This window comes from Bufo gargarizans, chromosome 7 (assembly GCF_014858855.1).
Source record: "Bufo gargarizans isolate SCDJY-AF-19 chromosome 7, ASM1485885v1, whole genome shotgun sequence".
Taxonomy (NCBI): Eukaryota; Metazoa; Chordata; class Amphibia; order Anura; family Bufonidae; genus Bufo; species Bufo gargarizans.
This window is the reverse complement of record NC_058086.1, coordinates 64772441-64833489: the sequence shown is the minus strand read 5'-3', so window position 1 is coordinate 64833489 and position 61049 is coordinate 64772441. Positions and strand designations below refer to the sequence as shown.

Here is a 61049-nt window from a genome sequence, read left to right as displayed (position 1 = left end):
AAGGTGGGTTCGGCTCCTGAGCTTCCCCACAAGCAGGCGATTTTAGTGGGGGAAGTTGCAGTTGGCAGCTACAGGGAAAACTGTAGTAATAAAGGGGTTTTCCAGGCTCCTGCCATTGATGACTAAGATGCAACCAGTGAGGGTCCAAAACCCCTCACCTTCACCCATCAACTGTGCAGGAAACAGGAAGCACAGCGCCGTTCAATGCGCAGTGGTTGTGTCGGGGTACTGCAGCTCAGCTTCCATTCACCTCAATGGCACCTGAAATGCAGTACCCCAGCACGGCCACTGCACTTTGAACGGCGCTGTGCTTCCTTCTTCATTCAAGACCTAGTTTCAGAGATGGAGGCTGCAGGTGTGGGGTGTCGGACCCTCACCGATCGGATATTCGTGACCTTTCCTGAGGAGAGATCATCAATGTCAGAAGCCTGGAAAATCCCTTTAAATCTGGCTATTGATTGCAGGACAGGTCGATCAGAGTGACAGCCTCTGCTTGTGAGGGGGGGGGGGCTCTCTTATCGTCAAGATGAAACATCCCCTTCAGGATTTCCAATGCCTTCTCGCTACTCAATATATAGAGCGCACAAAGCACCACCGTGTTATGGCCCCTGAATGCAGCCCCCACCTCCTCTATAGCGGGCTCTGTATGGACAGGTATTTTCACATGTGACACGCAGATGGTTTTTTTTAGACATGAGATTCCGAGTAGCAGAAGGACAGTAAAACTCATCGGTTCATATAACAGCAACATTCCCCCTTAAAAACACAGAGCGGCGCAGCTCACCCCCATCCTACACGTAGCGGCCTCCCCTCGCTGGACCCCCAGGAGCCCACACACAGGAGCCTCACACTGTAAAATAGCCTTCAGTACAGAAGTCACCACCCCTCCCCCACACACACAGAGCAAACCCTGATCACCCCTCCACCCCCCTCGTGTTAAAACCTAGAGAGCCTCAAGCACACCCAGGAAGACAAAGCAGACCTCATACACGTCTGCCCCCTCCCCCCACCACATTTTCCATACCCCACCCTTCCCCTCTGGCTGTGATATTAGGAGTCCTGTCACATTCACTTATAAGATGCTGCTACTTAGGATAATTTGCAGAACTGTCAGGGTTTTTTTTTAGCATACGGACCCAAAACAAGTGGCACAAATCTCCCCCAGGGGAGGCGTACTCCTGTGCACAATCCTAATTTGCTAATCTCTGGGTAAATTAATGAGTCATTTACCTGCAATTGTAACGGAGGTTAGACCTTGTTTACAAGTACACAGAGTGAGGACGGGTTTGGTGTAAAACACATTTGCAAGACCCCGTTTTGCAACTTTTTAAACGCCCCTGTGACAATATTCTGATGCTGGGGCATTTTTACGCCATGCTTACCGCTTGCACGTGGTGGGGGCTGAACACATTTACTATCTTTTAACCCTGGACACAGGTCTAAAGATGGAGTGAAAACTGCTCTAGCCGTGGTCTGGGGTAGTGTTTACCCCAGCAGAACGGACTGGCTGTGGTGCGCCTCGTCGTAAATTAGGCGCTTTATCCACCAGCTCAGGGGCGGAAACGAAGACCGGCCTAGAACCCTCAATGTGTTTGGTCTAGATGGTATTGGCACAAGGAAGGCTTAAAGGAGTATTCTAGTTACATTAAGGTTTTCCCTATCCACAGGGTAGGGGATAACTATTAGATCGGTGGGGGTCCTACCGCTGGGACGTCCACTGATCATGGATGTTTTGCGGTCCGTAAATTGCGGATCCGCGAAACATGTATACCAGCCCTGTGCATTCTGTATTTTGCAGAACGGAAGAGCCGGTCCATGACGGAACAGTCCTATCCTTGTCCGTAACGCAGACAATAGTAGGACATGTTTTAATTTTTTTTGCAGAACTGACATATGGAAACAGGGATGCACAGGGAGTCATTTCCATTTTTTTTTGCAGCCCTGTTGAAGTGAATAGGCAGACAAAAAAAATAATACGTTGATGATGTGCATGAGCCCTTACAGGGAGGCAGTTTATATTTTTTTTTATCTCACAGATTCCATGAGGAAAATAAAATAGTATCACGCTCCAGTGCTATATTATTAGCATTGCCTCGGAGAGAATATGGTGCCTCATGGAGGCGGCGCATGAAATTGCTATGTGCAGGGACCCTTACACAGGCGGGTCAGCTGCATTTTCTCATCTACAGCGCTCATATTCATCCACAAGGATCCGTTTTGCCGTAAACAGACGATAACAGGTAATCTCACATTCTCTGGCCAGACTACATACAGACAGCGGCCGCACCCTATACAGATCGTGGGCAGCTACTCTGGAATGCTCTGAGAAGACGCAAATGTCTCCAGAAGATCAAGTACGGGTGAAGAAATCTGAAAATGAAGCCGCATGTGCTATGGTCGGAGCAATCAAAGGGTGTGTTATTACGGTCTATTCTGACATGTAAACCTGCTCATACACATTAGGGATCGTGCACACGAGCGTTGGCTGGTTTGCGGTCCGCAAATTGCGCATATGCAAAAAACAGACCAAGAATAGGACATAGTCCACAATTTTGCAGACAGCACGGAGAACGGATGGGCAGATAGCACACAGAGTGCTGTTGGCATCTTTTGCGGCCCCTTTGAAGTGAATGGGTCAGCATCCGACCTGCAAAAAAAGCGGATAGGATGCAGACAAAAAATGCATTTGTCGGCAGTGCGAGCGTTTTATCTAGTGCAGGCATGTCCAAACTGCGGCCCTCCAGCTGTTGCAAAACTACACCTCTCAGCATGCCCTAATAGCTGTAAGCTATCCAGGCATGCTGGGAGTTGTAGTTTTGGAACAGCTGGAGGGCCGCAGTTTGGACATGCCTGATCTAGTGTATATGAGGGCGAACAGACTCCTGCACGTCATTAGGGTTAACCAGGATCCGTTTTCCTGGGAGACAAGTGCCGCCAGAGGGATCATAAGTCTGCTAGTTCCCCATCGTTGGACTGTGCAAACATGGCAGCGATCAGCCAACAAACTTGTTCGTTTGTCAGGTGATCGCATTTTTCTGCGGGCATAAAAATCGGCGTCAGCAGCGCTTCTTCCCGTGTAAACAGGTTGAGCTGCTGACAATCTACAAAGTGAACAGGGAATATCGGTACCAAAGTGTGCATGCTAGGAGTCGTAGTTTCACCACAGCTGGCGTGCCGGAGGTTGCGGATCCCTGCCATACAGTATTAGAACTAATTTTTTAGCGAATCGACTTTGGATGTACCATCCGAAGTCGATTCGCTCATCTCTTCTGATGACCAATTCAGAGGATAGTCGGGGAAAACCCCTTTAATACAGCTAGCTCTACAAACAAATTCATGGAAGTGTCTCCGAAATAATTCTGCATAAACCAGAGCCCTAGTAAAACATTGTATGTAAAAGAAATACAGTTTATTCCATCACTTGAGCATTCTAAAAATTCACAGATTGAAATCATACAAAAATAATATGAAATGGAAGTCGACAGATGTCTCTGAAACGTAGAACGGGGAATAAGTCACCGCTGCCGCCGTCGTATGCCAGCCACATCCACGGTGCTGCCACCTCATAATCTAAGCAGCATTTACACATCCACAGGATAATGAGTAAAATTATGACAAACACGAATATAAAAAATACTGCAATATTCAGTACAGCAGGACTCTTTACCTGTAGTGGGTTTCTTGCTAGTGTCATCTCACCGGCCATTACCAGGCCGGTTACTTTTTAATGTTATTTTATAAGAATGAAAAATTCAAGTCATTCAATGCATCAGCACTGGCCATATTGTAGGAAAAGTGTGCTTCTGTGATGGAGAAGCATGAGCTACACAGTGGTCCCTCAAGTTACAATATTAAAAGGGGTTGTCCGGGTTCAGAGCTGATCCCGGACACACTCATAGTTTCACCCAGGCAGTCGCCCTGATGTTAGCATCGGAGCATCTCATGCCCCGATGCGCTCCCTTGCCCTGTGCTAGATCGTGCAGGGCAAGGGCTTTTTTGTTTACAATAACACACTGCCGGGCGGAAGCTTTCGCCCAGCAGTGTGTTCGGTGACGTCACCGGCTCTGATGGGCGGGCTTTAGTGCTGCCCTAGCCGTTTTACCGGCTAGGGCAGCGCTAAAGCCCGCCCATCAGTGCCGGTGATGTCACCAGGCTTCCTGGCAGCCCCATGGAGAGCCTTGGTACGTCACCAGAACTCCTGAAAATGCCTTTGCCCACGCAGGGGAAAGGGGAGCATCAGAGCATGAACTGGTCCGATGTTCAAGTCAGGGGGGCTGCCGGGGTGAAAATGCTGTGAACCCGGACAACCCCTTCAATTGGTTCCAGGACGACCATTGTATGTTGAAACCATTGTAAGTTGAGTAATTGGTTCCAAAGCCTCAAAATGCCATCCAAGATAAGAGAAAATTAAGATGTAAGAAAAATAAGCAGATAACTAAGACAGATAAAACAAGTCCTTACATATAACAGTCAGGAATAGCTGCTAACAAGCAACTAATACTAATAATTTTACCAGAGAAGTCACCGTGATTGGATGGATCCGAGTCTTAGACATTGTATGTGGAGTCTGGTTTCAACTTACGATGGGTGAGAAAAGACCATTGTATGTTGAAAATGTTGTATCCTGAGGGATCACTGTACTGTACATATAGTTTATGATTTGCAATGGAGAAATAGACTCCAGTCACTCAGGGATTTAACCTCAGACCAGTGATGGCTAACCTCCGGCACTCCAGCTGTGGTGAAACTACGACTCCCAGCAAGCTCCATTCATTTCTATGGAGCTCTGAGAACATCCAAGCAAGTGTACATCTTGGGAGTTGTAGTTTTACCACAGCTGGTGGAGTGCCGGAGGTTAGACATCACAGGCCTAGACAATAAACGCCCTGCCAAGTAAGCCCTTCTGTGCCTCAATGACTACTGCAAAAGGTACATTTCTGATTTTATATATTTTTTTTTACCAAAAGCAAACCCACTTTGTCTGAGCACCCATCCAATGTTCCTCTTCGCATCCGATCAGATCACCACGCCATGATGCAATGTGGTGAATACTGAAATAAAATCATTAAAAAATATAACACGTTAAAATCTGGATCTGGGCCCATAGCGTGCTCAATCGTTTCCCGTTGCAGGAGAGGTCTGCTAGAAAACAGATTGACGTGCAGGGAACCGCTGACGCGTTCCCAGCGTTTGGAATTCATTTAGCGCCTGGTTCAATAGATCGTGGTTCACTGCCACACATATGGTACAAACCGACAGGAACAGACCGCATTCAGTAAAACAAAGAGATCAAGACACAAGGCAGGCTACAAAGACGCTTGAGACAAAGGACCGTGATGTGGAGAGGGGGCTCGAGAAGTACAAGACGACACAAAAGGGCCTGCCTGTCACGCACGCAGGTTCAGTAGTATCCGCACAGGTCCGATAATCCTTCATAATGCAGTATGTTAAAACTGCCAGTGTTCACACGGCTGATATCCAGTCCTCATCTTAAAGTATCCTCAGTCAAGATGCAAACGGTTCCGGTAATAATCTTCCTAATCATAGCAGCTGAGGAAATGCATTGCAAACGCCTTTGGAAAGTAAGGTTCGGCTTCGGGAGGCCAACGGAAAGGAGTGAGGGGGCGTATAACGAGATGTAGTTAAATCTGGGGTGTTCCACAACCTTTTACGCAAAAAAAGAAAAGCCAATTCACCTCAAGGCCGTCAGCTGTAAACATCTTGTGGCTGGATTCTCCCAGAAACAGTCATTTATCCAAGAGTCCTAGAAATAAACCGGTTGCTAAGCAGATCGCTGCGCAGCGCCAGCACGTCCCACGTAGTTTAAAGGCTTCGCCTTGAAAAGCTGCCCACTCGTGGAGTCAGTGGTCTCCGCATTGTTTGAGATCTCCCCGGTAGGCAGGTCTGAGCACGGCTCGTTCGGAAGAGAGGCAGGAAAACACAGCAACAGTAATCCAGCGAGTAAACTGCTTGAGGAACCTCGTGGCAGAGCACTCCGCACGTGGTACATGCCCCGAGACGCTGGGGCACCATAAAGTATGTAGATGATGCAATGGCTTCTAGCCGAAATGTCGTATACATCACAAAATGCCCACCTGTCACAGCAACGCCACTTCACACCTGAAAAACGTCCTTGTTCACTGGGAAAACATATTTATGAAATGTCCCATGGAAGGAACCGGCGTTCAGGTCACAGTGCATAAAACAGGATCAGCACCACCAGGAGCAGCGCAAGGAGCACAACAATGGCACACCACTGCCGCCGATCTACAGGGAGGAACACAACCCAGTTATTATCCATCGCTGACATAGCACAGACCTATTCTGTAGCATTGTACAGATCACTTCTCACATCAAACCTCAATTCTCAGCTGGCCTCACAAACTTATATACCTACCTCACACGCTTAAAAAAAAAAGCGCCACACCTGTCTTCAGGTTGTGTGTGGTATTGCAGCTCAGCCCAATTTACTTTAATGGAGCTGAGATGCAACACCGAACACGACCCAGTGCAGTGGACCATATTTTGCTAATCCTTTTAAGGCTACGGGGAGGAAACCCAAAATGTCAAAATAATGTTAAAATAATAAACTAATCTTAAAATACTTATTTTCAGGATTTTTTGGTTGTTCCCTTGAATTTACTGTTTACACGCCTGTATGATGATGTGTCATCCACAGGTATGACTAGTCACATGAGAAGACTGGTCAGGCACAATAGGACCTTGCCCAGGCTAACGATAGTGGTGCCCTCTTCTGTTGCAAGGGGTAACAAAATCTGGGCGCTCCTTCAGCCGATCGCTGAGGTGTAATGACATGGGATAGCAACAGCAGAGGACCACATTTTTGGGATTGCTATGGGCCAATTCTGTATATGCCATGTAAAATAATTGTGTAACTAGGATAAATACATGATCAAAAATATAAAATGATGTAATATTCAAAAGACACGTGAACAGAAAATAAGCAAATAGAAAGCAATGACTGGGACCAAGTACTGAAAAATGGCCAATATATGATAGATTATTGCACGTCTGCCTCGTTTCAGGCGCTCTTGATAACAGGTTGTAAGATTCCTGGTTCTGGACTTACAATATTCCAGGTAAGATAAAAGACAGTAAGGCCCCTTTCACACGGGCGAGTTTTACGTGCGGGTGCAACGCGTCAGGTGAACGCATTGCACCCGCACTGAATCCGGACCAGTTCACTTCAATGGGGCTGAGCACATGAGCAGTGATTTTCACACATCACTTGTGCGTTGCGTGAAAATCGCAGCATGTTGTATATTCTGGGTTTTTTATGCAATGCAGGCCCCATAGAAATAAATGGGGATGCGTGAAAATCGCAAGCAAGTGCGGATGCGGTGCGATTTTCACACATGGTTGCTAGGAGATGATAAGGATGAGCAACCCTGGACCCCATTAAAGTAAATTCACTGTATTATTTTCCCTTATAACATGGTTATAAGGGAAAATAATAGCATTCTTAATACAGAATGTTTACTAAAATGTCAATTGAGGGGTTAAAAAATAAATCAACTCGCCTCATCCACTGTATCGCGCAGCCGCTATAGTCTTCTTTCAGGACCTGCAAAAGGACCTTTGATGATGTAATCGCACTCACCACGTGGTGAGCGCGGTGACATCCGCGCAGGTCCTGCTGTATGAAGATAGAAGGTTACGTCATCAAAGGTCCTATTGCAGGTCCAGAAAGAAGACTATGCTGGCTGCGCGAACAAGTGAATGAGGCGAGTTACTTTATTCATTTATTTTTTAACCCCTCAAGCCACATTTTACTTACCAGTCTGTATTCAGAATGCTATTATTTTTCTTTATAACCATGTTATAAGGGAAAATAATAACCACATTCCGTTTTTTATCACGTGCATGCAAAACGCATTGCACCCGAGCGATAAAAACTGAACAACGCAATGCAATCAAAACTGACTGAAATTGCGTGCGCACTCGCGAGGGTTTCCCGCAATGCACACGCGACGCATCCGGAGCAAATCCGGGGCGCTCGTGTGAAAGAGGCCTAATGCCTGGCAAGTCGGAGCATATTTGTGGCTGTCTGGAGTCTTGTTTCCATTCTCAGCCATGAAGAGGCTGAGGACGCACGGTATTAACAGGCCCAAAATAAACGTTATAAATTGCAGCCAAGTTATTCTATTAAACGACTGCATCATTTCCAGCCATGCCCGAAACAAATAAGGACGCGCTGACAGAATATCCACACATCCGCTCGGCGGTTTCAACCTAATTTTTACCACCGTGTTTCCAGCCAGATCAACACCTTGCGGCAGATGGCATCCCTACTCACCGCTGGTCATGTGAGACACCTTTGCCAGCTTCTTCAGAACGTTATCCATGCGAGACTGCGCCGTGTCTAATTCATGTGAGAAGTCATCCAGCATCCTGCATACAATTGAAGAATTAGAAAACAAAAGGCTGATGTTTGGTCCGTAGAGCTGCATTTTGTATGTGGGAAAACGTGGATATGTGCACGCCAACTTAAAGGAGTTGCGCAGCAATTTATATTGATGACTTATCCTCAGGCTATTGGTAGAGGCGGCGGCCCTCAATACGAGTGCAGCTTCCTCTTCCTTAGGCCTCATGCACACAAACATATTTTATTTCTGTGTCCGTTCCGTTTTTTTTGCAGACTGCATGCGGAACCACTCATTTCAATAAGGCCGCAAAAAAATGTTACTGTGTGTGCATTCCGTTTCCACATGTCCGTATTTCCATTCCGCAAAAAAAATAAAAATAGAACATGTCCTATTATTGTCCGCATTACGGACAAGGATAGTACTGTTCTATTATGGGCCAGCTGTTCCTTTCCACAAAATACGGAATGTACACGAACGTCATCCGGATTTTTTGCGGACCGCAAAATACATACGGTCGCGTGCATGAGGCCTAACACTGTGTGTCGTCTAGAAAGTGAGTGTAATGACAAGTACTCGTTCCATTCACTTGAATGTAGCAAGTACTTGTAAGTACACTACACCACCACGGCAAGGGAGATGACGTGTCGTGTAACCACCAGGAAGCATTGCTCATGTTGAGCGCCAGTTCTTCCACAAACAGCTGGTCGTCGGGGATGGGGGTAGTGTTGGTGTTGGACCTCTGGCGATCAGATATTGATGACCAATATCAATTTCACGATTCTGAGAAAATTAGACTTGTGCTGCATTGAAATGGCAATTAATCAAATGAGCCCTATATGAAGGACATTAGAGGGGTTATCTGGGAATTAGATATTGATGGCACATCCTCAGAATAGGTCATTAACATCAGATCGGTGGGGGTTCAACTCCTGGCAGCCCTGTCGATCGGCTGTTTGAAGAGGCTGCTGCAGTGCTCCCCACAGCTCACCAAGCTCAGGCCCATTAACCTCCGGCAGCAGCTCATCTTCCATGAGAACAAAAGGATTGGGCTTGCTGAAAGTCAACATGCCCAATCCCCCCCCCCCCCCCAACAGGGTGAGGGTGGTACAAAAAGTTGGTTATGACAATATATTTAAAAGAAAGCTGTCACTATTTAAATACAAAATAATCTGCAGGCAGCATGGTATAGAGCAGGATTTGCTGAGCACAGCGATAGACACACTGGACTATAAGACACAAAAGAGAAAACACACAAACAGCACTGACAACACAATCGTGCCAGACTCACTATGGAAAGTGTACTAGTGCGAACGCTACGCTCATTGTATAAATGTGAGATTCTTGGCAAATACATTTTGTACAAAATGATGTGTGTCTGTCCGCAAAGAGACAAGGTGACAAAGTAATCTCTTTAGGACAGGAACCCAGAGGTCGCACTACGTTTTTTCCAGAAGAGTAAAAATACTCCAGTGACAGGACGAGGGGGGAGCAGGGTCACTGGTGGGGGGGAGGGGGAGCAGGGTCACTGGTGGGGGGGAGGGGGAGCAGGGTCACTAGTGGGGTGACAGGAGAAGGGGGGTGGAGGGTCACTAGTGGGGTGACAGGAGGAGGGGGAGCAGGGTCACTGGTGGGGTGACAGAAGGAGGGGGAGCAGGGTCACTAGTGGGGGGGAGGGGCAGGGTCACTAGTGGGGTGACAGGAGGAGGGGGGTGGAGGGTCACTAGTGGGGTGACAGGAGGAGGGGGTGGAGGGTCACTAGTGGGGTGACAGGAGGAGGGGGTGGAGGGTCACTAGTGGGGTGACAGGAGGAGGGGGGTGGAGGGTCACTAGTGGGGTGACAGGAGGAGGGGGGGAGCAGGGTCACTAGTGGGGTGACAGGAGGAGGGAGGAGCAGGGTCACTAGTGGGGTGACAGGAGGAGGGGGAGCAGGGTCACTGGTGGGGGGGAGGGGGAGCAGGGTCACTAGTGAGGTGACAGGAGGAGGGGGGAGCAGGGTCACTGGTGGGGGGGAGGGGGAGCAGGGTCACTAGTGGGGGGGAGGGGCAGGGTCACTAGTGAGGTGACAGGAGGAGGGGGGAGCAGGGTCACTAGTAAGGTGACAGGAGGAGGGGGGGGGAGCAGGGTCACTAGTAAGGTGACAGGAGGAGGGGGGGAGCAGGGTCACTAGTAAGGTGACAGGAGGAGGGGGGGAGCAGGGTCACTAGTGGAGTGACAGGAGCAGGGGGGAGCAGAGAACTGGAAGACTAGACGGAACCATGATTGGGGGAGGGGGGAATCACTTACTTGAAGACTGACAGGCTGGGCTTTTCACTGCCACAACACGGCTGGGGGGCTTCACACTCCGGCGTGCCAATACCCAACCTATAACAAAGCTCCTTGCTGTAAGGAGCTTTGTTGTTGGTTATTTCAGGCACAGGCAGCATCGCTGCGCTGCCTGTGCCGTTCACAGCACTCACTGCGCTGATGAATGTGGGGGAAGAGTCTAAGGTGTATTGGTACGTTCACACTCGCGTTTTGGCTTTCCGTTTGTGAGATTCGTTCAGGGCTCTTACAAGCGGTCCAAAACTGATCAGTTTGCATTCTAATGCATTATGAATTGAAAAGGATGAGCTTAGAATGCATCAGTTGGCACCAGTCCAGTCTCCATTCTGCTTTGGAGACGGAGCCAAACGTTTCCACTGACACAATCTGGCACAATAGAAAACGGATCCGTCCTCCATTGACTTTCAATGGTGTTCAAGACGGATCCGTCTTGACTATGTTAAAGATAATACAAACGGATCCGTTCTGAACGGATGCAGACGGTTGTATTATATGAACGGATCCGTACATGATGGATACGCACAAAACGCGAGTGTAAAAGTAGCCTTAGACTTTTTCCAGGGAGTAAAATCGCCTGAACAAGTGTCATAGACGCTTGTACAGGCATTATCGCGACCTCTGCCAGAACCTACGCTAAATACTACCTCCTCCGGCGCTATACTGGCCTTCATTAAATTCAGGGAATGCAGGTCCCACATGCATGCTGAGCCCACATTGTATTTTGCCTCTTTTGGTGCCATAATGGCCTCCATTAAGATGCACCAAGGATTTAGAAAAAAAATCTCAGATCAGACTCCAAAAATCAGACACCAAAGCTCCATCAGCCTCAGATCAGACCCCCATCAGTCTCAGTTCAGATCTCCAACCTCCATCAGCCTCAGATCAGACCCCTTAACATCAGACCCCCCCCCCCATCAGACTCCCCAGCCTCATATCGGACCCCTCCACCAGCCATATAAAAATAAACGTAGCTCTCCTGCTCTAGCTGGCCTGCCACTCTGCAGATCCACTCACCCTCCCTGGTCTTCCTCTGGCCTGTGCTACACTGTGAAGTAGCGTAGCACAGTGTCAGGTCATAGCGCTGTATACAGTCAGGACACAGTGCAGAGCGAGGCCCAGATGAAGATCAGGGAGGGTAAGTACTGCTGGCTCGGAGCTTCCCTCACCGCTCCCCGCACATGAAGGTGGTCATTAGCATGCAGACTATAAGACACACTGCCACTTTTCACTCACTTTCTGGGGGGGTAGAGGTGCGTATTATAGTCCGAAAAATACTGTAGTTTTGTGGGAAAAGATTCAGTAAAACTTGCACTTTAGGCTACTTTCACACTAGCGTTCGGGGCTCCGCTTGTGAGTTCCGTTTGAAGGCTCTCACAAGCGGCCCCGAACGGATCCGTACAGCCCCAATGCATTCTGAGTGGATGCGGATCCGCTCAGAATGCATCAGTTTGGCACCGTTTGGCCTCCGCTCCGCTCAGCAGGCGGACACCTGAACGCTGCTTGCAGCGTTTTCGTGTCCGCCTGGCCGTGCGGAGCCAAACGGATCCGTCCAGACTTACAATGCAAGTCAATGGGGACGGATCCGTTTGACGTCGACACAATATGGTGCAATTTCAAACGGATCCGTCCCCCATTGACTTTCAATGCAAAGTCAGGAGTCCCCATCAGATCGGAGTTTTCTCCGATCCGATGGTATATTTTAACTTGAAGCGTCCCCATCACCATGGGAACGCCTCTATGTTAGAATATACCATCGGATTTGAGTTACATCGTAAACCTCAGATCCGACAGTATATTCTAACACAGAGGCGTTCCCATGGTGATGGGGACGCTTCATGTTAGAATATACTGAGAACTGTGTACAGACCCCCCCTCCTCCTGTAATTAACTTATTGGTGGCCAGTGCGGGCCCCCCTCCCTCCCCAGTATTAAATATTACCAGTGCGGCGGCCTCCCCCTCCCTCCCTCCCCAGTATTAAATATTACCAGTGCGGCCTCCCCCTCCCTCCCTCCCCAGTATTAAATATGACCAGTGCGGCCCCCTCCCTCTATATTTATTGGTGGCCGGGCCAGTGCGGATTCCAAGTATTGTGAGCAGTGCGGCCTCCCCTCTCCCCCCCTAATTAAAATCACCCCCCCCCCCCCATCATTGGTGGCAGCGGAGAGTACCGATCGGAGTCCCAGTTTAAATCGCTGGGGCTCCAATCGGTTACCATGGCAACCAAGACGCTATTGCAGTCTTGGCTGCCATGGTTACTTGGCAATAAATACAAGCATTATACTTACCTGAAGAGCTGCGATGTCTGACCGGCCGGGCGCTCCTCCTACTGGTAAGTGACAGGTCTGTGCTATAGGCAATGCGCCGCACAGACCTTTCACTTACCAGTAGGAGGAGCTCCCGGCCGGTCAGACATCGCAGCTCTTCAGGTAAGTATAATGCTTGTATTTATTGCCAAGTAACCATGGCAGCCAAGACTGCAATAGCGTCTTGGTTGCCATGGTAACCGATCGGAGCCCCAGCGATTTAAACTGGGACTCCGATCGGTACTCTCCGCTGCCACCAATGATGGGGGGGGGGGTGATTTTAATTAGGGGGGGAGAGGGGAGGCCGCACTGCTCACAATACTTGGAATCCGCACTGGCCCGGCCACCAATAAATATAGAGGGAGGGGGCCGCACTGGTCATATTTAATACTGGGGAGGGAGGGAGGGGGAGGCCGCACTGGTCATATTTAATACTGGGGAGGGAGGGGGGGCCGCACTGGCCACCAATAAGTTAAATACAGGAGGGGGGGGGGGGGGTCTGCCCCCTGCTGCCTGGCAGCATCTGCCAGGCAGCAGGGGGCAGTCGTGTACACAGTTCTCAGTATATTCTAACATGAAGCGTCCCCATCACCATGGGAACGCTTCTGTGTTTAGAATATACTGTCGGATCTGAGTTTTCCGAAGTGAAAAATCAGATCTGAAATAAACAGTTATGCAAACGGATCCGTTCTGAACGGATGCAAGCGTTTGCATTATAGGAGCGGATCCGTCTGTGCAGACACCAGACGGATCCGCTCCTAACGCAAGTGTGAAAGTAGCCTTATTCAATTAAATTGCTGCTCGAGCAGGCGGTCCTATCAGTGACTGACAGCTATCTGTGTCTCCAGTCATAGCGGGAAGGCTGTCAATCACTGATCGGACTGTCTCCTGGACTTTAAAGCCCAGAATAAAGTTTTACTGGATGCCGCCTTCAACTCAGACACTCTGGTCAACGCGACAGGCTCCCTTTAACCCAGTAAAAAAAAAATATATATGTTTTCTTCCAGTAAACAAAAACCTAAGTGTAACTGGGTAGAGATAAGACAGACCCTAAGTAAACTGGCAGTCAGTCACTCTCCTCCATAAAACTTCCTTCAAGTGTGTACGTGACCTATGGAAACACTGACAGAGGTCGTTCAGTTTCAAGGCTTTCTATTTACACACAACCCTCCCACATTTCCTCGTCTGTGACATGTGATCCATGAATTGCATAACTCTGACATTACGGCATAACTCAGACCTGGGAGTCTTCAGTATAAATAAACTTTCCTGCCTGAGCTTGGAAGACAAGTGTGAAGAGGACACTAAAGGATCAATGAAAGGAGCTTTATATGGCTGACTTCCTGACAGATGGAGCTCAACAAAAGGCTTCACAACTGTAGTACAGACATTCCCTTTAAAGCCATTGTGCAAAAGTGATGTCGTCAGACGTAAGCAGCCCCCGTCCTTAATGGGCACTGGGCACCGAAGAATGGGAATGGATGCAGAAGCATAGGAAACTCATTAGTCTAGTCTGTGGGTTTTTCACAGTTGCCTGTTATATAGGTTTCACTTTTGGGCAATAGGTAACGTAGCTGTTAAAGGGGTTGTGCAACGGCGTAATATTGATGAACGATGCTCAGGCGGCAGCGCAGTACAAGTGCAGTTATAATTACACTGCGCTGCTGCTGCAATAGGAGATGGCACGCAGGGAAACTTTAAAGAGGACGTAGTGCTCACAGGAGCATCGTGACCCCTTCAATGGCAGGCGGTGACGGGGATGAGCCTCCCTAGCGTCACCCGCGCTGCTAGGGAGGCTTGCCCCCGTCTGCCGTTGGCTGCTCCCCTCGACAAAGGATGTTTTCATCCGTGCACGGGGAGAAGCTGCAGCAGCGGTGCGGGGACAAGGAATGCTGCAGGGAGCGGGGCAAGTATATTTACTGTGACATTTTTATAGTATTGGATAACCCCTTTAACATGGTCCTATCTATATGGTCACTGTATACACAATGATCTGCAGTGGTGAAACTACTTAAAGGGGTTGTCTCATCATAGACAAATGGGGTCATATCGCTAGGATATGCCCCCACTGTCTTATAGGTGCGGGTCCCTCCACTGGGACCTGCACCTATATCGGGAACAGAGCCCTGCAAGGTGGTATTTGGAGGACTCCAGTCCGGCCACCACCAAGCCGGCTCCCCATAGAAGTGAATAAGAGCGCATGACCGGCCACCGCTCCCATTCACTTCTATGGGCTCGACGGAAATAGCTATTTTCGCCGGCCCCATAGAAAATGAATGGAGGGCGACTGCACATGCGCAGTGCACCCTCCTTCACTTTCGTGGCTCCGTTCTCTATATGGGTGCGGGTCCCAGCTGTGGGACCCGCACCTATAAGACAATGGGGGAATATACTAGTGATATGCCCCTATTGTCTATGATGAGACAACCCCTTTAAGACATCTGTTTGGTGAAATTAACATTGGATTAAAGACATACACCCTCAAGTCATCGTATCTCCAAACCCTGTAGACACTCACACTGCCTGCTCGTCCAGCTCATTGCCAATGCGTTGTGACATATTCTTCAGCACGCCAATGCTGCCAGAGACCAACTGTAACTCTTCATCTTGTTGCTCCACAATCATCTAATAGAGGGGGGGGGGGGGGGGGGGGGGGGGGGTGGAAATGACATTTTACAAGTATGAATTGCAAAGGTATCCACACACATTTGTCTAAATTTGATCAAAATGGTCAAATTCAACCAAAATGATTACTGGGTGAAATTTAACCATGAAAGTTCTCACTAGCCTGACAAGCCATCACCATTGGCTTTGTTTACAATTTTCATCTGATAGTCGGACGAAAGATCTCGCTTTTAAAAAGAAATTGTGGATGAAAGATCTTTTTTTTTTTGGGGAAAGAACATTCCCAGAAAGATTGTTCATCCATCGCACAGGTTCACTGAATGTGTATAAGCAGTTTGAATGAATAGAATGGCCAAAATGTGTATGGCTGTGCCTGTGAAATGGTCAGTGAACAGACGATAATAAGTGCTGGGTTACTGCAATATTAACCTATCAAATACAATCACAGAAGTGATGCACTTCACAGCTGCTCTTCAAATCAGAAAAAGCAATGTACCAAGCCTTCCCTGCCCGCCGAGATCTTGCACTTTACCTGCTGTTGCGTCACTTGTCCATCAAGAAACCGCGTGTTGGCCGATTGGATCTCCTGATCCAATTTATTGTATTTGTCCGGTTCTGACTTCCAGCCTGGTCTTGCACCTTCTCCTAAGAGCGCCTGAAGAATTATATAATGAATCTGCAATTAATATTTCTTATTCCCTCAATTTAAAAAAAAGACAGAAATTAAAAGATCCGATACAGATTGGTTCTCCAGCACTTCCATATCTATAGCAGTCACCCTGCCCAGTAAGTGGCTCAGCTTCTTCCATATCCTTGCATCAGAATGGAGCTCCGTGGACAAGTATGTCTGCTGTTCAGGCAGCAAGCTTATAATCCGTCTTTACTACTCTGAAAGACCATCCGGCCTTTCTGAAATATCATACCTCCACCGGCTAACGGCCCGATTCTCAATCCCGGTCATATCGAGGAGAAGAACCTTGACGTGTACGATAGACAATAAGCTAGTTGTACACTGTAGACAGCATCTCTGCAGAATGGCTTACAACCTTGAACCTCGTCCAGGCCACGTGTGCACGTCTACAGTCATAGAGGAGGCAAATGGTTGTCCTACCACTCGGGTGCTACCCCAGGGAATAAAGGATCAAATCTATTATAATCCAGGATACAAGTTGTTGAGCCGTTTCCAAACAGATGATGCGGTCAGAACCTGCCGACATTTATGTCATATGTATGGCCAGTTTATAGCAAGTCAAATTTACAGACTAAGGGCCCATTCACACATCCGTGTGTGTTTTGCGGACTGCACATCGCCGGAACTCTCATAGAAAATGCCTTTTCTTGTCCGCAATCACGGACAAGAATAGGACATGTTCTATTATTTTCCCGGAGACGCGGACCAGAAGACCGGGGGCGCGCTCAAGTAATGCGGATGCGGACAGCACATTGTGTGCTGTCCGCATCCATTCCGTCCCCATAGAGAATGAATGGGTCCGCACCAGTTCTGGAACGGATGCGGACCCATTATACGGACGTGTGAATGGTGCCTGAGGGTGGCAACACACTGTGAGGATTACGCAAGACTTTCTGTGTTCACTTTGCTTTTTTTTCTGAGGGTTTTCTGAGATTTTTTATATTGTTTTATCCTCTGGATAGGTTATCAGTATCTGATCGGTGGGGGTCTGACATCCAGGACCCCTGCCAATAAGCTGTTTTGAGAAAGCAGCGATGCTGCCTCCTTCCTTATTAGCAAGCACAATGCTGTACATATTACAGTGGCTGTGCGTGATGTCGCAGCTCAACCCTATTCACTTGAATGGGGATGAGCTGCTCCTAGGCCATGTGAACAATGAACGTGACGTCATTGGAAAAGCTGAGAGATGGCCATGGCGCTCAAAGGAGCGCTGCTGCCTCCTCAAACAGCTGATCTGTGGGGGCCCGGGTGTCAGACATCCACTGATCAGATACTGATGACCTATCCTCAGGATATAGGTTATCATAAAAAAAAAAAAATCTCGGAAAACCCCTTTAATGTCATATGATTGGCTGCACTTTAAAAAGAGGGGGCCGGAAGACATAGGCCTCTCTCACACGAGCGTGACGGATTAGGTCCGAATGCGTTCAGTGAAACTCGCACCATTTTGCAAGCAAGTTCAGTCAGTTTTGTCTGCGATTGCGTTCAGTTTTTTCCGCACGGGTGCAATGCGTTTTGATGCGTTCTTCACGCGTGCGATAAGAAAACTAAAGGCTTACAAACAACATCTCTTAGTAACCATCAGTGAAAAACGCATTGCATTTGCACTTGCTTGCGGATGCAATGCGTTTTTCCCTGAAGCCCCATTCACTTCTATGGGGCCAGGGCTGCGTGAAAAACGCAGAATATAGAACATGCTGCGTTGTTCACGCAACACAGAACTGATGCGTGAAAATGAAATGAATGTGTCAGGATTCAGTGTGGGTGCTATGCGTTCACATCACGCATTGCAACTGCGCAGAAAACTCGCTGGTGCGAAAGGGGCCATACAAGTCCATTAGCAATGTCATTGATTGCTTCTTAAATTGGACACAAAGGCAAATCTGGTATCCGTATAACTGGAAAAATGTGGGTGGCCAATATGCAAGACGACTGTTAACACAGACAACAGATTGGACTGCTGAGCGAGGTTTTTTTTCCAGTCGAGTGACTACTACTTATTATGGCTCAGTGGTGAGCGTGCTCGCGAGGGCATCTTCAGCATTCCTTACAGCTTCAGAAATTAATCTATGGGTTTCCTATGAAATAGGCCCTAGTGTATATGAAATTAGATTCATCAGCCCCAGGAACTGCTGTGTTTACATCCGGTATATATGTAACGTTACAAATGTTTGATTGGATCTACCGGTACAGAGGGGACACGCTCTTTAGACTGGTAGAGTCACATATTTTCACTACTTCAAGATTCTGTGACTCACACAGAGAAACGTGTAACCCGAGAGCACCGAAAGTGGTGTATTACACCCATACTCCACAGCGTGACCGCTTCCAATTCACCAAGGAGACCAGCACGTCACTAAACAAACAGCGACAAAAAACACAGCCCCTCACCTGCCGGTTCTTTTTTTCCGCTAGGGCTTGAACAGATGGAGTGGTCATCTGATCCTTCATTTCCTGTACGTGAACACATAGGAAAAAGTGTGTTATTGGCCAAAAAGCTAGATGTGTTATAGGCCAAAAAGGTGGCCTAAACCTCCGTAAAACAAACAAAAAAAATAACACATGCACAAAGGGGCAGAAGCACTGATCAGAGCGCTCGGTCCATTCGGCTTCCATCAGCTCTGCTCATGTATGGGTCTATAGAAAGTGCAGTATGTGAGATCCATGCAGAGGCAGCGCAGATCTGAAAGGCACTTTTTTTATTTTTATTTAAGATATGTAAATTTGGTAATAACGGTCAAGGAATAAACTTCGTGTTCCTGTCAATGGGAGGTGAACCCAGACAAATCCCCATTTCCCCCCCTCCGTCCCCTCTAACATGAACATTTCATGCTCCGATGCTCTCCCTTGCCCTGCGCGGTATTGAGCTGTTTATCTATATTTTCACACTGCTAGGAGGAGGTTTCCGCCTAGCAGTGTTGCTGGCGACGTCACCGGCACTGATGGGCGGGCTTTAGTGCTGCCCTAGCAGTTTTACAGGTCCCGGTATGTCACCGCATCTTCATAAAAAGCCTTTGGCCTGCGCGATTCATATCAGGGGGGGCTGCCTGGGTGAAAATGGGGATATGTCCGGGTTCAGGGTTGAGAGTGTATATGTTCTTGGGTCACACTATTACAGTCCATTATAATAACGTTGTGGCTGCCAGTGTATTCTTAGAAATATCTAAAAGCATGAGCCCAGAAACAGCACCACCCCTCTCCATAGGCAGCAGCTAGTATTGCAGCTAAGACACATCTAAGTGTATGTGGCTGACCTATATCTAATATATAAGGCCGAGTGTGTGTATGTATGTCCGCTAAAGGAATCCGCACCACCGCATTTACAATCACAACATTTTGCACAGCCGCCTCCTGTGACTCGGGGAATGTCATAGACTATGTTTTGAGTGGAAATTTTCACCCTGCGCTTTCCAATTATTAGCCAAAAAATATGATTAGTAACCTAAGCGCCAAACTCCGGCAGCCATTGGCTGTTGTGGCAGTTAGCCTGTATATTCATCAGATTGCATATAGCAACCAATCACAGCTCAGCTTCTATTTTGCTACAGGTCATCAATATGAGCTCTGATTGGTTGCTATAGGCAACGAAGGACATTCTTAGTTAGGGCTGCAACGATTAATCGACTATCGATAATATTCGATAACGGAATTAGTTGTTGACGAATCCAGTTATTGAATATTCGCCGATTCGTTGCTATGCGGGCGGTTTACTTTAAATCAGCGCATCTTTATTTTACCTTACAATGAAGCTCCAGTAACAGGCAGAGCGGACGGCGGCGTAACGTCACTTACGTGACGCGCCTGCTCCGCCTCCTTCATTCATAAAGTGGGCGGAGCACGTGCATCACGTGAGTGAGTGACGTTACGCCGCCGCCCACTCTGCCTGTTACCCGAGCTTCACTGTAAGGTAATAAAGATGCGCTGAGTAAAAGTTACTGCCAGAATAGTCTGCTGTGAGCAGCGGGGCCGGGGCTGTTGTGGGGAGGGGGATCTGTGTATGGCACTGTTATGGGGAGGGGGGATCTGTGCACTGCTATGGGGAGGGGGGGATCTGTGCACTGCTATTGGGAGGGGGGGATCTGTGCACTGCTATGGGGAGGGGGGATCTGTGCACTGCTATGGGGAGGGGGGGATCTGTGCACTGCTATGGGGAGGGGGGGGGGGATCTGTGCACTGCTATGGGGAGGGGGGGGGATCTGTGCACTGCTATGGGGAGGGGGGGGGATCTGTGCACTGCTATGGGGAGGGGGGGGGATCTGTGCACTGCTATGGGGAGGGGGGGGGATCTGTGCACTGCTATGGGGAGGGGGGGGGATCTGTGCACTGCTATGGGGAGGGGGGGGGATCTGTGCACTGCTATGGGGAGGGGGGGATCTGTGCACTGCTATGGGGAGGGGGGGGGATCTGTGCACTGCTATGGGGAGGGGGGGGGGATCTGTGCACTGCTATGGGGAGGGGGTATCTGTGCACTGCTATGGGGAGGGGGTATCTGTGCACTGCTATGGGGAGGGGGGGATCTGTGCACTGCTATGGGGAGGGGGGATCTGTGCACTGTTATGGGGAGGGGGGATCTGTGCACTGTTATGGGGAGGGGGGATCTGTGCACTGTTATGGGGAGGGGGGATCTGTGCACTGTTATGGGGAGGGGGGATCTGTGCACTGTTATGGGGAGGGGGGATCTGTGCACTGTTATGGGGAGGGGGGGGGGATCTGTGGATGACACATATAGCATAAGATGCTATATAGTGCCATCCACAGATCCCCTCACCCATAACAGTACCATCCACAGATCCCCTCACCCATAACAGTACCATCCACAGATCCCCTCACCCATAACAGTGCCATCCACAGATCCCCTCACCCATAACAGTGCCATCCACAAATCCCCTCACCCATAACAGTGCCATCCACAAATCCCCTCACCCATAACAGTGCCATCCACAAATCCCCTCACCCATAACAGTGCCATCCACAGATCCCCTCACCCATAACAGTGCCATCCACAGATCCCCTCACCCATAACAGTGCCATCCACAGATCCCCCATAATAGTGTCAGCCACAGATCCCCCATAACAGTGTCATCCACAGATCCCCCATAATAGTGTCATCCACAGATCCCCCATAACAGTGCCATCCACAATTTGTTTTAATATGGCCTTTGGACATAATTTTTGAAGTAAAATCATATAAACCTCTTTGTTTTGTAATTTTGGTGTTTTTTCCCGATTAATCGATTAAATTATCAACAACTAATCGATTATTCAAATAATCGTTAGCTGCAGCCCTATTCTTAGTATAAGACAGCTTATGTGCGAGTTAACGAGACGGGGTACTGTGGAGGTCAGAAATAAATGGGCTGCTGTGGAGGTTACTGTTAAGGGGGCGGGAGACTGTGGAGGTCACTGTTAAAGGCACAGCTGCTGTGGAGGTCACTGTTAAGGGGGCGAGTTATTGTGGAAATCACTGTTAGGGTCCATTCAGACATCCGTAGTGCATTGCAGATCCGCAATACACCCGGCTGGCAACCACATAGAACTGCCTATTCTTGTCCGCAATTGCGGACAAGAATAGGACATGTTCTATTTTTTTTCCGGAGCCGCGCTCCGGAAATGCAGATGCGAAGAGCACATAGTGTGCTGTCCGCATCCATTCCGTCCCTATAGAGAATGAATGGATCCGAACCCGTTCCGCAATTTGTGGAACGGATGCGGACCCATTATACTGACGTGTGAATCGAGCCTTAAGGAGACGGTACTGCGGAGGTCATTGTTAAAGGTGCGTTCGCTGTGGATTTTACTGTTAAGGGGCAGGGTACTGTGAGGTCACTGTTAAAGGAGCGGGGTACGGGGGGGGGGGGTCACTATTAAAGGGGAGGGCGCTGTGGAGGTCTCTGTTAAGGGGACAGGGTACGGTGAAAGTCACAGTTAAGGGGACGGTCTGCTATGGAGGTCAGTGTTAAAGGGATTCTGTCAACAAGTTTTAGGCTCGCGAGATTACGGCTATCTATCGATGACGAAAGGAGGAGATTCGGAGGACATAGGCGGTGCTGGGCTCCTTTACAGGCGGGCGTGGCTGGGCACCAGGAAGGTTCGTACAGCCCCTTGGTCACCTTACAAGACTAATTTACATATCTCTAAAATCCTTTTTTAAAGAAAATAAAAGCACACAGCCCTATAGGATCGGTATATTGCGGACATGCTAGCGGCGATCTAGCCGTGCATGTCCGTATCTCTATAGCCTAAAACTTGGCGACAGAATCCCTTTAAGGGGCGGGGTGCTGTAGAGGTTACTGTTAAAGGGGTGGGCTGCAGTAGAGGTCCCATTTTAAGGAGGCAGGGAACTTTGGGGGGAGTCAGTGTTAAGGGGTAGGGATCACTCTTATCGGAGATACTGTCGATATCTTTTAACGACACACAGAAACATTAAATTAAATAGATTAAATATACCTGTGTGAAGCCGGGTCCTTCTGCTATAATAATATATATACACACACAGGGCGAGTCAAAAGTCGCAGGACACCCTTTTATTTCAGAAACAAGAGGAAAAAATTTAATATCTGAATACACCAGCAAGTAATGGGTGAGGGAGCCTATTTTTTAGGCTACGTCTGGAAAATGGCCTCCATTTTGGGTCATGTAGCATATCAAAAACAACCAGAATTTTCTCAGAAATCCATTTTAACAATTAGATTTGCAATACCTCTTGTGGTTTAAAAGTTATCAACACAGAAATTTGCAATTGGGAACATTCCCTGTGATGCACAGCTATTTAATGTGTTCAATGTGTTGTCCCTGGTGCTGAACAAAGAACTTTAAAGGGAACATGTCACCAGGATTTTGTGCATAGAGCTGGGGACATGGGCTCCTAGATAGCCACTAGCACATCTGCAATACCCAGTCCCCATAGCTCTCTGCGCTTCCTTTCTGGCTGACGTCACAGTGCTGGAGCGCCGAAATCTCAAGATGCGCGAGCTAGCGTATGCGGAGTGTCGGCATCATGTTCATTCCCTGTGCTGGCATCAGCACAGGGAACGAACTACGCATGGGCTAGCTCGTGCATCGCGAGATTTCGGCGCTCCAGCTCTGTGACGTCAGCCAGCAAGGAGGAGATTCGGAGTACCCGGGGGCGGTGCTGCGCTCAGAAAATTGGACTCCTCTCAGGACACAGGACTCATATCAGGTTCATTTGCATATGGATCAAAACGTTTTTTTAACACAATAAAAGCACACAGAGCTATGGGGACTGGGTATTGCAGATGTGCTAGCGGCCATCTAGCAGCCCATGTCCCCAGCTCTATGCACAAAATCCTGGTGACAGGTTCCCTTTAAGGTTTTGAACTTTCTGTGTTGAGATCTTTTGAACCACAAGATATATTGCAAATCTGATTGCGGCAATCGATTTCTGAGAAAAATACTGGTCTTCTTTGCTATGCTACATGACCCCATTGCCATTAGAAAAATTTGCCCTTGATCCAATATGGCGGCTTTCAAGATGTCGGCCATGTTTCAGACATAGCCTATAAAATAGGCCCCCCTCACCCATTGCTTGCTGGGTACTAAGATATTTATTTTCCCTTTTGTTTCTGAAATAAAAGGGTGTCCTGCGACTTTTTACTCACCCTGAAAATTATATATATATATATATATATATATATATATATATATATATATATATATATATATATCTCATTTTATTTATATAAATTGCAAATAACATCTGCTATACTTCTGTAAGACCCACAGGTAACACTGTAGAAGTGAGCACACCGCAGAACTGAGGGTTGAGCTGGCCCAACAGACTATGCTGTATACAGGCCCGTGAAGGATACTATAGAAATGTAGCTGCCTTTTTTGACCACTTCACACGTGAGCTGCAGGTATAAGGTAATCTAACCTGTGATTCTCACCTTAACACACTGCCGCGTTTCACTGATGAAAGCTTTTCTCTGCCGCATCTCTGCAGGATTCAGACTGAACTTGCGGGGATTGGCTTCTACAATACGTGACTGGAGTTAAAGAAATCTTTGTGAAAAGTTAAGGTGGGTTTACACTGCCGACTGTCAAGACAGACGTTCCTATGAATCTTCATTCCCGATAATCTGCCCGTCTAAAGGCACGGCAGATCACCCAATGAACGATGGAAACGCTTGTTCATTGGGTGAAACTCCCGTTGATGCATACAGTCGTGGCCAAAAACTTTGAGAATTACATAAATATTGGAAATTGGAAAAGTTGCTGCTTAAGTTTTTATAATAGCAATTTGCATATACTCCAGAATGTTATGAGGAGTGATCAGATGAATTGCATAGTCCTTCTTTGCCATGAAAATTTACTTAATCCCCAAAAAAACATTCCATTGCATTTCATTGCTGTCATTAAAGGACCTGCTGAGATCATTTCAGTAATCGTCCTGTTAACTTAGATGAGAATGTTGACGAGCACAAGGCTGGAGATCATTATGTCAGGCTGATTGGGTTAAAATGGCAGACTTGACCTGTTAAAAGGAGGGTGATGCTTGAAATCATTGTTCTTCCATTGTTAACCATGGTGACCTGCAAAGAAACGTGTGCAGCCATCATTGCGTTGCATAAAAATGGCTTCACAGGCAAGGATATTGTGGCTACTAAGATTGCACCTCAATCAACAATTTATAGGATCATCAAGAACTTCAAGGAAAGAGGTTCAATTCTTGTTAAGAAGACTTCCGGGCGTCCAAGAAAGTCCAGCAAGCGCCAGGATCGTCTCCTAAAGAGGATTCAGCTGCGGGATCGGAGTCCCACCAGTGCAGAGCTTGCTCAGGAATGGCAGCAGGCAGGTGTGAGCGCATCTGCACGCACAGTGAGGCGAAGACTTTTGGAAGATGGCCTGGTGTCAAGAAGGGCAGCAAAGAAGCCACTTCTCTCCAAAAAAACATCAGGGACAGATTAATCTTCTGAAGAAAATATGGTGAATGGACTGCGGAGGACTGGGGCAAAGTCATATTCTCCGATGAAGCCTCTTTCCGATTGTTTGGGGCATCAGGAAAAAGGCTTGTCCAGAGAAGAAAAGGTGAGCGCTACCATCAGTCCTGTGTCATGCCAACAGTAAAGCATCCTGAGACCATTCATGTGTGGGGTTGCTTCTCATCCAAGGCAGTGGGCTCACTCACAATTTTGGCCAAAAACACAGCCATGAATAAAGAATGGTACCAAAACACCCTCCAACAGCAACTTCTTCCAACAATCCAACAACAGTTTGGTGAAAAACAATGCATTTTCCAGCACGATGGAGCACTGTGCCATAAGGCAAAAGTGATAACTAAGTGGCTTGGGGACCAAAACGTTGACATTTTGGGTCCATGGCCTGGAAACTCCCCAGATCTTAATCCCATTGAGAACTTGTGGTCAATCCTCAAGAGGCGGGTGGACAAATAAAAACCCACTAATTCTGACAAACTCCAAGAAGAGATTATGAAAGAATGGGTTGCTATCAGTCAGGAATTGGCCCAGAAGTTGATTGAGAGCATGCCCAGTCAAATTGCAGAGGTCCTGAAAAAGAAGGGCCAACACTGCAAATACTGACTCTTTGCATAAATGTGATGTAATTGTCGATAAAAGCCTTTGAAACGTATGAAGTGCGTGTAATTATATTTCACTACATCACAGAAACAACTGAAACAAAGATCTAAAAGCAGTTTAGCAGCAAACTTTGTGAAAACTAATATTTGTGTCATTCTCAAAACTTTTGGCCACGACTGCACATGTAAGGGTCCATTCACAAGTCCACAAAATGGATCCGGATCCGTTCCGCAACGTTGCGGAACGGATCCGGACCCATTCATTTTCAACGGGGCCGGAAAAGATGAGGACATAGAAACAATGTCCATAGAAAAATAGAACAATTAGCGGACCGCAGAACACTTGCGGACGCGTGAATGGAGCCTAAATGAGTGTTTCTGGGCGGCAGATCGTGGTGTCTGAGCGGTGCTGTGCCGTCCAGAAAGAATGCCGCTGTATGAGGACGAGAGATAGCAGCCGCCATGATTCGGCCTCATACAGTGGAGGAGATCGCTGCACGTAAACAGTACTCTTCACCTCCGCTGAACAAGCAGCCAAATGTCAAGTAGGAACGCTTCCTTCGCGATAATTGGCGGCTGGATGGAGTGTAAACCCAGCATTAATTAAACAAATGGCGTTTGTAGCATTGTCAACCTGCAACCTACATCTCAGCAGCTGATGGAGACTCCCACCATGTGTCCTTCTCCTGGAGACACATCACGTCTTAATGCTCCAGCTACATCTTCTACTATGCGTTTCATTATGTGATAGGGTCGTCTCTTGGTAGTCTGCTCTCCCAGTCACTGCTTGGACATGCACTGGAAATATTGGGAGAATACCTATTATAGTAATGGAAGTGTCCCTGCTTGGAGGGGGAGCCATCCAAAATATATCCTGGGCAATGAAATGAATTTGGCTGTTATACAGCTTCCAATAGGCTATTATAGCCTGACTTTCTAGTGCCTGGGTCCCATCAGTAAACTATAGGTAACGGTTTACTGCATGCGATCAGGAAATCTGGGTTAGGGCCTATTCAGACATCTGTATTATAAATCGTCCACGTGGTGCCTGCAACACACACAGGACTTTTGAATATGGCTGTTAGGTCAGTGTATCCACGTAAGACACGGATCTGGGACCCACCAGAGACAATGGTACAATTCATTGTCTGCAATGATCTCCAGATCGAATCCATACCAAAATACAGTAGCAACCTGTTGTACATACAGACAGCACGCAAGCAAATAAGGCCAGTTTGTTAAAATATCAGTTACTGCATTCACATGACCGTACGTAGTTTGCGCTCTGCAAAATGCGGCTCTGTAGAAAATACAGATGAGGTCCGTGTTGCATCCATTGTTTTGTGAACAAATTGTAACAAGAATAGGACGTGTTCTATGCTTTTTTTGCAGGAATGCGGAACGGACATACGGATAAGAATAGCACACGGGTGTGCTGTCCGTATTTTTTGCAGCCCCATTGAAATGAATGGGTCCGCATCTGATCCGCAAAAAAACGTGGATCAGATGCGGAGCAAAAACACGGTCGTGTGACTGGGGCCTTAAAGGGGTATTCCCATCTCAGACAATGGGGGCATATCGCTAGGATATGCCCCCACTGTCTGATAAGTGCAGGTCCCACCTACAACAAGAACGGAGCGGGGAGAGCTGTGGCTGGAGGACCCCGGATTTCCCGGGGTCCGTCCACCACCAAGTGCTGCTCCCATAGAAGTAAACGGGAGCGCACTTCGCATGCGTGGCCCCTGCTCCTATTCATTTTTATGGGGCAGACGGAAATAGCCGAGCCAGCTCGGCTATTTTCGGCGGCCCCATAGAAATGAATGGAGGTTGACTGCGCATGTGCAGTGAGCCCTCCCTTCATTTCCCTGCTCCGTTCTTATTGTAGGTGTGGTCCCAGCGGTGGGACCCGCACCTAGCAGACAATGGGGGCATATCCTAGCGATATGCCCCTATTGTCTGAGATGGGAAAACCCCTTTAAAGCTTATACTTCACTGTCAAAATCTGGAGGTTCAATTAAGCCTAATGAAGCAACACTACTGCCATCTCCTCTACAAGGCACAGGGTACATGGAGTTTTTCACTGCTGTGGGAATTGTATGGATTAGGCCTAGTTCACACGTCAGTGTTTGGTCAGTGATTTCTATCAGCCAAAAACCAGGATTGGAGCCTACACAGAGATAAGCTATAATGGAAAGATCTGCACCTGTTAGGTGTTTTTGACCTGCACCTGGTTTTGGCTCCTCACAATCGCCGATGGAAATCACTGATCAAACCACTGAAGTGTGAACTAGGTCTTAGCAGTGATTGACATAGTGCATGATATCCATGATAAAACCGCCAACTGAAACCTCTGTAATCCAGCTCTGTTGCCTTTCATTCAGGGTGGCTCAGTGGTTAGCATTGGTGCCTTGCAGCGCTGAGATCCTGGGTAGGAAGCTGACCAAGGACAACATCTGCATGGAGTTTGTCTGGGTTTCCTCCCGCATGCCAAGGACATACTGATCGGGGAAATTAGATTGTGAGCTCCTCTGCAGACAGCGAGGCGTGATTATGTCTGTAAAGAGCTGTGAAATATATCAGCGGTATATAAGTGGTTAAAATAAATACATTGGGTGAGATTTATCAAACTGGTGTAAAGGAGAACTGGCTTAGTTGCCCATAGCAACCAATCAGATTCCGCCTTTCATTTTCCAAAGGAGCTGTGAAAAATGAAAACTGATTGGTTGCTATATTTGATAAATCACCCCCATTAAGGCTGGGTTCACACCTGAGCGTTTTACAGCGCGTTCAAACGCGCTGTAAAACGCTCAACACATGAAATCCAATGCTTCCCTATGGGAATGGTTCTCACCTGGGCGTTTTACAGCGCATACGATCGCGCTGTAAAACGCCTGACGCATAATCAAGTACTTGAGCTTCTTTGGGGCGTTTTGACGCGCGTTTGTGGCCATAGGACACTGCAGTCAATCACACAAACGCGCGTTTACTATTACAAAAACGCGCATAAAAACGCGCGACAAAAACGCGCGTTTGAGAAACGCTCAGGTGTGAACCCAGGGTAAGTCCATTGAAATTGCAGGCAACGCTGGCTGATTAGGGAGAAATTATCTGCATGTCCCACTACTATCCCAAAGCAAGGAAGGATCATTTCCAACCCCTACATCACTTATTATTATTATTATTGGAAGTAACATAATGTTCAGAATTCCCCGACACTAAAGGATATTGATGGTCTCATCAAGATCTTCCAGATCCCATTCAATGCTCCTCAGGTTATTGCGCAGCTCATTGGTAGTCCAGTCCAGTTCTTCTCGAGTAGCAATGGAGGGGTCCTGGAGGAGATCAGTCCACCTCTGAAATAAGCCTTGGGCCGTGTTCACTGCTTTTTGCACCTCCCTAATATGACAAAAAAATATATATAAAAACAAAAAACAAAAAAAAAACACAGAAAATTCAGTCTCCTGGAATAAGAACACGGGATCCATACCAGTAATGATGAGGTTTTTCAGTTTCGCCATGCAATGCGGCGGTGCAGTGTAATTACCATTCAAATGAATGGCAGAAGAAGCTGTAATTACACTGCACTGCTGGGCCCCCCACCGATCAAGAGAAGAGGGCCCCCCTTTACCCCCGAAATGAATGAAGCGGCAGGTTGGGTATGCACACTGCTGCTGTATTTATCTCTATGGAAGTTCTGGGAGTAGCCGAGTGCTGTGCTCCGCTTCTCTACAGATGAATGGGGGTGCAGTGCGTGCGCCCAATTTGCCGCTCCATTCATATCAGGGGGGCAAAAGAGTATAAGGCCCACATTCCAGTGATCGGTCGGGGTCCCAGCAGTAAGACCCCCTCCAATTTGTACTATAGATAGAGGATAACCTAAAATACTGGCACACGACAACTGGCCTCTACTTCGAGGGCCTGCCTAGGACCACAAGTCCCCAAGACTGTAAGCTCTTATGGGCAGGATCCTCTCTCCTTCTGTCATTAGTTTTAGGGCTCAAACACACAAACTTATTTTTTTCTGTCGTCTTTTTAATATATTTTTTGGAAGCTCATATGTGAAACCATTCACTTCAATGTGGCCACAAAAAATGGAAATTACCCCGTGCCCATATGTCCCCATGGCCGTTTCGCCCCAAAAAAAAATAGAACGGACTTGCGACACTTTTGGAAGCAAAAAGTGGCGAAAGTCCCCTTTTCTGACCGGCCGTGCGACAATTTTGGTTCGTGCCTTATATGCCAATTGGGCATGACAGGGACCGTGCTGATAACTGGCGCAAATGTTATCCAAAAACTACGCCTGCCAGGGGCTGGCGTCCTTTTTACTCTAGGCGCACGGACGGCCACAGATGTGCCTAATTTATGAAGAGGCACGAAGGCCTCATGCACACGACCGTTGTTTTGGTCCGCATGCGAGCCGCAGTTTTTGCGGCTTGGATGCGGACCCATTCACTTCAACGGGGGCGCAAAAGATGCAGACAGCACTCCGTGTGCTGTCCGCATCCGTTGCTCAGTTCCATGGTCCGCAAAAAAAACAAAAAACTGTCCTGGACAAGAATAAGCAATTATATTAAAGGCTGTCCTTCCCGTTCCGCAAATTGCGGAACGCACACGGACGCCATCAGTGTTTCGCGGATCCGCAATTTGTGGACCGCAAAACACACAACAGTCATGTGCATGTAGCCTAAGGGTAAATTGCGGCAGAGGATTCCGGCAGGTAGTTCATTCGCCGGAACTGCCTGCCAGATCCGGCAATCCGGACACAAATGGATAGCATTTGTCAGACGGATCCGAATGCAGATCTGTCTGACAAATGCATTGAAATACCAGATCCGTCTCTCCGGTGTCATCCTGAGAAACGGATCCGGTATTTTTTTGTGTGCATTTTTTTAAGGTCAGCGCGTGCAACAGGATCTGTTTTGCCGGAACACTTAATGCCGGATCCGGAACTAATACACTTCAATGTAAATTAATGCCGGATCCGGCATTTCGGCAAGTGTTCAGTATTTTTGGCCAGATATTTTCTCTGTCCAAAAATCGTAAGAGGGACAAGATGGTCAGTGGTTCATCTATAACGATCTCCGTGTGGAATCCGTGTGTCTGTTTTTCACTCTCTAGCAACCATCCGTGAAAACCACGGACCAACCACGGATGCTATCCATTTTTGGTCCGTGGTTTTCACGGGTCCAAAGACTAAATTGTGCACGAGGGATCTGTAACCATGGCCGAAAATTGTGCAAGCTTCTGTGGTTGTCACCGCAGTCCTTGGAAAATCGCTGACGTGTGAATGCATACATTAAAGTCAATGGATACCTGAGCGGTATGTGGAGACCACGGAGAGCACACGTGTACTGTATACACAAGGGGGCGAGTTATCAAACTGGTAGAAAGGACATCTTGCTTAGTTGCCCATAGCAACCAAATCAGATTCCACCTTTCATTTTCCAAAGGAGCTCTGAAAAATAAAAGGTGGAATCTGATTGGTTGCTACGGGCAACTACACCAGTTCTGATAAATCTCCCCCACTGTGGTCCTCCGTCAATGGCGCATCATATCCGTCAGTGGTGGATACTGGCGGTAAGGCTCTGGTATGAGCGGGTCTGGAGCTGAGGACAATGGCCTGGTCTCCTCATGTCCTCAGGACCGGCCACCTGTAGGAATCCCCTCACTCTCCGGCCCTCCCAGCCTCCATTCTGTCCTATGGCAACCATCACACAATGCCCTCAGCCGGTCACCATCTCCCCGCCACGGGCGCACAGAGGCCGGAGCGCCGCTCTCACCCCTTCACCACGAAAAACGGATCCTCCATAGACATGGCGCCGGCCCGCTCTCCTCCCCGCTCCGGTGTCCGCTTCTATTACCAGCAGGCTGCTGTCTATGGCTCTCCCCGCTCTCCCCTCACACCCGCTGGAGACGAGGACGGGCCGCCCCGGATGTCGTCACTTCCAGCCTGTGTCCTCAGCATGGAGCGGCCGGGAGAGACGAGGGGATTAGTGGGAGCGACGGAGGCTGTGCGACCACCAGTGTGCACACAATAACCGCAGCCCTGTACCGTCTGTGTGCACACAATAACCGCAGCTGTGTACTGTCTGTGTGCACACAATAACCGCAGCTGTGTACTGTCTGTGTGCACACAATAACCGCAGCTGTGTACTGTCTGTGTGCACACAATAACCGCAGCTGTGTACTGTCTGTGTGCACACAATAACCGCAGCCGTGTACTGTCTGTGTGCACACAATAACCGCAGCCGTGTACTGTCTGTGTGCACACAATAACCGCAGCCGTGTACCGTCTGTGTGCACACAATAACCGCAGCCGTGTACTGTCTGTGTGCACACAATAACCGCAGCCCTGTACCGTCTGTGTGCACACAATAACCGCAGCCGTGTACCGTCTGTGTGCACACAATAACCGCAGCCGTGTACCGCCTGTGTGCACACAATAACCGCAGCCCTGTACCGTCTGTGTGCACACAATAACCGCAGCCGTGTACCGTCTGTGTGCACACAATAACCGCAGCCGTGTACCGCCTGTGTGCACACAATAACCGCAGCCCTGTACCGTCTGTGTGCACACAATAACCGCAGCCGTGTACCGTCTGTGTGCACACAATAACCGCAGCCGTGTACTGTCTGTGTGCACACAATAACCGCAGCCGTGTACTGTCTGTGTGCACACAATAACCGCAGCCGTGTACCGTCTGTGTGCACACAATAACCGCAGCCGTGTACCGCCTGTGTGCACACAATAACCGCAGCCGTGTACCGTCTGTGTGCACACAATAACCGCAGCCGTGTACCGCCTGTGTGCACACAATAACCGCAGCCGTGTACCGTCTGTGTGCACACAATAACCGCAGCCGTGTACCGTCTGTGTGCACACAATAACCGCAGCCGTGTACCGTCTGTGTGCACACAATAACCGCAGCCGTGTACCGTCTGTGTGCACACAATAACCGCAGCCGTGTACTGTCTGTGTGCACACAATAACCGCAGCCGTGTACTGTCTGTGTGCACACAATAACCGCAGCCCTGTACCGTCTGTGTGCACACAATAACCGCAGCCGTGTACTGTCTGTGTGCACACAATAACCGCAGCCGTGTACCGTCTGTGTGCACACAATAACCGCAGCCCTGTACCGTCTGTGTGCACACAATAACCGCAGCCGTGTACCGTCTGTGTGCACACAATAACCGCAGCCGTGTACTGTCTGTGTGCACACAATAACCGCAGCCCTGTACCGTCTGTGTGCACACAATAACCGCAGCCCTGTACCGTCTGTGTGCACACAATAACCGCAGCCCTGTACCGTCTGTGTGCACACAATAACCGCAGCCGTGTACCGTCTGTGTGCACACAATAACCGCAGCCGTGTACCGCCTGTGTGCACACAATAACCGCAGCCCTGTACCGTCTGTGTGCACACAATAACCGCAGCCGTGTACCGTCTGTGTGCACACAATAACCGCAGCCGTGTACCGTCTGTGTGCACACAATAACCTCAGCCGTGTACCGCCTGTGTGCACACAATAACCGCAGCCGTGTACCGTCTGTGTGCACACAATAACCGCAGCCGTGTACCGTCTGTGTGCACACAATAACCTCAGCCGTGTACCGCCTGTGTGCACACAATAACCGCAGCCGTGTACTGTCTGTGTGCACACAATAACCGCAGCCCTGTACCGTCTGTGTGCACACAATAACCGCAGCCGTGTACTGTCTGTGTGCACACAATAACCGCAGCCGTGTACTGTCTGTGTGCACACAATAACCGCAGCCCTGTACCGTCTGTGTGCACACAATAACCGCAGCCGTGTACCGTCTGTGTGCACACAATAACCGCAGCCGTGTACCGTCTGTGTGCACACAATAACCGCAGCCCTGTACCGTCTGTGTGCACACAATAACCGCAGCCCTGTACCGTCTGTGTGCACACAATAACCGCAGCCCTGTACCGTCTGTGTGCACACAATAACCGCAGCCGTGTACCGTCTGTGTGCACACAATAACCGCAGCCGTGTACCGCCTGTGTGCACACAATAACCGCAGCCCTGTACCGTCTGTGTGCACACAATAACCGCAGCCGTGTACCGTCTGTGTGCACACAATAACCGCAGCCGTGTACCGTCTGTGTGCACACAATAACCTCAGCCGTGTACCGCCTGTGTGCACACAATAACCGCAGCCGTGTACTGTCTGTGTGCACACAATAACCGCAGCCGTGTACCGTCTGTGTGCACACAATAACCGCAGCCGTGTACCATCTGTGTGCACACAATAACCGCAGCCGTGTACCGCCTGTGTGCACACAATAACCGCAGCCGTGTACCGTCTGTGTGCACACAATAACCGCAGCCCTGTACCGTCTGTGTGCACACAATAACGGCAGCCGTGTACCATCTGTGTGCACACAATAACGGCAGCCGTGTACCGTCTGTGTGCACACAATAACCGCAGCCGTGTACCGTCTGTGTGCACACAATAACCGCAGCCCTGTACCGTCTGTGTGCACACAATAACCGCAGCCCTGTACCGTCTGTACACACAATAACCGCAGCCGTGTACCGTCTGTATGCACACAATAACCGCAGCCCTATACTGTCTGTGTGCACACAATAACCGCAGCCCTATACTGTCTGTGTGCACACAATAACCGCAGCCCTATACTGTCTGTGTGCACACAATAACCGCAGCCCTATACTGTCTGTGTGCACACAATAACTGCAGCCGTGTACCGTCTGTGTGCACACAATAACCGCAGCTGTGTACCGCCTGTACACACAATAACCGCAACCGTGTACCGTCTGTACACACAATAATCGCAGCCCTATACCGCCTGTACACACAATAACCGCAGCCGTGTACCATCTGTGTGCACACAATAACCGCAGCCGTGTACCGTCTGTGTACACAATAACCGCAGCCGTGTACCATCTGTGTACACACAATAACCGCAGCCCTATACTGTCTGTGTGCATACAATAACCGCAGCCGTGTACACACAATAACCGCAGCCGTGTACCGCCTGTGTACACACAATAACCGCAGCCGTGTACCGCCTGTACACACAATAACCTCAGCCGTGTACCGTCTGTGTACACACAATAACCGCAGCCGTGTACCGCCTGTACACATAATAACTGCAGCCATGTACTGTCTGTACACACAATAACCGCAGCCTTGTACCATCTGTGTGCACAATAACCGCAGCCGTGTACCATCTGTGTATACACAATAACCGCAGCCCTATACCGCCTGTACACACAATAACTGCAGCCGTGTACACACAATAACCGCAGCCCTATACCGTCTGTACACACAATAACTGCAGCCGTGTACACACAATAACCGCAGCCCTATACCGTCTGTACACACAATAACTGCAGCCGTGTACTGTCTGTGTACACAATAACCGCAGTCCTATACTGTCTGTGCACACAATAACCGCAGCCGTGTACCGCCTGTACACACAATAACCGCAGCCCTATACCGCCTGTACACACAATAACCGCAGCCGTGTACACAATAACTGCAGCCCTATACCGCCTGTACATACAATAACCGCAGCCGTGTACCGTCTGTACACACAATAGCCGCAGCCCTATACCGCCTGTACACACAATAACCGCAGCCCTATACCGCCTGTACACACAATAACCGCAGCCGTGTACCGTCTGTGTACACAATAACCACAGCGCTATACACACAATGACCGCAGCCATGTACCGTCTGTATACACAATGACTGCATCCCTATACCGTCTGTACACACAATAACCGTAGCCGTGTACCGTCTGTACACACAATAGCCGCAGCCCTATACCGCCTGTACACACAATAACCGCAGCCCTATACTGCCTGTACACACAATAGCCGCAGCCCTATACCGCCTGTACACACAATAACCGCAGCCCTATACCGCCTGTACACACAATAGCCGCAGCCCTATACCGCCTGTACACACAATAGCCGCAGCCCTATACCGCCTGTACACACAATAACCGCAGCCCTATACCATCTGTACACACAATAGCCGCAGCCCTATACGTCTGTACACACAATAGCCGCAGCCCTATACCGCCTGTACACACAATAGCCGCAGCCCTATACCGCCTGTACATACAATAGCCGCAGCCCTATACCGCCTGTACACACAATAGCCGCAGCCCTATACCGCCTGTACACACAATAGCCGCAGCCCTATACCGCCTGTACATACAATAGCCGCAGCCCTATACCGCCTGTACACACAATAGCCGCAGCCCTATACCGTCTGTACACACAATAGCCGCAGCCCTATACCGCCTGTACACACAATAGCCGCAGCCCTATACCGCCTGTACATACAATAGCCGCAGCCGTGTACCGTTTGTGTACACAGAAATACCGTAGGCCAGGCTCAGCTAGATACTAGGGGAGATTGATTAAACTGGTGGAAAGGAAACCTAAGTTAGTTGCCCATAGCAACCAATCAGATTTTACCTTTCATTCTTCACAGCTCCTTTGGAAAATGAAAGGTGGAATCTGTTTGGTTGCTATGGGCAACTAAACCAGTTTTATTTTACACCAGTTTTGATAAATCTTCCCCAACAAACACAGTCCAGGCACAGATAGATACTGGGGGAGATTTCTCAAAATTGGTGAAAAGGAAAACTGGCTTCGGCTACTTTCACATCAGAGTTTCTGCTGTACGGTTTCGAGATCCGGCAGGGGATCTCAAATCCACAGCAAAGCGCTTCTGTTGTAATAATACAACCGGCTGCATAGGTTCTGAATGGATCCAGTTGTATTATATTGAAAATGAGTAAACGGGCACTATAGGCACTAAAAGCATTGTAAGGCCTCTTTCACACTACCGTATGGCTATTTCAGTGTTTTGCGGTCCGTTTTTCTAGGATCCGTTGTTCCGTTTTTTTTTCCGCTGTGTTTCCGTTTCTGGTCCGTTTTTCTGGTCCGTTTTTCCGTATGGCATATACAGTATACAGTAATTACATAGAAAAAATTGGGCTGGCCATAACATTTTCAATAGATGGTTCCGCAAAAACGGAACGGATACGGAAGACATACAGATGCATTTCCGTATGTGTTCATTGTTTTTTTGCGGACCCATTGACTTGAAAGGAGCCACGGAACGTGATTTGCAGGCAATAATAGGACATGCTCTATCTTTCCACGGAACGGAAAAACGGAAACGGAATGCATACGGAGTACATTCAGTTTTTTTGCGGAACCATTGAAATGAATGGTTCCGTATACCAATACGCAAAAAATGGCCCGCAAAACGGTAGTGTGAAAGAGGCTTAAGTCAATGGGCGCCGGATCAGTTTTTTTTTGTGTCCTAAAACGGATCCTGCACCATTGACTCCTAGAGCAGTGGTGGCGAACCTATGGCACGGGCACCCGCACCCTGGAATAAGTCTGTGGTGTACAATGTGCCTTAGACTTTTCCTGCCCTTCATCAGCGCAGGCGCACTATTATAGCGAATGATAAAGTACATGGAAAGATATACTAGATTGGACTGTAGTATTCAGGTTAAATTTGCAATAAATAAGTGGGTTTTGGGTTTGGGCACTCGGTCTGTAAAAGGTTCGCCATCACTGCACTAGAGGCTCATTTTCAGATATGAAAACATCATTTTTCTCAGCAATGCGGACACATGTCTTCAGCTGCCAAGGGCACATGTAACAGGTCAGCCGGTGTCACAGGTACAGAACTGCTGACAGATGCCATGTACACACTGTACATACACACCTCTTAATGGTCAGGAGGTAATTCCTGAGAAAGGTAAGGCTACTTTCACACTAGCGGCACGGACCTCCGGCAGGCTGTTCCGTCGGGTGAACAGCCTGTCGGATCCGTTCTGCCACTAGTGACCGTGTGCTCCCGGACTGCCGCTCCGTCCCCATTGACTATAATGGGGGCGGAGGCACGGCTAGAGGCTGCTAGAATAAACATCAGACGTGTCGTAGTTTTATTCCGGCAGCCTCTCGCCGTTCCTCCGCCCCCATTATAGTCAATGGGGACGGATCAGCAGTCCGGGGGCACACGGTCACTAGCGGCAGGACGGATCTGACAGGCTGTTCACCCGACGGAACAGCCTGCCGGAGGTCCGTGCCGCTAGTGTGAAAGTACTGCTGGTGTATCCCAGCAAACAATGTCATGGCAGGACATGCTGTGGTAGGGGTATCCCTCCTTTGACCCATAGCGGCATGGAAGGTGCCTCCAGCCAACTTGTGTGCAACCTAACCTTCTGGGGGATTTGTGTTGTGGCCCACAGCTCTTTATCTCAGGATCCATCTTGTGTGGTCAACGTGGTAAAGAAGTGTAGAGCTCCAGATGTCTGCACCAGTCTTTCTGAACTGAACAGTGACGGGCCACAAATTGTGTAATGGGCTTGTGAAGTCCGCTCTGACTATGGCTGTATGCTTCTTGAGGACAGGAGCGCTAACATGAATACCGGATGTTCCAGAAAACTAAGGCAGCCGGTGAAGTCCCTCAATGGTTTAGTAACGGAGCAGTCATCATGACTTGACATGTTCTGTTTCTAAAGAACAGATCATCTTACACAAAATGATGACTATTTGTTCCATGGATGACTTTCTTTCTAGTTTTCCACTCACACCCATACAGCATTCAGGAAGATAAATCCATAAGTATAGGCAGAGTGATCCCGCTACTCCCATGTCCTCCAACCAGTGGCCACTGACCACATGCTTCATGTATGTGGCTTATGCCATGATTTTATTAAGATACTGAACATACATTGATGAGCCTAACTCAGATCTTGACACTTCACCCCCATGGCTAGCCATGCCTGCCCCCCAGTCATCAAACCATGCACATAAGCCAGGCCCCCACCTGCACGTGGCTGACCCTTTGGCCTCCATAGACGGTAACTGAGGACCAACCGCGCAATCGTATCCTCCCTACTGACAACTTTCCTGCCGCACAGCAATCCTGTCCTGGGCCCATGACATCCGAAGTCGATTCGCATAAAACTTTGTTAGAATACTGTACGGAACGAACGCTCCGTACAGTATTAGAATGCATGGAAACGAGCAGTGTATAATGTGATGGCAAAATGAATCCAGCTAGCAAATGAGGCAATAGGGACAATCACAATACATTAGTAAGTGCCTTGTATTAACTTTCTCTACATGATAAATGCCACTTGCTGAAGTGAGACAACCCCTTTAATCTTATTTATACACTGTACAAAAGCACGAGAAATGAACCATACATCTCTTATCCCAAATCCCATGCTTTGAGAGAGCGTAGGGGGAAAAATATAAAGTCCTTATGATTCTGCATCACCTGGCTTACAGCTCTTATACCTGTAGCCACACTCTTTACACACCTAGCCCCTTGTTTCCCACTTAAAACTTCCCTTTTGGTCCTCAGACAAAAGCCCCTCCGCCTTCTATATCCCCCCTCTACTAGCCCACTACTCCTGAACCTTTTATAACTCCATCTCTACTAGCCCCTGCACCTTCTATACCTCCAACTCTACTTACTCCTTGCACCTACTATACCTCCCCTGTATTAGCCCCCTACCCCTTCTATACCAACCCATCTGCTAGCCTCCTACCTCCTGCACCTTCTATACCCCCCTCTGTTAGCCCCCTACCCCTTCTATATGGGGTTGCCACCTTTCCCAACAAAAAATACCGGCTAAGTTAAGCCACACCCTAAAGGGGTGTGGCTTAACACAGGGTCTTAAGTCGCTGTCATACTGTGGCTCCCAGTAATAGTAATGCCCCCATTAGTGGCCCCCAGAATTAATAGTGCCCCATTAGTGGCCCTAGTAATCGTAATACCCCCATTAGTGCACCCAAAATTAATAATGACCTCATTAGTACCCCCAATAATATTAATGCCCCCTTTAGCGCCCCCCAGAATTAATACTGCCCCTATTTGTGCCCCCCTGTAAGAATAATGCCCATCTGTTAGGGTACTTTCACACTTGCGGCAGGACGGATCCGTCCTTCCGCTGTTTCGCCGCTCCCTCCCCATTGACTATAATAGGGATGGGGCGGCACTCCGGCGCAGTATGGCAGTGCACGGCGAAAGGCCGCCGGACTAAAAGTCCTGCATGTCCGACTTTTTAGTCCGGCGGCCCCTGGCCGCGAACTGCCGTACTGCGCGGGAGCGCCGCCCCCGTCCCCATTATAGTCAATCGGGACGGAGCAACGGCAAGGCAAAACAGCGGAAGGACGGATCCGACAGGGTGAACAGCCTGTCAGATCCATCCTGCTGCAAGTGTGAAAGTAGCCTTAGCCTTCTACCACCTGCACCTTCTATACATAGTAAGATAGTTTATAAGGCTGAAAAAATACATCTCGACATCCAGTTCGGCCTGTTAGGGTACTTTCACACTTGCGTTCTTTGATTCCAGCAGGCAGTTCCGTTGCCTGAACTGCCTGATCCTGATCAGTCAGAAAAATGCATTGCAATACCGGATCCGGCATTTAGGCAAGTCTTCAGTTTTTTTCGCCGGAGATAAAACCGTAGCATGCTACGGTTTTCTCTTTTGCCTGATCAGTCAAAATGACTGAACTGAAGACATCCTGATGCATCCTGAACGGATTACTCTCCATTCAGAATGCATGGGGATATGCCTGATCAGTTATTTTCCGGTATAGAGCACCTGTGACGGACCTCAGTGCCGGAAAAGAAAAACGCTACTGTGAAAGTAGCCGTATCCTGCAAGTTGATCCAGAGGAAGGCAAAAAACCCTGTGAGGTAGAAGCCAATTTTCCTCACTTTAGGGGAAAAAATTCCTTCCCGACTCCAATCAGGCAATCAGATAACTCCGTGGATCAACGACCCCTCTCTAGTAGCTATAGCCTGTAATATTATTACACTCCAGAAATACATCCAGGCCCCTCTTGAATTCCTTTATTGTACTCACCATCACCACCTCCTCAGGCAGAGAGCTCCATAGTCTCACTACTCTTACCGTAAAGAATCCTCTTCTATGTTTGTGTACAAACCTTCTTTCCTCCAGACACAGAGGATGTCCCCTCGTCACAGTCACAGACCTGGGGATAAATAGATGATGGGATAGATCTCTGTACTGACCCCTGATATATTTATACATAGTTTTTTCTAAACCCTAATGTTGATAATCTTTCTGGGTACTGTAGTCCCCCCATTCCAGTTATTACTTTAGTTGCCCTCCCTGTACCCTCTCCAGCTCTGCTATGTCTGCCTTGTACACAGGAGCCCAGAACTGTACACAGTACTCCATGTGTGGTCTGACCAGTGATTTGTAAAGTGGTAGGACTATGTTCTTATCACGGGCATCTATGCCCCTTTTGATGCAACCCATTATCTTATTGGCCTTGGCAGCAGCTGCCTGACACTGTTTTTTACAGCTTAGTTTGCTGTTCACTAAAATTCCTAGATCCTTTTCCATGTCAGTGTTACCCAGTGTTTTACCATTTAGTATGTACTGGTGACTTGCATTATTCCTTCCCATGTGCATAATCTTACATTTGTCAGTGTTAATCCTCATCTGCCACTTCTCTGCCCAAGCCTCTAATCTATCCAGATCCATCTGTAGCAGGATACTGTCCTCTTCCATGTTAATTACATTACACAGTTTAGTGTCATCTGCAAAAATGTATATTTTACTGTGCAAACCTCCCCCTCTACTAACATCATGCACCTTCTACACCTCCCATCTGTTAGCCCCCTACCCCTTCTATACCAATCCATCTGCTAGCCCTCTACCTCCTGCACCTTCAATACCTCTACCTCCACTAACCCCCTGCTCTTCAATACCTCCCCACTACTAGCCCATCTGCTAGCCTCCTACCCCCTGCACCTTCTATACCTCCCTCTCTGCTCGCCTCCACCCCCCTGCCCTGCACCTTCTATATCTCCCCTCTGCTAGCTTCCTACATACTGCACCATCAATACCTCTCCCTCCACTAGCCCCTACCCCTTCTGTACTAACCCATCTGCTAGCCTTGAACCCTCTATACTTCTCCCTCTCTTCCAGCCTCTTACCCCTGCACCTTTAATACCTCCCCCTCTACTACCTGTCTACTACTTCGCTCTGGTAGACAGGACAAGCGGACGCAGTATAGAGGCAAAGACCAGTTTGTAACTCAAAAACGTCAGTGTTTATTCAGACTTATGGCAACAAAACAGTACGACAGTGCATTTGCAGTATTGGTGTTCGTTCACACCTAGACAGTTCATACAGCAAAAACAGTCACCTTTTATCCTGGGTGTTAATCCACACCCGGTCGGCATAGCACAGGACAGAGCAGTCCTCCCAGATTCAGGCCTCCAGCCTGGCACAAGGCTCAGATTCCACAGAGATTGCCAGAGCTCCAATGTCAGAGAGAGATCATCACCACCACCTGACACTGCTGGCTGTTATTTATAGGCCTCTCAAAACCCGGCCTGGAACGTGGGGAGTAGTCACCCACCCAGCACTTTGGCTACTCCCAGTAAGAGCCGTCCCGGATCAGCTATTACAGCTATACTAAATAGCAAAGTGTCAAACAGCAACTGCTGCTGACACATGAAAACCGTCTCTTACTCCACCGTGGCCAGGAACCTCGGTGACACATACCTTCCGTCAACGACTGTCCCTTGTGCCTTCCTACAATACCTTCTCCTCTGCTAGCCCCCAACACCTTTGACATTCCCTGCTCATTTTAACCACCTCTCAGACAACCCATAACTTATACCTTTCAACTACATTTAACCCCTATTAAATATGGGTTGCACTGACCCTCTTTATGGCTCCACATTGAGAATCCCTGCATTCGCCGTTCTGAATGTGTTCACAAACTTAGGTGCCAAAGTTTCCAACTTCCTTGACCTACAGGTGGAGTAACCAGTTGTCTTTGGAGCTGTTAGAACATATTAGTCATACAGTTACCTCAGCTTCCATACTCAGATATATTTAGAGCACTTTCTGCATGAACGCTTATGATAAGATCTTTTGCTTGTTGGAATGGTGCCAACTTATGATTATGGCCAGCTTGAAGGAGAGGAGATTCCTAATGGGATAGTAGGCGATTAAGGCATGAACAGTTAATGTGGTGGGGTCATATACGGAACAGCAGATTGAAGGGGAGCAAAGCAGCACTTTTGTTTGGTTGACCTTGGATGGTGTGTGTGTGTGGGGGGGGGGGGGGGGTGCTGTACAGGTTTAAATGGATTTTGCAGCAGGTTTTTTACTGACTTATCTTCAGGATATGTCATTAAAGGGGTTTTCTTAGATTTTTTAACTGATGACTTATCTTCTGGATAAGCACAAACAAAAAGTGGAAGAGCAGCACAATCGGACCTTTAGACCAAAACCGGAATGCAACAGCCATGATGGGACCACAGATCCACAGCAGTCCAGGAACAGCAATGAAAAATGGTAATCACAGCAGCATATCCAGTGCGTCATTTATTGGAAGCCTTGAGTGCACACACAAACAAAGTTCGACGTTTTGGCTACGCAGTAGACTTTGTCAAGTACAGTCAGGTTCATAAATATTGGGACATCGACACAATTCTAACATTTTTGGCTCTATACACCACCACAATGGATTTGAAAAGAAACGAACAAGATGTTCTTTAACTGCAGACTGTCAGCTTTAGTTTGAGGGTATTTACATCCAAATCAGGTGAACGGTGTAGGAATTACAACAGTTTGCATATGTGCCTCCCACTTGTTAAGGGACCAAAAGTAATGGGACAGAATAATAATCATAAATCAAACTTTCACTTTTTAATACTTGGTTGCAAATCCTTTGCAGTCAATTACAGCCTGAAGTCTGGAACACATAGACATCACCAGACACTGGGTTTCATCCCTGGTGATGCTCTGCCAGGCCTCTACTGCAACTGTCTTCAGTTCCTGCTTGTTCTTGGGGCATTTTCCCTTCAGTTTTGTCTTCAGCAAGTGAAATGCATGCTCAATCGGATTCTGGTTAGGTGAGTGACTTGGCCATTGCATAACATTCCACTTCTTTCCCTTAAAAAACTTTGGGTCATTGTCCATCTGCACTGTGAAGCGCCGTCCAATGAGTTCTGAAGCATTTGGCTGAATATGAGCAGAAAATATTGCCCGAAACACTTCAGAATTCATCCTGCTGCTTTTGTCAGCAGTCACATCATCAATAAATACAAGAGAACCAGTTCCATTGGCAGCGATTCATGCCCACGCCATGACACTACCACCACCATGCTTCACTGATGAGGTGGTATGCTTAGGATCATGAGCAGTTCCTTTCCTTCTCCATACTCTTCTCTTCCCATCACTCTGGTACAAGTTGATCTTGGTCTCATCTGTCCATAGGATGTTGTTCCAGAACTGTGAAGGCTTTTTTAGATGTCGTTTGGCAAACTCTAATCTGGCCTTCCTGTTTTTGAGGCTCACCAATGGTTTACATCTTGTGGTGAACCCTCTGTATTCACTCTGGTGAAGTCTTCTCTTGATTGTTGACTTTGACACACATCCACCTACCTCCTGGAGAGTGTTCTTGATCTGGCCAACTGTTGTGAAGGGTGTTTTCTTCACCAGGGAAAGAATTCTTCAGTCATCCACTACAGTTGTTTTCCGTGGTCTTCTGGGTCTTTTGGTGTTGCTGAGCTCACTGGTGCGTTCCTTCTTTTTAAGAATGTTCCAAACAGTTGTTTTGGCCACGCCTAAAGTTTTTGCTATCTCTCTGATGGGTTTGTTTAGTTTTTTCAGCCTAATGATGGCTTGCTTCACTGAGAGTGACAGCTCTTTGGATCTCATCTTGAGAGTTGACAGCAACAGATTCCAAATGCAAATAGCACACTTGAAATGAAGTCTGGACCTTTTATCTGCTCATTGTAATTGGGATAATGAGGGAATAACACACACCTGGCCATGGAACAGCTGAGAAGCCAATTGTCCCATTACTTTTGGTCCCTGAACAAGTGGGAGGCACATATGCAAACTGTTGTAATTCCTGCACCGTTCACCTGATTAGTATGTAAATAACCTCAAATTAAAGCTGACAGTCTGCAGTTAAGTTTGTTTCATTACAAATTCATTGTGGTGGTGTATACAGCCCAAAATGTTAGAATTGTGTCGATGTCCCAGTATTTATGGACCATATACTTGACAAAGGCTACTGCATAGCCGAAATGTCATACTTTGTGTGTGCACTCTAGGCTTCCAATAAATGATGCACTGGATATGCTGCTGTGACTACCATCTTTCATTTATCTTCTGGATAAGTCATCAGTATCTGATCAGTGGGAGTCCAACACCCAGGGCCCCTGACGATCAGCAGTTGCTTGCGGTAGCGCCGTGGCCCTCTAGCAGCTTTGCCTAGGCCATGTGACATCACGTTTATTGGTCACATGGCCTAAGAGCAGCTTAGCCCCATTGAGGTGAATGGAGCTAAACTACAATACCAAGCACAGCCACTATACATTGTACGGCTCTGTGCTTGGTGAGCTGAGAGAAGGCCGCGGGGTCCCAGGTGTCAGACCCCCACCGATCTGATACTAATGACCTATCCAGTGGATAGGTCATCAGTATAAAAGTCTCGGAAAACCCTTTAATATCAGATTGGCGAGGGTCTGATTCCCTATCAACTCTTTGAACAGGAGGCAGTGCTTATGCGAGCGTTGCTCCCTCTTCAAAATTACATGCGCATTGTCTCACATGAGCGCCGTCTCCTCTTCAAACAAGTGATGGGTGAAGGTGCCTTGTGTTGGACCCCCGTTGATCTGATATTTATGACTAGGTACCACTTGGAACCGAACCCGAGTTTGGGAAATGTTTTTTTTTACAGTAAAAATTCGTTTTTGAAGTTATTGCGCGAACAGCCGAAACGTTGTACAACAGCCGAAACGTTGCTGATTTTTTTGTATGCCGTGAAGCTCTAATAAAGATGGAATGATGGGAGATGCTGCCACAGCTATTTAATTTTTACGTATTCTCTGGCTGATTGGATCCGCGGCTGGTGCAGGGCTGTTGCAACTCCCCACAACAAGGACGGACCGTTGAGTGCTGCTCCTGCACTTTTGTTTTTATCCTGAAGATAGGTCATTAATATAAACCCATTGCACAACCCCTTTAATATCCAGGATAGGCTATCAATTAAAAATCCCTACTAGCTGGCCATACACATAACATCGCTGTCATGCCCCCCCAAACATCACCATAAACCTCCACCTATCCTCATGTACATTCGTTTTGGCAGAACCTGTTGAAATCCGCAGAACTTGTACTATGTAATAAAGGAAAGCCCAGATGAGTCACCGGTTTTATCTGTATTTGTCATCAGTATATCTCAGTATGGCTCACTGCCCCATATTTGCCAAGCGTTACAAAGGGCATGCTAGGTAATTGGTAACAGGTGTGCACTCTCGTCTCGCAGACAGTGGAATACATAGGACTTCGTTTTGAAACCATGTTTAGTACATAAGTGTCAGTGAGGTTCCCTCGGTGTAGTGTGCACATCACTAAACCAAGCCGTTGACTAAACCACGGATGTGTACACAAATGGCCGGTGCTTTTCCCAGAATGGTACAGTCACTTGTGGAGTTTCCCTGTTTGCCATTTGACTCACAGATGTGGTAAGAATAACTTTAACCTTGTAGTATCTGTGATGGATTAGCTCTATCTCCGGGGTCTCAGTCACGATATTCTCGCTTACAACCGTGTTGAATGTCCAAACGCCTTGCCCTGCTGCGACCACACTGACAGAGCCTCACCAGGCCTCTGTCTGTACATTCCCCACTAACTGACACCCTGGAAGGATCTTTATCCCAGTCTGATTATCGCAGACCTCACCTGCGATCCTCTCTGGTCCAAGGGAACACCGTGCTGGAAGGGTGTGGACTGGCAGATCCCACTTCCAATCTTATCTGCCAATCCAACTAAAATCCGGCCCAGACTACACCAACAAGAACCTTGTCTCAGCAACCTACATGCTGCTGAGACTATTACCTCCCGTATTTTAGCTATCCCACCCAGCTGAGGTATCTGAGTGGGATTATACACCTCTTCCTGCACTGTCCACCTTATCACACTTATCACATTACTTAAACACCAACAAAATGCACAACAAGGCTTTAGAGAATTACAATCGTTCACCCAAGGCCTAGGCCAGTGGTGGCGAACCTATGGCACGGGTGCCAGAGGCGGCACTCAGAGCCCTCTCTGTGGGCACCCGTTCCTTGGAAAAAGTCTAAGGCATACCAATACATTTCCTGCCAATTATCAGCGCAGGGCGCACTATGAACAGCACGGGCAGCGCACTGAATGTAGGCAGGCTATTATAGCTAAATGATAAAGTACATGGAAGATACTATACTGGACTGTAGTATTCAGGTAAAATTGCCGTGTTGGCATTTTGCAATAAATAAGTGGGTTTTGGGTTGCAGTTTGGGCACTTGATCTCTAAAAGGTTCGCCATCACTGGCCTAGGCCATCCACGTGTGCCAATATTACAGTTGCTCTTCGACACTTGGCTCGACACTTATCACTGTTAACATACAGTGTCAACCTCAAGATTTTCCATGACATCTAGGCACTCTTCTGCTACGGTAGAGCCTCCGGGTAAGAGAGCCCCATTCAGATTGGCTGCATCCCCCATGAGAGGTGTGTAACTGCAAGGCTTCCTCTCTCTACAAGCACTACATAGAAATCATTGTGAATTACAAGGCTGCCTGTCTGGTCCCTCTAGGCCCCTTTGCAAAAAAAAAGGGTGATATTTCCGGCCAGACTTAACACTGACCCGGTAAACTCAATGGGTATATTCACATGGACGATTTTCCACAAAGATCACTGGTCTGTGCAGAACAAATCACAGTATGTTCTATTTTGGTCCAATGTTCCAGCACGGTCTGCAGGAAAGTTGGACCACGCATGGAAGTCACCCACATGCAGTCCACTGAAAGAGTAACTAAACTTTTATTCAACTTTTTTTTTTTAAATGTCCCAAATGCCCTAAAAATTATTCGCACACTGATGACTTCTCAGCCATATACAGAGTACGGATTCCTTGCAAATGGTGTACAGGCAAGAGCACACATCGCTGCTCCTGCCTGTGCGCCCTCAGCTGGGCTAAATGCTGGCATAGCACATTGGTACCCTGTACCGACGTGCTATTACAGGATTAGCCGAGTAAAGCCGGCACAGGCAGGAACACTTATGTGTGCTCCTGCCCGCAGAGGCGTACATAGGAATCACTGGGCCCCATAGCAAAAATCTGAATTGGGCCCCTTAACCCCGCCCACTACCCACCATGGCCCCTCCCACTTCCTGACTTTGCTCCTCCCATGCCACACCCCCATTAAATAAATTTATACATGACCTACAGAAACTGTTAGGGGTTTCCTGGGGGTGACCTGTCACATGGGATATCTGCTGCAGCCTGCAGGTCTCCTTATTTGGGGTGCCATGTTAGGCTACTTTCACACTTGCGTTCGGGTCTCCGCTTGTGAGTTCTGTTTGAAGGCTCTCACAAGCGGCACCGAACGGATCCGTCCAGCCCTAATGCATTCTGAGTGGATGCGGATCCGCTCAGAATGCATCAGTATGGCTCCGTCTGTCCTCCGCTCAGCAGGCGGACACTTGAACGCTGCTTGCAGCCTGGCCGTGCGGAGGCAAACGGATCCGTCCAGACTTACAATGTAAGTCAATGGGGACGGATCCGTTTGAAGTTGACACAGTGTGGCTCAATTTTCAAACGGATCCGTCCCCCATTGACTTTCAATGTAAAGTCAAAACGGATCCGTTTGCACTATTATGAACAAAAAAAAAAATGTTGTTTTTTCTTTTGTTCATGTTAATGCAAACGGATCCGTTCTGAACGGATCTAAGCGTTTGCATTATAGGTGCGGATCCGTCTGTGCAGACACCAGACGGATCCGCTCTGAACGCAAGTGTGAAAGTAGCCTTAAAGGGAATCTGTCACTAGCAATTTACCCCCAATTTTTTTTTCATGAATCCATGTTTAACAGAGTACCTGTTTTCCATCTGTCTTGTTCTTTTGATTGTGAGTCTTGTCATGTCTTCAAAAAATCGATTCTTATGATATGTAAATGAAGCTGTAAGGAGCCCAGAGGGGCGTTATTCTTTCTCCACGGTGCCCAGGAACGCCCCTCTGAAGTGCCGTGCCCGGCTAAGTTTGAAAACTAATAACGCCTCCAAGTTCATCTAAATCGCCTCCCAGAGGCACGGCTAAGTGCTCAACACCCCCCTCCTCAGTGCCGCGCTCTGCGGCAAACACCCCGATCCTCCTCTCGCCGGCATCCCAAATCCCGCGCAGGCGCAGTGCCGTCAGTCATCTTATCATAGCGCAGGCAATCGCCGGCACTGCGCCTGCGCGGGATTTGGGATGCCAGCGAGAGGAGGATCGGATTTGGGAGGCGATTTAGATGAACTTGGAGGCGTTATTCGTTTTCAAATTTAGCCGGGCACGGCACTTCAGAGGGGCGTTCCTGGGCACAGTGGAGAAAGAATAACGCCCCTCTGGGCTCCTTACAGCGTCATTTACATATCATAAGAATCGATTTTTTGAAGAAATGACAAGACTCACAATCAAAGGAACAAGACAGATGGAAAAAAGGTACTCATGGATCCATGTTTAATAAAGTACCTTTTTTCCATCTGTGTTCTTCTTTTCCATGTCAGTCTTGTCCTTTCTTCTAAAAATCGATTCTTGCTGTAAGCCGGACTGGAGCCCAGAGGGGCGTTTTTCTTTCTCCACGGTGCCCCTCTGATTAGTGCCGTGCCCGCCTAAATATGAAAACTCTAACGCCTCCATCATTTAGCTGAATCGCCTCCCAGAGGCGCGGCTAAGTCCTAGACACCCGCCCCCCTCCTCAGCGCTGCGCTCTGAAACACCCGATCCTCCTCTCGTCGGCGTCCCAAATCCCGCGCAGGCGCAGTGCCGGCGATTGCCTGCGCCTGCGCTCTGATAATACGGCTGAGGGCAACAGCTTCAACATCGTCACTGGGCTCGGCGCATGCCTGCGCGGGATTTGGGACGCCGACGAGAGGAGGATCGGGTGTTTCAGAGCGCAGCGCTGAGGAGGGGGGCGGGTGTCTAGGACTTAGCCGCGCCTCTGGGAGGCGATTCAGCTAAACATGGGGGGGGGGGCCCTGGGGAGAAAAGCAGCCGCATAGCCGGCTGCTGGTCATCAGTGGGCGGGGCCTTATCTGCGCTACGGGCCCCCCAGTGCCGCGGGCCCCATAGCAGCGGCGTGGTCTGCCTCTATGGGGATACGCCACTGCCTGCCCGTACACAGTTCACTGCAGGCTCCATTTAGGGGTGCACCTAGCCTTTCTGCTGCCTGAGGCGAAAAATGAAACGTCTGAAAGCGCTCATGGCCCTTCTGCTACCAACCTCATGCCCCTACCTGGTGCTGCCTGGCCTCATTTGTGGTGCATCCCTGGCTCCATTCTATAGTGCATGGAATCCGTACTCTGTACACCGCTGAGAAGTCAGTGATTTGTGAATTTAAAGTGCGGTAGAAATCAGGACTTTGACAGGCATTTAGGACATTAAAAAAAAAAAGTTGAATAAAAGTTTAGTAACTCTTAAAATACTTGTCAGGGTTCTGTTGGTGACTGCACAAGTGCGGCGGCAACGTGCGGCGAGTTTTCCTATTGTCCATCTAAGAGGCGTCTAAGTGACCAGCATTGCTATGAAGCAACAACCTAACCCTATTTGAGCTGCTGCTAAGTGAAAATGATGGTGTCGAAATTGGTATCAAGTCCAAAAGACTCCTGAATGTATAATGACATTAGAAAAAGGGATTTTCCAGCAGAATATATCAGCTCTTATGGGCACTACGGCTTTTTTTTTTTACCTTTATGCATGAAGATACTATAGTGCTAGGGTCCCTTTACATGGGCCGACACAGCAGGCAATTATTGGGAACAAACTGTTCATTCCTGATAATTGCCTGCTCGCCAGAAGAGGCGAGAGCTGCATTTACCTCTACAAGGGGACAAGCCATTTCTGCTGCGATTGTTCATCCCCATAGAGAATAATTACTTCTAGGCAGCAGAGTCATGTTTAGACGGGACGATCTGCTGCCCAAAAATGATGATTTAGGCGACTGCATCAGCAATACTTTCACCGGATGAATGAATATTTCCTTGGGAGATCGGTGACACCTTTACATTGGGAAAGTATCAGAAACAAGCATTCCTAGGATCACTCCTCGATTATTGCCCCCATAACTGGCCCTTAGCCATAGTAGTAAACCATTAAGTTTATGTAATGTAGATGTACTGCATACGGCCTGCAATGCTTTACTGTACAGCCCATGGCAGGGCAGTCATGATATCTCGTGGGTATGTCCAGTATTAAGAATCCCATATGAAAGACCTCCATTGAAACGTTCATTATGAATATTTTCCATTAAGCTGATTACTGATACACGTATGGCCTATTCATAGGATATGCTAAAAATATCTGGTGGCAGTTGGAACACTTTTCCCCCAATGATTACTAAAGAAGATTTGACCCTCTCCTTTGGTTCAGTGTCACTCTTGGCCCCAGATAAAGATGAGCACAGCTGATGGGAGTCTTAGGAGCACCATAGCCACTTGGGGAGGCGGGTCCCCGGGGTTGTATCTCCGATAACCCCACATAATATTACCTACAGTAGATGACAATGACATTGTATCGTTCATTACATTCACAGTATAATATATTCAGTGATTTAGCTGTTCCTTGCACACAAAAGACTTGAATCCTTGTGGGGGCTGATTGTTTCGGAGCCTGCTGGTCACGTCTTGCTGTGACCTCTGCCCCCGCATGTAACCTCTCTGCATTCTGTGGTCTGAGACCCTCCAGGTGTCATGACTAACCCCCACCTATTCTTTTCACATTCCACCCTTTGTCTCAGATCTACGACCCCTCTGCCGCATTCCCTCCTCCTTACAGTTTTATCAGAGACCATCCTGTGTCAAAAAGCCACTAACCCAAAGCTGCGTCTGAAGACAGAAGACGACATGAATGGAAAATGAAAATAAATATTACATAAAATGCTCTTGTCGGTTCTCCATTTCCACAGAAGCCGTATGACTAATGCTCCCACTCTTAGAATTACTACCCGCTTCCTGGTCAGATATGGCAATCTGAATAACTGAAAAGTCCCTGAGAAATCAAAACCTTTAAAGGGGTTTTCCAGGACTTGGCCTATTTTCACACTTGCGTTGTTAATTCCTGTATTTAAATCCGGCAGAAGATCTCAGTACCGGAATTTAACGGAATCCGTTTAGATTTTGCACATCAAGATGCATCCGTTCCGTTAGGATGCCGTTGTGTGAAATCAGCTGTTGGAAATTTTCACTAAGACCTGGCTGAAAGTGACCGACTGTAGAAACCAACATGGTAGTAAATGGACCATGGATCCTCTGCAAATTTTTAATTCAATAAAATTTTTAATTTTTACTATTTGATCCCTGTAATCACTAATATCGGAGAAGAGAGTTGAGCTTTATTTTGTTTTAAAAAAATCTTATTATAACGGTAGCATAATATCTGAGCAGAGGTTTAAAGGGAACCTTTTGTGTATAGAGCTGAGGACATGGGTTGCTAGATGGCCGCTAGCACATCCGCAATACCCAGTCCCCATAGCTCTGTGTGCTTTTATTGCATAAAAAATAAGATGTTATACATATGCAAATTAACCTGAGATAAGTCCTGTCCCAGAGATGAGTCAGGGACAGGACTCGTCTCAGGTTAATTTGCATATGTATCAAATCTTTTTTTTACGCAATAAAAGCACACAGAGCTATGGGGACTGGGTATTGCGGATGTCCTAGTGGCATCTAGCAACCCATGTCCTCAGATCTATACCCAAAATCCTGGTGACAGGTTCCCTTTAAAGCGGTTTTTAATATGGATGGCCTACCCTCCTGATAGGTCATCAATATCGGATCGGTGGGAGTCTGGTACTCCGATGAGCGCTACGGCCACCTCACAGCACACCAAGCACAGCGCTGTACATTGTATAACGGCAATGCTTGGTATTGCAGCCCAGGCCCATTCACTTGAACCATGGACCGATGAATGTGATATTACTGCCCTAGGAAGAAGACGCAACGCTCACCGGAGCACCGCAGCTGATGGGCAGGTGTCAGACCCCACTGATAAGATACTGATGACCTATCCTGAGAATAGGCCATTAAAATTTTACAGGAAAAACCCTTTAAATTCAGTAAGTAGGCAGCTCCGGCAGACTTTTCACATACTAAACATGCAGTGAAACCTCTCAAAAAGACCACCTCTTTATAGACGGTATTTCCCGTGACAGATTTTTAGCTCTATCATATACTATGCATACCACTTTTGAAGATCACTTTTTAATGTAGTTTTAGATGGACATCTCATAGAGGTTCCAATGTCCAGTCATATGTCATAAATGTCTGGTAGGCATGGTCCCACCTCTGGGGTGAAGGTGTACCTAATTTAGGATAAGACCCACACCTCGTCATAAATTAGGTGCATCTTCCGCCAGCAAAGGCAGCGCAAAGGAGAGTAAAAAAAAAACGGCGTAAAAAGCAGGTCTTTGTAAATGACCCCCAATATTCCAATACTGAATGCAGTACTGCAACACTGGTGGCCAGCGTATAGGTTTTAAGCTGTGCAAGCGGACTGAAGCAGATCACTTGTGTTCATAGGACCGGTAATCAAGTAATAAATGCCTGAGCCCTTGTCATAGAGCAAGTAAAGCACTTGACCATGTTTTTCCTATAGTTGCAATGAAGAAAATATGGTACTAATTATAATAATCAGTGATCGGTGTGATATATGCATTAATGAAGGATCGTATATCCACATATGTTTCTGAGAAAAACGTGCCTCAAAACAACCTGTGTCAAACATTTTGATGTCTTGTACTTTTGTGCAAATAACCATCAGTCTTTAAAGGGCATCTGTCAGCTGTTCTGTACCTATGACACTGGCTCACCTTTTACATGTGCACTTGGCAGCCAAAAGCGTCTGTGTTGGTCCCATGTTCATATGTGCCCGCATTGCTGAGAAAAATGATGATTTAATATATGCAAATGAGCCTCTGGGAGCAACGGGGGCGTTGTCGTTACTCCTGAAGCCTCTGCTCTCTCTGCACCTGCCGCGCCCTCTGCACTGGCAGGGACAGGTGTGATCATGTTTTCACTGCCTGGCCCTGTCAATCAAAGTGTAGGGGGCGCTGCAGTTGCTGAGCGTCCACTGCTCCTAGAGGTTCATTTGCATACTTTAAAACATCATTTTTCTCAGCAATGCGGGCACATAGGAACATGGGACCAACACAGATGCCTTCAGCTGCCAAGCACACATGTAACAGGTCAGCCGGTGTCATAGGTACAGAACTGCTGACAGATGCCCTTTAGAACCTGAAAATTAGGCTTCATGTACCCAACCGTATTTTTCATCTGTGCGCTATTTTTTTGACCCATTAATTTCTATGGGGCCATGCACGCATCTGTATTTTTTTGCGGATCCATGTGGCCAATTCAGCAAATTATAGAACATGTGCTATTCTTATCCACATTGCAGACAGGAATAGCCATTTTCTATTAATGGAAGTGAGGAGAATATGGAGAGCACACAGAAGATATACAGTACAGACCAAAAGTTTGGACACACCTTCTCATTCAAAGAGTTTTCTTTATTTTCATGACTATGAAAATTGTAGATTCACACTGAAGGCATCAAAACTATGAATTAACACATGTGGAATTATATACATAACAAAAAAATGTGAAACAACTGAAAATATGTCCTATTCTAGGTTCTTCAAAGTAGCCACCTTTTGCTTTGATTACTGCTTTGCACACTCTTGGCATTCTCTTGATGAGCTTCAAGAGGTAGTCACCTGAAATGGTTTTCACTTCACAGGTGTGCCCTGTCAGGTTTAATAAGTGGGATTTCTTGCCTTATAAATGGGGTTGGGACCATCAGTTGCGTTGTGGAGAAGTCAGGTGGATACACAGCTGATAGTCCTACTGAATAGACTGTTAGAATTTGTATTATGGCAAGAAAAAAGCAGCTAAGTAAAGAAAAACGAGTGGCCATCATTACTTTAAGAAATGAAGGTCAGTCAGTCCGAAAAATTGGGAAAACTTTTAAAGTGTCCCCAAGTGCAGTCACAAAAACCATCAAGCGCTACAAAGAAACTGGCTCACATGCGGACTGCCTCAGGAAAGGAAGACCAAGAGTCACCTCTGCTGCGGAGGATAAGTTCATCCGAGTCACCAGCCTCAGAAATCGCAGGTTAACAGCAGCTCAGATTAGAGACCAGGTCAATGCCACACAGAGTTCTAGCAGCAGACACATCTCTAGAACAACTGTTAAGAAGAGACTGTGTGAATTAGGCCTTCATGGTAGAATATCTGCTAGGAAACCACTGCTAAGGACAGGCAACAAGCAGAAGAGACTTGTTTGGGCTAAAGAACACAAGGAATGGACATTAGACCAGAGGAAATCTGTGCTTTGGTCTGATGAGTCCAAATTTGATATCTTTGGTTCCAACCACCCTGTCTTTGTGCGATGCAGAAAAGGTGAACGGATGGACTCTACATGCCTGGTTCCCACCGTGAAGCATGGAGGAGGAGGTGTGATGGTGTGGGGGTGCTTTGCTGGTGACACTGTTGGGGATTTATAAAAAATTGAAGGCATACTGAACCAGCATGGCTACCACAGCATATTGCAGCGGCATGCTATTCCATCCGGTTTGCGTTTAGTTGGACCATCATTTATTTTTCAACAGGACAATGACCCCAAACACACCTCCAGGCTGTGTAAGGGCTATTTGACCATGAAGGAGAGTGATGGGGTGCTGCGCCAGATGACCTGGCCTCCACAGTCACCGGACCTGAACCCAATCAAGATGGTTTGGGGTGAGCTGGACCGCAGAGTGAAGGCAAAAGGGCCAACAAGTGCTAAGCATCTCTGGGAACTCCTTTAAGACTGTTGGAAGACCATTTGAGGTGACTACCTCTTGAAGCTCATCAAGAGAATGCCAAGAGTGTGCAAAGCAGTAATCAAAGCAAAAGGTGGCTACTTTGAAGAACCTAGAATATGACATATTTTCAGTTGTTTCACACTTTTTTATTATGTATATAATTTCACATGTGTTAATTCATAGTTTTGATGCCTTCAGTGTGAATCTACAATTTTCATAGTCATGAAAATAAAGAAAACTCTTTGAATGACAAGGTGTGTCCAAACTTTTGGTCTGTACTGTACGTATGTTGTGGATCAGTTGTTTGCGACCCAAAATAGGGACATGACCGGGTGCATGAGCCATCATAGTGAGCTCAGCAGGCTATCCAAAGATTTTGAGAGCATGGTTGGAAACGTTGGTAATGTTATGGTTGGCCCAACAATGGGTCGACAATCTGCCAGTTTCAGTCTCAAGTCTATGAACAGTTGCACTGGAGTAAGAGCACAGTAGGTGACCTCACTTACCTTATCTGTGACCAATAAAACACATTCCAGGAATGACACACTCAGTAAAGTATTTCAATTGTAATTGTTTAAAGGTCAAAAATTTTCTAAAGACACAAACACCTGGGCTGAACGTCTATAACCCGAGGACAGTAAATAGCTCACTTTCTAAGTGTTGAGATATTGGGTAAGGCTAGTTTTGCAGTAGCGTCTGACAGCTCCGACAGGCAGTTCCGCTAGAGAGCTCTCTGGATCCTGCCCGACGCTGACTGAATGCCCGCCGGTCCAATTTACTATAATGGGGACCGACGAAGATCTGGCTGCAACCCTGCAAATATGCTGAGAATCGGTCGGACAAATACAGCTGCGCAGTATACAACGGGTAATGTCCACCGCACGGGTCACGCTCCATCTGCGCAGAGAATCCACAAGAAATCGTCCAGGGCTCTGAGATGAAACCAGGATCTATATGCGTTAATATCCCTCCACTGTGCATATTACAGGACGGCAATGCGTTTCGATCACTGATCTTACTCATGACCAGGGTTCTTACAGGGCTGGTTCTATCTTTGTTAGGCAGAGATGATCATGGATTATATGATGTCTGATTTTCATTTTTTATATTAATCATGGGATAACTAATTTTAAAGGGGTTGTGCAGGGGTTTTATATTGATGCTCTATCCTCAGTATAGGCATCAGATCGGCGAGGGTCCGACACCCATCACCTCTGATGATCAGCTGTTTGAAGAGGAGGCGGTGCTCCACTGTAGAGGCGATCTGAATTCTAAACGGCTTGTGGTACTGAAGGTGCCGTGCGGCCATTAAGAATCCAGACAGCCTATAGAGTGCAGTCTTCATTAGTTAAATATCAGGCAGGTGCAGCCTAATTGGCCGTGCGATTCTTATTAACCGCAGCTGGCCGCGACCCGACCAGATCATGGCCACACCGCGTGGTCGCATCCGAAAAGATTCTAGCAAAGCGATGCCCAGGCTTTTATGATAATTTGGTGAAGCAGGTTTATATAAAAGTGTCCTCATTAGGAATGGTTGCAACAACATGGGCCTTCAGGGTTTATAGTAATACGACAAATATGTAAAGTTGATGTCATTTGTGTGACACCCTCCCAGTCAAAAGCAATATCGTATTGGAAAGGATGAGTGTCAAATCATGGGTGAGGCACTGGCCAGGCCTGCAGTTATCTTCCGTGCGGACATTAGAAGATGCCATCTGTTCACAGGACAGTGTTGCACTGCAGTAAATCTGTATTCTGGCCATAGGAAGGGATGGTGTGGGGGGCCATAGGAAGGGATGGTGTGGGGGGTAAATCCTCTAGTCCGTCCGGCAGAGGAACAGAATAACTGAGGTACCATATCTGGTACAGCCGGACACCACAACACATCTCCAGATCCCCATTAACTATGATGGGATCCAGTGGTTTGCTGGCAGAAACACCGGTTTTCTGCCAGACAAATATCGATGCAAGCAACAGTATTTGTCTAGAAGAATGCAGGCATTTATGTTGGAAACCTGCCGGATCCCACCATAGTCAATGGGGATCCGGTGGTTCCTGGCAGTGTGTGCTGGTGGATATGGTAACTCCAGTAGTCTGTTCCTGTGCAAGAACATCCTACCGAATTTACCTGCCGGAGATGTGAACGTAGAGCCTAAGGCCTCATGCACACAGCCGTTGCCGACCGTGGCCCGCAAACAGCCGCGTGCTCACCGCATTATGGATGCAGACCCATTCACATGAATAGGTCCGCAATCCGGAGCTGTGGTGCGGAACGGAGGCATGGAACCACTACGGAGTGCTTCCGTGGGGTTTCTGTCCGTGCCTCCGCACCGCCAAAAAATAGAATTAGTTATATTGCGGTACGGACGGATCACGAACCCATTCACGGATGGTGCCCATGCATTGGGGGCCGCAAATCGTGGTCTCTAATGCGCGGAACGGCCAAACAATGGCCGTGTGCAAGAGGCCTAAGGCTGCGGAATCTGGCAGGTTTTTCCGGCAGAGAACAGTCTCTTTATCCGGCATTACCGGACGGTATTGGAATGCCCCCTGGCCCCAATAACTATAATGGGGTTCGGTGGAGAGATCCAGCCACGACCCAGCAGTGTGCAGTGATTCTTGTCCGGCTGATTGTCAGCATATTTGCCGGGTAGTGGCCGCATCTCCACTGAACACAATTAAAGTTAATGGGGCCGGTGGGCATTTCGGTAGCGTCTGGCAATGCTGGATCCAGAGACCTCCAACAGGCTCTGTTTTCTGCTGGACCAGCCCGACAGCTCTCTTACCCCATATGTGAAACTAGCCTAAGCTGGCCATACACATCCAATCTCTGTTGGAGAAGCAGTTCAGATGACCATCTGATGTGTATGGCATCCTCCGATGCTCGCCTAATGTCAGGGGAGACAAGCATCAGGCATGCTGGATTTTATCTACCCGATCCTTTTTTTCTTGGAGAGATAAGAGGTGTCTTTCTAGTAGTGTCTTTCTTCCCTCTGCACTACATGTGCATGCTCGGGAGAGCTGAGCATGCATGTGCACAGAAGGTTTGGCTAGAAAAACTGTAAAAAGTTAACGACAACTATGTCCTGGTCCATAGAAGATGTGACGGGTGTACCGGGTTATAGAGGCCTGTATACACAGAGAGAGTACTGGCTAACATGAAAAAAAATTGAAAAATTCTGTTTTTTATAAATTATTTATAACTTGGAAAATATATTGTGTAAATGAAAGCATTTTGATGGCTGGTGTTTGCTACAGACGTTATATATATATTCTGGTATTCTCACCTTACTGCCTTAGGTTTTCCGACTAGTGATCTAATCACGTATAGTTCATGTCGCATTGGCGGCAGCGGCACATTTCTAGACCCTGGTTGCTAAGGAGTTAATTTGTGTGGATGTCTCTAGACTATGGCTTTATTGTAGAAGTGACACCGGCCAAGACATGGGGAATGGGCTGTGCGGGGAAGCCATTAATCTCTCCCTGGCTGGCTGCTGCTCTCATTGTTATGCGGAGGGATGGGGGGTTGGGTGGGAGAACATGATTATAATTTCGCTGCTTTTGCCCTGAGGTTGGAGTGTGCAGTGTCTGCTGCAGAGGGCTCCAGGGACAGACCGGTCAATGCTTCATTCAGGCAGGAACCAAGACTTATCAACAAGAAAAATGTGCTAATGAGGAGCTGCTGAAGCCACATGCTGCTTGCAGATCTGTCTCTACCTCTCTCTCTCCTTGCCAGAAAATCTGGGTCGAAATTTACTGAAGGTTGGATGTATAAATCCTCCCCGTCCTGGTGTGCACCCAGCTGAGCACCAGCCTCAGACTTCAGTGCACCTACCACCTGAGCCCCAATGATGCAGGTACAGGCAGAATGCCAAGGGGGTGCAGAACTCGCACGCAGAGAGAACAGGGCAGCAGCAATTTTCTCAGTAACCTGCTGGTTCTGAAGCTTCTGAAAGCACAGAGATCTATTCTGCATACTAAAATCCTAGGCACGTCGATGCGCCGGTCACACTGCTGTGCTACGCTTCTGCCAACATCGATCTACAACTGCAACTACAGACTCTCATCCGAACCGTAAAGATGGCGTGATTCATCTAGTCGCTGCCCATACACTTCAGATAGCCGTCAGCTGAATCCCTGTACAGCCATCTACCCCAACAAACCCCCCTCCCTTTCCTGCTCAGCTCAGCCGAGCATGCATGTGTTTTTATGGAGCTAGGGGCTGTAAACTATTGCCATCTGTTGTGGCCTCTTATCTGCCCAACAACAAAAGGACTTGGCTATGTTAAAATCCAAAATACCCGATCCTTCTTTCCCCCTCGACATCTATGCTGTTAGGGAAAAGTCGAGAGGCCCCCGTACTTATTAAATGGTTGGCCGAACCCACCAAAATAGCGTAAGGCCCCATTCACACGACCGTTTTTTTGGTCCACATCCGTTCCGCATTTTTTTCCCATTCATTTCAATGGGGCTGTGCACATCTGTATGTCCATGTCCGTTTTGTGGACAAGAATAGGCATTGTTTTTACAACAACAAAAAAAAGGATGCAACACGGACGTCCTCCTTATTTTTTGCGGGCCGCCATATACATATGGTGATGTGTATGGGGCCTAAAGCTGTAATTAAATGGATATTCCCATCTGAGACGTTGATGAGGATGTGGCAACAATGTCAGCTAGGTGCGGGTCCCATATCTATCTCCAGAACGAAGTGTGGCCCCCCTCCCTTTGCCTCTATGGGAATTCCAAAAATAGCCGAACACTGGCCCCATAGAGGTGAAAGGAGAGGTGGTTGTGGATGTGCGGTGCGCTCTCCATTCACTGCTATAGGACTCCAAAAAATAACTCCTATAAACAAAAGACATTGGGATAAAAAAAACAAAAAATAAAATAAAATAAAAGTTTCCCAGATACAGCGCCACTTTTGTCCACAGGCTGCAATGGGTATTGCAGTTCAACCTTGTTCACTTGAAAAAGTCTGAGCTACAATAACACATACAGCCCATGGACCAGAGTGGCACTATTTCCAGAAAGAATTTTTTTTTTTACTTTATTTTTATTTTTCTGGCCGAGTGTGCATGTCTTCTAAAAGGGGAGAGGGGATTGATCAGCTGCCAGACACCTCTGGTGGTGGCATATCTCCCGTGAGGATAACAAATCGGGCATGTTGAAATCCAATCCCTCTGGGCCCCCCCCCAATATCTGCTATCGGGGAGAGCGGGGAGATTCCCA

General features: G+C 47.8%; 1 protein-coding gene across 3 annotated transcripts; it reads right to left on the bottom strand.

Moving 5' to 3' along the window:
* Nucleotides 1–4397: 4397 nt before the first annotated feature.
* LOC122943899 (syntaxin-6-like) lies at nucleotides 4398–31805 on the bottom strand. Of its 3 annotated transcripts, XM_044302001.1 has the most exons (8): nucleotides 31666–31805; nucleotides 29112–29281; nucleotides 24237–24331; nucleotides 18721–18783; nucleotides 16171–16293; nucleotides 15532–15638; nucleotides 8318–8412; nucleotides 4398–6267 (listed from the first exon to the last, which is right to left on the bottom strand). In XM_044302001.1, exons 1-8 carry the CDS (start codon nucleotides 31698–31700, stop codon nucleotides 6191–6193), a joined length of 765 nt encoding a protein of 254 aa, XP_044157936.1. In that variant the 5' UTR covers nucleotides 31701–31805; the 3' UTR covers nucleotides 4398–6190. The 3 variants fall into 3 exon arrangements, with proteins under 3 accessions (XP_044157936.1, XP_044157937.1, XP_044157938.1); XM_044302002.1 differs by lacking the exon at nucleotides 18721–18783; XM_044302003.1 differs by lacking the exon at nucleotides 31666–31805 and having other exon boundaries at nucleotides 24237–24353; nucleotides 29112–29238.
* Between the last annotated feature and the right edge of the window lie 29244 nt (nucleotides 31806–61049).

Excerpts from the sequence above, each read along its gene's own strand:
- LOC122943899 (XM_044302001.1), bottom strand. The coding sequence starts at position 31,700 with ATGTCTATGGAGGATCCGTTTTTCGTGGTGAAGGG. Across the intron at positions 15,639-16,170 it reads GACAAGTGACGCAACAGCAG|ATGATTGTGGAGCAACAAGA; the intron begins GTAAAGTGCAAG and ends CCCCTCTATTAG. Across the intron at positions 6,268-8,317 it reads GGTGTCTCACATGACCAGCG|ATCGGCGGCAGTGGTGTGCC; the intron begins GTGAGTAGGGAT and ends TCCTCCCTGTAG.